The sequence below is a fragment of the Danio aesculapii genome, chromosome 16, assembly GCF_903798145.1.
Source record: "Danio aesculapii chromosome 16, fDanAes4.1, whole genome shotgun sequence".
NCBI classification, from domain to species: Eukaryota; Metazoa; Chordata; class Actinopteri; order Cypriniformes; family Danionidae; genus Danio; species Danio aesculapii.
The window spans coordinates 34,895,996-34,968,084 of NC_079450.1; the positions used below are offsets into that span (position 1 = coordinate 34,895,996).

General features: G+C 36.4%; 1 protein-coding gene across 1 annotated transcript; it reads left to right on the forward strand.

Annotated features, from left to right (window-relative positions):
• The first annotated feature begins 25,919 nt into the window (after positions 1 to 25,919).
• Positions 25,920 to 51,618, forward strand: pou2f2a (POU class 2 homeobox 2a). Its single transcript, XM_056475158.1, has 16 exons — positions 25,920 to 25,974; positions 36,109 to 36,174; positions 37,059 to 37,093; positions 37,180 to 37,239; positions 37,927 to 38,031; positions 38,199 to 38,462; positions 42,286 to 42,391; positions 44,474 to 44,565; positions 44,889 to 45,026; positions 45,344 to 45,485; positions 45,596 to 45,744; positions 47,026 to 47,217; positions 48,280 to 48,328; positions 48,418 to 48,556; positions 48,687 to 48,749; positions 51,485 to 51,618. The coding sequence occupies exons 1-16, from the start codon at positions 25,920 to 25,922 to the stop codon at positions 51,525 to 51,527; spliced, it is 1,698 nt and encodes a 565-aa protein (XP_056331133.1). The 3' UTR covers positions 51,528 to 51,618.
• The last annotated feature ends 20,471 nt before the right edge of the window (positions 51,619 to 72,089 follow it).

The following is a 72,089-nucleotide window of genomic DNA, read 5'->3' on the forward strand; positions in this document are numbered from 1 at the left end:
AAATGCTTCTTGATTTAAGAACTTTTAGATATTTGGACTAAAACCAAGACTAAAAATCTGTGTAAGAATACCATTCATCTTTTAAACTAGATGAGTGTGAATAAACAATGTCAGCTTTTTTTTTTTCGTTTTTGGGTGCGCTGTCCCTTTAACTCCAACTGAACCCTGACTAATACTTTAATTAGAAATGAAGGTGGTGGCTTATTATCGGGATTGGAGGTGAAACGGCTACCGGGGTCTTCTAAACCCAGCGGCCTTGAAAATCTCCAACCCTTTATGTTTCTCCTTTGCCGGAGAGTGTGTGTTTTCAGGGTGATGTATACAGTATTCAAGCAGTTTGATATTCAAGGAGGCTCATGAATGATGTAACAGGAGATGCTTGTCTTAGGCCCGGGTGGACGTGGCTCCGGGAGGATATGGAATATAAATGGAAATGTGAACTTTTACATCAGCATAAATTTACATTAAAGCTATATGATTGGAGGATTGAATAATTTCCTCTATGAGGGCTGTAAAATGAAATCTATATTTAAAGAGATATTAATCAGCTTTCACATTAGTTAGCCTGTTAGTTTTACAGATATAGAGATTCATGGAAAATGAAATATCACAAGGCCCGCAGCTCAAATTTTTCTTTTTGTCATTCTTCTGTATTAGATGGACGTGTAGAATAAGTGAACAGGCGCTCAGGCTGCTCTCCAGGCCTCAACGTATGACACCACTCCCTTAAATAATGTACAAATCTCACATTCAGAATGTCGTAACATTTCATTTAGTTAGCCTAACCTGCATTAAAACATTATGGAATGAACTGTATTTAACGTGACTCCTGCAGGGTTGTTTATAATCTTCAAAAAATACTATATACTCTGCTTTCATGTGTCTTCTTATGTGCTTTCCTCCTTTTTTCCATTGCACGAACAGGATGCTTTCTTATTCTCTTTTATTCCTTCTGCTCTTTTTCACCTTCTCCCTCTCTCTCTCTATCTCTCTCTCTCTCTCTCTCTGTATTTCTTAGTCGTCTGTTCCCTTAGCGACTGTTTCCAAGGCACCCACTCCCAAGGGCTGGGGGAGGGGACCTGTGATGTCATGCATACATAACCATACACCTGAATCCTCCTGTTTTTAATCTTTCTTTCCCTTTAAAACTTTAGTATTTAAACCCATTGAGTGCCTTAGACACTTCTGTTGTATTTATAACCTCTATTTAGACATTCCTGTCCATCGCTGATTATTTGACTCTGTTTGTGTGTGCTATAGTATACACATGTAAATAAGTATTTACTCTGGTGCATTACAATGCATGCAGACTCCGTGTCCTTGCCGTATCCGTGGAGATCTGATTCATATTAAGCAGGTCTTTTATCAGTGTGTGTGTGTGGGTGTGTTTGCGTGCTCCTTCACTTAACCTTGCCTCATCTAGGCTGTAAGGTTTGTCCCCAATCCCCAATTATGAAATCTGATCTGATGACACCTAAGTAACTTTAAAAATTATTTAGAAAGAATTTGCTTTTGCTTAATTACGAAATTACGAAATTTAATTATCATGAAAAGAGCAACCTGATCTCATAGGAAAATGTGATTCTTCTAGTTGAATTACAGGCCAATTTGTTTAAATTTGTACACTTCATTTGTATGAAAAATGTCCAATGTAGTGCTATTATTCCACCTTACACTTGGTTTACATTATTAATTGTCTTTTTGTGGGGTTCTATAAAAAGCATTACACATTACAATATTTACGGTAACACTTTACAGTAACGTTGTATTCATTAATGTTAGTTAATGCATTTACTAACATGAACAAACAATGAATAATATATTCATTACAGTATTTGGTCATGTTAGTCAACACCAATAGATGAAAATACATGTATTCATTGTTAGTTCGTGTTAACTCAAAGTGCATTAACTAATGTTAACAAGCATGGATTTGGAATTTATTAACGAATTAGTAAATGCTGAACTATGAGTTATAAATGTTGTAAAAGTATTGTTCTTACTCATTAACTAATAACTGATTAATTTACAGAGAATAATGCAACATTGTTGTAAAGTGTGCCCTTATTTACATTAGATTATTCCCAATACGGGCATCATGGTGGCGCAATGGTTCGAGCTGGTTCGAGTTGGCATTTCTGTGTGGCGTTTGCATGTTCTCCCTGTGTTGGCGTGGGTTTCCCCCAGGTGCTCTCTTTCCCCCCACAGTCCAAAGACATGTGGAATAGGTGAATTGGGTAAGCTAAATTGTCTGTAGTGTATGTGTGTGAGTGAGAGTGTATGGATGTTTCTCAGTGATGGGTTGCAGCTGGAAGGGCATCCGGTGCTGGATAAGTTGGCGGTAAAGGAACTAAGCCAAAAAGAAAATGAATTAATAATCCCATTACACTACTTTGCATTCAACAGGAATGTGTAAATTCACACATAAAGAAACATACTTGGTACTTTTTTTTGTATAAATCTTTAACCAGTTGAATATAACTCTTTAAGCAGTCGTTCAGTGTCATGTGAGGAATGTATAAAATAAAAAAATACCCCCCAAAAGGCAGAATATTTTAATATATTTCTGTAATAAATATTTCATTTGTGATATATTTCATTTGTGAAATTATTGTTTCTTTTTAAAATATTTCCCAAATAATGTTTAACAGAGCAAGGACATTTTTACAGTATGTCTGATAATATTTTTTCTTCTGGAGAAAGTCTTATTTGTTTTATTTTGGCTAGAATAACAGCAGTTTTTAATTTTTCAAAAACCATTTTAAGGTCAAATTATTAGCCCCTTTAAGCTATATATTTTTTCGATCGTCAACAAAACAAACCATCGTTATACAATAACTTGCCTAATTACCCAAACCTGCCTAGTTAACCTAATTACACTAATTAAGTCTTTAAATGTCACTTTAAGCTGTATAGAAGTGTCTTAAAAATATATGTCAAATAATTTTTACTGTCATAATGACAAAGATAAAATAAATCAGTTATTAGAAATGAGTTATTAAAACTATTATGTTTAGAAATGTGTTGAAAAAAATCTGCTCTCCGTTAAACAGAAATTAGGGGAAAAATAAACAGAGCGGCTAATAATTCTGACTTCAACTGTATATTGCGATATCAGTACAATTTCCCCAGATGACCTAAAAGTCTTGTGAAATATTTGTATAAAATTTAGAAATAAATGATCATTTTAGATCGATTGGGATGATTCTGTAGAGTAGTGCATCTGCAAAAAATACAATAAACAATTTGCAAGTATGGCTAAATGCTCCTTGGCTTTTTAGCTAAGAGTTTTACAGTTTGTTCATATAGATAATATACAATGGTTTTAATGTTGTAATGTTCATTTGGGACCAGCTTGTAGTGCAATAAGAGAAATTATTTAGTGGTAATAATAGATTTATTTGTAATAATAATTCAATAAATAAATGTTTATTAAAGTTAAAAACTGTAAAATGTCTTATGCCTGAATGCTTTTAAAATCCTCATACAACTACAGACCTTGAAAACACACGCATATAATTAACTATAATCCAGATTCAACATTGTAAATCCTGCAATGTGTCTTGCGAATGAGCACATTGTGATATCGATGATAAAATTATATCTTGTGCAGCCCTAACTGACACTGACTATATTTTGAGCTTTCAAAAATGTTAATTATGCCACCAATTCATGTACAATGATAATAACAATAATAATAATAACAATAATAATAATAATAATAATAATAATAATAATAATAATAGTAATAGTAATAATAATAATAATAGTAATAATAATGATAATAATAATAATAATAATAATGATATTAATAATAATAATCATAATAATAATAATAATAATCTTAATAATAATAATAATAATAATGATAATAATAATAATAATAATAATAATAATCATCATCATAATAATAATAATAATAGTAATAATAATAATAATAATAATAATAATAATAACAATAATAATAATAATAATAATTATTATTATTATTATTATTATCATTATTATTATTATTATTATTATTATTATTACTATTATTATTATTATTATTATCATTATTATTACTATTATTATTATTATTATTATTATTATTATTATTATTATTATTATTATCATTATTATTATTATTATTATTATTATTATTATTATTATTAAGATTTGTTTATCATTTAAATTTTGTATAATTTAATATTTTCAGGTATAAATATTAGTTAATAATAATTGTGAAATATCTTTAAGGCATAAATGAATAATTAGCAAATGAAATATACTTTAAATTGCACATTATATATTTATTATATATATATATATATATATATATATATATATATATATATATATATATATATATATATATATATATATATATATATATATATATATATATATTATGTCAAAAAGCATAAATAATAAGCTAAACATGAATTATTTGGCACTTATACTTAAAAGATCATATTAATGAGTAACAGTGGATATAAAACTGGTGCCTGCTTTGTTGCAATGTTTGTGTATTATCACTTTTGATCATTTAGTGTGTATTAATTATTAAATAATCATTCAATTTTGACCTTTTTTTGCCTAATGCATGTTCAAGTGCATTTTATTTTGAAAGTTTAATCACAAAAAGCGTACTTCAAAAACATAATAATTACAAAACTTGGTTTGGAAATAACAGTAATACATGCCTTTTAGACAGTGTTGCATTACTAAGCAACAAATGAAAGCGAGGATGTAATGAATGCTGTGTAGTTACTGGTGTTCACTGATGAGGGTCACGGTTACCAGGCAACGGCCGGCAAAGTCTGTAGATATGCATTGGGCTCCTAATGGGAACGGAAGAGAGAGAGAGTGTGTGTGTGTGAGTGTGTGTGCATGCTGGGGGTCAAGTTTGTCTGAAAGGGGATTAATATTTTGAGAAGGGCCGAGCGGTGGCTCTGTCTACAGCGCTTGTGTCTACACAGTTCACTTGCTGTTCCTCCTCTTTGAAGCTTTTGTTGTGGTGTTTCATGGGTTTCAGAGAAAGAAAGAGGTGGTCTCATGGCAGAGAACTACCCAGCTTTTATTGAAACTCAACTCACACATTCAGGCTCTGTAAGCAAAGGTGATTGTGCACACGTTGATTACAATCATACACTGATTTTTTTTTTCAATGGTCACCCTTGGCAGTACTTCTTCACTTTATTTGCAAAATAATACATGATAATAATAGTTTAGATTTTAAACTGTGAAATATGTTAGGTTAGTGCTTAGATCCTGTTCCAGAAAACGCCAGATATTCACGTTTTGCATTCCGGTATTTAACAGGCGAAGGCTGTGTGGATTGTGTGCGCACACACACACATGATGGTAGTCACCATGCGCAAGTTATTGCAAAAGACTATTGGCCCCAACAATATTTTCAGCCAATCAGCTTTCTTATGTTTACAATCACTCTCATTGGTTTGTTATTGTTGTTTCGCGTGCAGTGAGCAGCAAAATGAAATAATGGCATATTGGCAATTATTTAATATAATATCAGCCACTACTATGCCATTATTATATTAAATAATAAATAATATCTGTATTTTCAAATTGGCAAAAGGCAGTCAAGCATATTTTCAGTTTTTAAAACCATGAGTAAATCTGATAATAAGCCTGATCAAAAGAGATCCTGAGAAGATGAAACTGTACGAATGGATCAGGAGAGCGGTAGACAGAAGCAAAGCAATCTCAACTCAGCCGGAAAACATGACAGAAGAGGTAACTGGCCTCTTCTTGAAGATTAGAGTATAGACTGAGTCATTGCAGGGGCGTAGCGGACATTTTAAAAGTGGGGGGGGGACGGCTTTATGAGATCATACGTTCATATAATTATAGTCACCTGTTTCTAAATGGCCTGTTTCTAAAAGTGAGGGGGACGGATTCCACCCCCCCCCCCCCTAACCCCCCGGTTTCTACGCCCCTGAGTCATTGCATTATTTGTTTTTCACTTGGCACATAATATTGAAGTGAACTGAATAGTGAATGTTCACATGATTTATGTTTGCAGCTATATGTTTTTATTATCCATGACTGACCTATAATGTTTTATGGCACAAAATAATTAAATACCGTTCAGAAATGTGACGCTCTTTTTTTGCACTCTCACCATTTAATGACGTCATGTTCCAGGAAAACTGAAACTGTTTGGTGGACGTTGGTCAAGGTAACTGTTTTTCCTGGTTTAGTTCTGGGAATTATTCATTTACAAATTAAGCACTGGTTAGTGGTATAGTTTTAGTTTAATGTTAAATACCAGGCCTATAAAGTAAACATCTGAACTTCATTGCCTGTAATACGTACCAAATTATTAAGTACAGTACAGATATACTTATTAAATTGAGCTGAAATAATTTTATTTGCTGTTTTTTAATTTTAAAAAAATTAATTAAGTTATTACAATTTTAATAGACATATGAAAACAAACAAACAAAAAACAAATAAAACAGTAATAAATACTATTAATAAACACAATAGTTACTTAACTACACTGTTCACAGTAATATTCTAAGGTTCCAACAAGATTTTTGCAGCTGTTTTTCATTTACTTTCATTTTACATTTATTTCAAAATAACTTGCCTGGTTAAATGTTTACCTACAATAATATTGAATAATTTAGATGTATTTATATATATAATGCAATATATTAATATATGTATTATACATTTTATATAAAAAATTAATCTTATTTAAAAATATATATTATAAATAAATATATATAATATATAAAAAAAATATTTTCATTCATTTTCCTTCGGCGTAGTCCCTTTATTCATCATGAGTCGCCACAGTTGAATGATTATCCAGCACATGTTTTACACAGCGGATGCCCTTCCAGCTGCAACCCAGTACAGTGAAACATCCATACACACTCATTCACACTCATACACTACGGCCAATTTAGTTTATTCAATTCACCTATAGCGCATGTCTTTGGACTATAGGATAAACCCACGTGCACACAAGGAGAACATGCAAACTCCACACAGCGACCTTCTAGCTGTGAGGAGACAGTGCTAACTACTGAGCTACTGACTGTGTCACCCATAAATAAATGTGAAGTTTCATGGTTAATAAAAACATTTATTAACAGTACATTTTCACGTCACTGGCTGTTGGGTGTAACAAAATGTACATTTTAGGACCAGCATAGAAGCATAAATAATTATGAATACTACTAATAATAGCTATATATCTATAAAGTGCCAAACAAATATATAAAAATATAATAATAAATGTATATATTTTTAAAAGAAAACATTTTTAAAGACAAAAATAAGGAATATATGTATTTTTTTTTAGTTTTGCCTTTTTAAATGCTTGTTTTGTCTTCTATTTGAAACTTTTATCATGCACTTATGTTTACTGTTTCTCATTTTCACACTTGATTTTATCCCTGTATTGTTCCCACCCTATTGACCCTCTTCCCCCAAACAATTCTCTCTCTCTCTCTCTCTTCTCTCTCTCTCTCTCTTTCTCTCTCTCTCTCTCTCTCTCTCTCTCTCTCTCTCTCTCTCTCTCTCTCTCTCTCTCTCCTCTTTCTATTGATCGACACATAGTGAGCTCTGTTCTTCACTGTGAGCCTCGCTTTAATCAATACAGATAATTGTCTGCTCTCTCTCTCTATCAATGAACCCCTAACCACCCTAAGTCTGGGATTCCCCGTCTTAATGACCAAAGGTAACCTGTTCTTTCTCTCTCTCTCTCTCTCTCTCTGCATCGATTGCTGTGGGAGCGATTGACTCACATGTGTAAACATGCCGCTCGATTGTGCTGCGTCCAAGTCTCTTCAACTATTCCCACGTGGTTCTTGTGGAGAGAGACTTTTCAGTGTTCGACAGGTTAAAAATATGTGATCTGATTCTCATTGGAAGATCACGCTGTACCTACTCAACAACTGTATGTCTCCCTTTCAGACATACAGACTTTTACGGAAGTTACTTGTAAATTGCCATGAAGGGATCATGTGTGAACAGTCCCTTTTTAAAAATCCTGAAAAATTTGTACCTGCAATTTTCCTGAATGAGAAGTTACCAGTAAATTGGCGAATTTCTGCTGTGTTTGAACGCAGAGTGAAAATTGCTGGATTGAGCATGTACAAGTTCAGAACACGCTGATGTACGACGTCTACTCCAGCCAATCAGAACATTCTGATGCCACGCTGTTTCTGAAAATAAAAGACTTTTATCAAGAGTCCAGACACATTGTTGCTGATTAATCAGACAACACTTATACACTGTAAAAATATATATATGTTAATTAACAGTTAGTTAAGTGTTTTCAGTTTGTGAATTGCATTATGGGACCTTGATCTCTGGGGCGACGTGGTGACGCAGTGGGTAACATGATCGCCTCACAGCAAGAACGTCGCTGGTTTGAGCCTCGGCTGGGTCAGTTGTCATTTCTATGTGGAGTTTGCATGTTCGCCCCGTGTTCACCTGGGTTTCCTCTGGGTGCTCCGGTTTCCCCCACAATCCAAAGACATGTGGTATAAGTGAATTAAGTAAGCTAAATTGTGTATAAGCCATAGTGTATGTGTGTGAATGAGTGTGTATGGATGTTTCCCAGTGATGGGTTGCAGCTGGAAGGGCATCCGTTGCGTAAAACATGTGCTGGATAAGTTAAGATAAGATTAATAAAAGGACTAAGACGAAAAGAAGGACTAAGCCGAAAAGAAATTGAATGAATAAATGAGTGAATGAATGAATGAATGAATGAATGAATGAATGAATGAATGAATGATCTTGATCTCTGTCAACTTTTGGTGTTGAAAATTCAACTCTACAGTTTAACAAAGTGACTTTTATTGACATTTTAGTAGTTTGAAATAATATAACGTATAAGAAATAATAAAGATAGAAATAATTCTGTAAAATAACAGAAAATGCGCTGTCAGTTTATTACAAGGTTTTGTATTGTAATATACAACAGCAGCTGAGACAATATATCACTTTCAACTGTTTAAAATGTTAATAAAAGTCACTTTTTGAAGCTTTTCAAGGGTAAAAGTATTTGGAAGAATGCTTAAGGTCCCATAATGCAATTGAAAAGCATAAATAAATGAGAAAAATAAACACATGAATCACAAAATGCAAAAAACTGCTAATTTACAGATATTTTTAGAGTGTATGTTCCTTCTTAGTAACAGCTATGGAAAAAGTTAGAGATAAAACTTATGATAAACCAAGATGCAAGACATACTCAAACATAACTCTCTACATGCAAAACTGTTCTGTCCACACCTCTTCATCAGAGTTGTTCACCAGGGGCGTATCGGACATTTAAAAAAAGGGGGGGACAGCTCTATGAGATCATACATTCATATAATTATTAATCACCTGCTTCTAAATGGTCTGTCTCTAAAAGTGAGGGGGACGTATCCCTCCCCGTCCCCCCTGGTTGGTACGCCCCTGTTGTACACAATACTTTACCATATATCCACAGAATTGCCCATGTCAATCGAACAGAGCACTGTGTAGCCCAACTCGATCTCATGGCAATTCGTAACTTTTGATTTAGTGCCTAATTCGTTTGAATTTGTATGTGATCTCATTCGTACAATTTAGTACGATTTGCTTATCCCCCAATGATGGTTATGTTTAGGGGTGGGGTCGGGTGCCTTTTTACAATTGTACATTTTCATACGACTGAACTAGTATGAATTAGCCACTAAACTGACAAAATGTAAAACACTTACGTTTGTAAGTGTCAGGCTGTGTAGCCATATGTGTTTGTTTTTTTACTTTTTTAAGCTACAGCTCTGCCTTCAGATGCTAGCAACATTTTTCTTCTATAGTTCAGTATTTTGATTTGTCTCTGGGACAAAAGCAGATGCATGAATGCGAATGTTTGAAATAAAATGAAAATCTGTTCCTCTACATGTTTACAAATACAAGCACAGCCATTAGAGGTCATTTATAGTTAATGATGTCCGAATTTACTGATATTTTGGAATGGGTGTGTGAGTAGTGCTTTTTCTGAAAAATTATGGCAGGTCCTTGCCTGTGTCAACAGTGCATTTTTAAAAATGTTGTTGCAGCAATTTTAAGGAAATTTACCTCTACTAGTGTGTGAAAAGGGCTTATGACATTAAAAGATGGATGGAAGCAATTTTGGGGGTTTGTTCACACTTGCAGATTGGAATCTTGTATTGTGGATGAAATTATTTGGTTCAGGTTTGCTTTTGGCATTCATACTGTCATTTCAGAGAGAGAACTACCAAACCTTCAATAATGCACATCTTGTGACATCACGTCATGTTTTTTGCCTGTTTATATGCCTTTGGTCTGTGTTGCATTCATATTTCATTCAAAACGCATAGGAGTTAATTAAGCAGACTGAGATCCTGTTTTCCAGAAGCTTCAGTCTGCTTGTTTGGAGTGCACCATACCAACACAATCTCACTGCAATTCGTAACTTTTTGATTTAGTGGCTAATTCGTACGAATTCGTACAATTTAGTACGATTTGCTCATCCCCCAATGATGGTTGGGTTTAGGGGCGGAGTTAGGTGCCACGCCTTCTTTTTAAAATCGTACAATTTCGTACGACTGAACTCGTACGAATTCGTACGAATTAGCCACTAAACTGACAAAACGTAAAATACTTACGTTTTCTCGTGAGATCAGGCTGACCATACAGGTTTTGGATGGAAACACTCACGCTTATTTGCTTTGGCAAACAGAGCAATCACACTAGAGTTCGTTTTAATTGATCCAAACCACCAAATGTGAACACATATCATTTCACAGAGATGATATTATTGACATGAAAATCTTTAGATCAATAAATTTTGCAAGTCAAGGACTAGTAAATGATGGCAAAACTTTTTTTTTTGAGTGAACAACCCCTTTAAATATATAAAATATTTTAAAATGTAAAAATTATTTATTACAATTTGTTATATGTATACAATTTATTTGAGGAAAACCTATGGTATTAATGATGTGAAAATCTTTGGATCAATACATTTTTGCAAGTTAAGGATTAGTAAATAATTGCAGAGCTTTCATTTTTGAGTGAACTACCCCTTTAAATACATAAAGCGTTATAAATATTTTAATATGTAAAAATACAATGCAATTTGTTATAAGTATACAATTTATTTTGGCAAAAGCTATTAGAAAACTTAAATGAGAAGAGTCATTAAAATTGAAAATGATATTTTAATGTAATAAATAAACTAATATCATATTATTGAATGTAGATTTGGTTTAATATTCCAATATTTTCATTATTTTGAAATAAAATAAATATATTAGAAATTTGGAAACAATTTAGGATCAGAGCATGTTGCAGGCAAGATCTGAATTTATTTTATTATTTTAATATTTTATTTTTATTTTATATAAGTATACAGTTAATTATAAAGAAAATGCATGTTTAATATTATATTACTTTGTACTGAGGCACAGAAAGCGAGAGGGGAGAAAATTACTCAAGAGACTTAGAGATCAGGGTTTACTGCCGGCCAGATTTGAATCTCCATTTTCCACATGAACAGAAAGGCTCAATTTCTAGAATATGTGCACTAGACCAATGTCATTCTAACTCACTCCATAAGGACAGAGGAGATGTGCAGATGCAACTTGAAATTCCCCAAGGTCAAAGTTTAGTCTCTGCAGGTCAGACATTTTCAGCTAGGTAATGGAGAATTAATATTTATAGAATAGTGTGTGTGCTCTGGGATAGGCAGGGAGGTTCTAGAAAGCGTTTTCTTCATCATGACAGTGTGGTTTTGTTTGGTCGAGGTGTGAGAGAGAGGGCAGGAAGGGGTGAGTGTTGAGGTGAGATTTTTTGCTTTGCCAAACTCTGATTTAAAAATGAGGAATTCTGTGAAGGGGGAGATTACAGGTGACACAGGATCCATCCCAGAGTGTGACGTCCCACTGGGATCTGAACACACACACACACACACACACACACACACACACACGCGCACACACACACCAATAAAGTGGGAACATATCTCTTTGGTGTTCACACAATTCACAGGGCCAGTCTTCATTCTGTGTTATGTTTTCAGTGTGTGTATGTGTGTGTGTGTGTGTGTGTGTCAAAGTGTAAAAAAATATATAGTGCTGGTTAAAGCTGCATGGTTCTGGATTCACATCTTCTCGCATGATTCATGAATACAGTGCTAAACAAAATAGTGTCATATTTGTTGTGTTTTGGGGTAAAAAGTTACCTTACTGCAGTCTGTTTAATAATATTTCATTTGGTTTTTGTTTTAGAAAAAAAGTTGGTTAGTGAGAGTGATATAATGACTTGCTTATGAAGAAATTCTATGACTGACATTTGTTTGGGATGAATCAGCATTTTGAATGAATCTATTGAATGATCGATTCAGCAGCGATTTACATGACTATTTTCAGCTAGAAATGAAAAACTTTTCATGGATTTTGCCCATTGATTTCCATGAAAAATGCATCAAATGTGTATCGACTCAGCGTGATCTCATGGCAATTTGTAACTTTTTGATTTAGTGTCTAATTCAAATGAATTCGTATGATCTCATGTGTACAATTTAGTACAAATTTGCTAATCCCCCAATGAGGGTTGGGTTTAGGGGTGTGGTTTGATGCCACGCCTCCTTTTTAAAATCATACATTTTCATACTACTGAACAAATTCATCTGAATTAGCCACTAAACTGACAAAACGTAAAATAGTTACATTTTCTAATGAGATCAGGCTGAAAGACTACAAAAATGTGATTTATTTTATTAAATTATATTCTATGAAATTAGTGACACTGTGCGTATGTGTTTAATCTACAGGCGAGAACAACTATGGCAGACTACTGGATTGTGAGTACACAGACATGTAGTGTTTCTTTACAATGTTACTGCCACCTAGTGGCCTGCATAACACTATATATTTGTTAATCATTTTCATGGATCCATGTAAATAGAGATGATTTTGATGATGATGTCGTCAGTATGCAAAACTCTTTACAACACAAATGTGTCAGTGTGTCTAGCCTTGGGGTTAAAGGCATATGTACAACCCAGGCTCATTCTGATGTACCGCTATATACATTTCTGGAGAGCGCCAAATACGTTCCAGGAGGTACGATTTTTTGCTGTTTTTGTTTTCGCTAATCCACCAGAGGCTGCTGTGTACACATTTTGAGATCTCAAATTTCTCTTGTGAGTGCCATTTGCACCTGCGGTTAGAAATAAACCCACCAGAGGTCGCTGTTGACTGACTGACTGACCAATCGACTGACCCCACCACCCCCCGCCGCCCCAAGCCCAACTAATAATATTTTTAAAAGCACCGATTGACCCGCCCAACCATTTCCCTAAACCCAACGACAATATTTTAAAAGCAATCTAGAAAAAGAAAAGCACGCTTGAGCCTGATTTTACCACGTTTTCAGATTTTACCATATTCTCACCCTGTTTTTTAATTGTTTATTTTATTTTTGGGCTTCTGTTTTTGTCTTACCCACTTTCTGGAACAGTTATTTGTCAGACTCGAACCCCGTCATTGTGGTCAACTCCTCTCTGCGTCTCAAGTTCGTCGACACACATGGCGAGCTACTGGGCAAACTGGTAACAGCGGTAATGTTGTCCATACGGAGGTAATCGATCAGCTGGTAAGCGCGAAAAGGAACGACGTCATACTGCCCCATAGTGTTTGTTTTAAATACGAAATGCAGCCAAACGTACTTCTGGCTACATAATTCGCGATCTCCTGAAATGTATATAGGGCTACGTTTTCAGAATAAGCCTAGGTTGGACATAGCTAGTGCCCCAGCTTTCCTCCCGCACCTCTTCTGTCCTATCTGCAAAGCATGAAAATATATATATATATATATATTTTAAGAGCACAAAGGAAAAGGTTTTCTATTTATAGTACATTTTACTTTTTATAATAGTGATACTATGATGTTGAAAGGACTAAAGACTCTGTTTTTAAAAACTATACACCACAACTGCTCTCACTGAATCAGTGGCAAACACAGATTTCCGCTGTGATCATACACCACTTGTCAGCGGTGCAATAGGCAGCCAATTCATTGTCATTTAAGAATAAAAATCAATGGGTGTTTAATTCAATATCGCAACCTTTTAATGCTTAATCGTTCAGCTCCAGTCCCACACTTACACATCTCCATCGATTTCATCCCACATTTATTCATGTGCTATTAAATATCCAGACCATATGAAACAATGGTGAGCTGAAGAGATAAGAGAAATGTAGCGCATTCATAGACTATTGAAATATTGATATATTTTCTTTGCTTTGTGTCTCTTTTGGCTCTTTCTTTATCAGATTATGTCTCCTCTCGCCTTCTCTCGCTCGTCTTCAGTCAAGCCTCAAGGATAGAAACCTTGAATTTGAATTTCAGAGGCAAAGAAAGAGAAAGAAGGGGGGGTAGGGTGGGGTTGTGCTCTTAGGGAGCGGTCGTTGAGAAAGTGCCTCTAATGGGCGTCTGTGCGCTGCCCCCTGCCTAGGGCTCCGATCGATACCGACTCAGAGCAATAAAGCTTTCCCCTGTCATCTCCACAGAATACAAAGCAGTATGGGGAAAGAGAGAGAGAGAGAGAGAGATAGGTGAAAAGCTGTTCCGCTAGCCAGGCCGATTTCCTACACCCCCCCCCCCTCCCAACCAGCCCATATACCCCCATCTAACAGCAGTCTAGCCCCCCCCTCCATCCTTCTCTCCATCTCACAGTCCACCTTTCCTTTCCTTTCCCTAAATGTAGCACGGCTCCCCTGTGCCGCCTCTGAGTAGGGCTTGATATCTCCCTGCGCTCATGAGGAGAGAGATAAATAATGGCCAAAGAAACTCTTATTTTAGTTATTATCACAAACACTGAGACAAGGACGGATAGAGAGAGACGGCCAAGTGGGGCATAAAAAGGAAAGGAAATTAAACAATAAAAGAGGTAAGAATTGGCAGCTGGAAAAAGATGGAGAGACAAAGAGAGAGAGAGAGCGAGCGAAGGAGAGGTGTAGTTTAGGAAGTGAAATGGGATGAGAAGAGAACGAAGGGGGAATGAAGTGATACAGAAAGGAGGGGGGCGGAAAGCAAAGGAGAAGGGGATTATGGGAGAGAGAAAGATGGATGTTGTGATAAAGATGGAGGGTGAGAGGGAATATTGATGAGTAGGACTGACAGGCGGGCAGGAGACAGCGAGGAGGAGGAAAAAATGCAGCGGGGAAAAGGTGAAAGGCAGGTTAAAGGTCAAATTATTCTGGAAAATGTAAACCAATAATATTTAATCTGCGCTACAACACTGACACTAATGGAAAAGACAGAAACTGAAGGGGGAAATCAAATAGGGATGTGCAAAGCTAATACTATTCATGGAAGATAAGTCACACCTGATTATAAGTTGCACCAGATCAAAATCGCTTTGTTCAAATGGAAATCACACACACACTAGTACAGCTATCTTTATGGGGACTTTCTGTTGATGTAATGATTTTTATACTGTACAAATAGTATATTCTGTCCCCTACCTCAACCTTACTACTAAGCCAAACGCCTACTGGATACAATAAGCATTTTTTCATTTTAAAAATACTTCATTCTATGTGATTTATTAGCCATTTTCCTCAAAGGGACCAAAAAATGATCCCACAATCACAATGCCAGAGTTTACTGGTAATAAGTAGGCCCAAGCGGAATCTGTCCATGCAGAAATCTGCAGATTTCCACAAAGTTTTAGCCCATTATTAAGTCTATTTATTTACTTGTGTAAATGTGTGTAAAGTTATATTTATTACGTTTTTACTTAATTTCAGTAATATTTTTGTGATATAATAATAGTAATATGAAAATGTTGATATGATTTATTTACAATACAGTTTGCAAAGTAATATTTTCTATCCTTTAGTAGATATATTATATGACAGACTTACTTTGTTTACCAAATAAGTGGATCTAATTGGATTTGCATTATTAATATTAAATAAAAGTTAAAAAGGTATTTATTTCATGTATTAAGTTTTTAGTTATGATACTCCTAAAATCATTCTGCATAAATCCGCAGATTTATTTCACAAAATTCTCCGCTGATATAGCAAAAATGTCCACAGATTCTGTCTGGCCCTACTAATGAGGAATGCAATGTACACACACACACACACACACACACTGCATTTTATGTCTTTAATTACAAATAATATTAAGCCTTAATATAATAAAAACATTTGCAAGCATGCATTTTACTTCTTTCCACTTATTAATTTTTAATTTTTCAGTAGTAAAATATTATACTGCATTCATTATAAAGATTATAAATTAATTACAGAGCTAAAAAATGTATTAATTACAGGAAACTAAAACATGTGGTGTGTGGGTAACTGCACTTCATAAATGTTCTATTTTGGCACCAATTCTTTGCTTGCTTGATGTTAATTGCATTTGATAAGGCTCATCAGTAACACTTCATAATAACTACACACTGTGAATCATTTATCAAGCATCAGCAAATAGTGAATTCATTATTTGTTAAGCATTAACTCTACATTAATAAACGTTAGTAAGCAGTTTATAACTGCAGATACAAATGCTTTATTCTTGACATACAAGCACATGTATAACATGCTTAATAATTGTGTTTTCATCCTTTGTTAATGATTAATTTTTTCATTACTAAAGTAAGTATTGCATTATTTACAAACCAGTTATTTAAAAGTAGTCAATGGTTTTTAAAGATCATATATAAGATCAATTCTTATTATTCAGGCACATAGTAATAGTTAATGTGTAAGTTAATAAATGCTTTATTAACTTAACTTCATCCAGTTTTGTGACCTAATCTAAAGTGAGGACTATTTATGTTTTTTAAATCCCTTAGGTTTAAGGTTTAACAACTTTATTAATCCCACCAGGGACAATTAGATTAGGGTAATAGCATTTCATGATACAACGAACACATAAAGAGACAAATCACTTACAAACAGTTTATAAAAAATAAAAAATAAATAAATAAAATGACAAGTAAAGGCTCAGTTAAATTCTAAACAGGAAAAAAGAAAATAAACGACTTTATTCATTTGAAGATGCACAAATGAAACTGTATCAAATGTACCTCAACTAAAATAAAGCTACTGTGCAGTTTAAACATCGCTAAATAACATTGAAATGTTGTATCATAACATATTGTTAAATTATTATATTGTTGTTGTTTTATCCAATTTTTGTAGTAATTTTACAGAAATCTTATTTTTAGATGGGATTGCAAACATGATTGTTCATTTGATACTAAGTCTTTAATTGTCATTTATAAAGGATTTACGAAGCATAAATTGTCCACACTTTAGGTAACAAAACTAAGGATTTATTAAGTACATAGTAACCATAATTATATGCCTGAATAATAATATATACAAACGTTGATTTCAATAGTTTAATAATCATTTACTTATTCATTCTGAATGTTCTAAAAACCATCGACTACTCTTAAATAACTAGTTTGTAAATAATGCACTGCTTAATTTAGTAATGACAAATAAATCACTCACAGATTTTGAAAGTATTTATTATTAAGCACATTATAAATGTGCTTTAAGTCAAGAATACAGCATCTGTAACTGCAGTTATAAACTGCTTACTAACATTTATTAATGCAATGTTAATGCTTAACAAATAATGAATCCAAAACATGCTAATGCCTAATAAATGATTTATAGTGTGTAGTTATTATAAAGTGTTACAGACTCATCTTATTTATGGATGTAATATGCAATTCTTGTGTCTAAAAACAATCTGCACTGCGCAATTTCAAGTTGAAGCTTGACATGCGCTAAATAAAACTTTTAAAAGCTAACAATTCAAACAAACAAAAAAGCCAATCTCTCCAGTTGACCATCCTGACCTGTCCGTCATGTCAAAGCAAACGGTTCCTTGTGAAAGTGACAGTGTAGGTGTGAACGTGTCTGTGTTTGTCCTCCATCACCGTCCGCTTGTGCTTTTTCTGCGTGACAGCTCTAGAGTCGCTCCGTCATTACGCCGCTGTCAACCTAATAACATCTCTTCCTCATCTCTCAAAAACAACGCTTTCAGTGTATGTGCGCCTCATCCCTTTTGTTGTACCCTCACCCCTCCATCCTCCCCAATTCAATCCCTCATTTCTTCTTTTATTGGAAAAAGATGGGATGAATCCTTCATCTTCTCTCTTGTAATGCTCTTCTGTTATTATACTGCACTATAGGGCAGGGCGAGGTAGCTAAAAATATTGTAGTGGTCATTTTCAAGCTTTTGACGTTATTTGATATGTTTCTCAATACATACAGATGAAATCAGAATTATTACCCGCCCTGAGTTATTAGCCCCCCTGTTTATTTATTTTCCCTGATTTCTCTGTAACGGAGAGAAGATTTTTTCTTTTTATTTATTTTTTTACTTTTTATTGTAGAAAAAAATCACTTGAAATTTAATATGAAATTACACTTTTTTTACATTTTAAAACCCCCCCCCCCCCCCCCCCCCCCCCCCCCCCCCCAAAGCATCCAAATTCAATTGAACAAATGTATTGAATAAATGTATTGTTATACATGGGCTAGGGCAAATAAAAACATATACATTCAAAAATACACACATATCAATCAATCACATATCAATCAATCTGGTTAATCAAATCAATTAACCAGTAGCGTGAGACATATTTTTTTTTTCTTTTTTAAATATTTCCCAAATTATGTTTAACAAAGCAAGGAAATTTTCACAGTATGTCTGATAATATTTTTTCTTCTGGAGAAAGACTTATTTGTTTTATTTCGGCTAGAATAAAAGCAGTTTTTAATTTTTTTAAAACCATATTAAGGTCAAAATTATTAGCCCCTTTAAGCTATATTTTTTTCGATTGTCTGCAGAACAAACCATCATTATAGAATAACTTGCCTAATTACCCTAACCTGCCTAGTTAACCTAATTTCATGTATATTTTATTTGTATGAAATAAAAAAAATGCAAAATGAATAACTTAAATGAAAGGCACTTTTTTAGTTTTACTGACTTTAATGCTTAATTAAAAATGCACATTATTTTTTAAAATTCAAGTTTTTGAAACATCCTCAAATTATTGAAATATAAATTTTAAACAAATTTACAGATTTTTGTAACTCAAAAGATATTTTCTCTAGTAAGGTTCAAGTTTAAGTGAGCAGTTAGTTAGTTAATGATCCATTTTAGCAGTTAGTTTATATATATATATATATATATATATATATATATATATATATATATATATATCATTGCAGATATATTGTGGTTATTAAAAATGGAATAAGGGTAACTGAGCACATATCATTCAATATAGCATAAATGAATAGATCACTTTGGTCGAGGCTGTATCTATATCACAGAATTGGTGGCACTTTTTTTCTGCTAACACACGTTTCTGTCTACTTTCTAGTAGAAAAAGGTATTTTATCTAGTGAGGTTCAGGTTTAAGTGAGCAGTTAGTTTATATATATCCTCAATATATATATATACAGTGTGTGTGTATATATATATATATATATATATATATATATATATATATATATATATATATATATATATATATAAACTAACTGCTAAAATGGTTATTCAAACTGGAATAAAGGTAACTGAGCACATATGATTCAATATAGCATAAATAAATAGATCACTTTAGTCAATGCTCCATCCATACCACAGAATCAGTGGCACTTTTTTTCTGCTAACACACGTTTCTGTCTACTTTCTAGCTTTATCTTCAAGGTTTTTTCATTTATTTTCTCATCTCTCTTCATCTCCCCCTGTCCTTTTCTTTCCCTGTGAGATTTTACTATCAATTCTCCCACTGTGCACTTCTTTTTCAAGTGGCCCGACTCTCTCTTACATCCGCTTTCCTTACCGTTCTGCCGTATGAATTCCTCTCAGCTCTGCTTATTTCCCCCTCTACCTCTCTGCACAGTAATAATGCTACTGATAGAAAGAGGCCCATGTGTGTGTGTGTGTGTGTGTGAGTGTGTGTGTGCGATTATTGTCGTGTCGGGAGTCAGAGGAATCGATCGATGCAGAAATATGAGGGTCTGTGTCAAAAACAATAACCTCCTATTCCCCAGACACACACTTCCTGACACACACAGCTGCATTCAGACGTACTGATTTAAGCCAAAATATTAAACATGCGCACCTTCATTCAAGGGGAAACGATACACACACCCTCACATTACAGGAAAAGGGCTCCATTTCAGATAGCAGAACTTATCAGCACAAGAGCCGCTCTCCGTTTACCATTTCACTGTCTGTCACAGGGGTAAAAACATACACATAAGCACAGACACACACACACATACACACACAAGAGACCTTTTGCTGCTGTTGCCTGGCAACGTGGACCAGTGACCAATCACAGTGCAGAGCAGTGTCCAGTGATGTCACAGCGTCTGCTGACCAGCAGGGAGGAAAGAGAGAGAGAAAGAGCAAATGTCTGGAAACAATTTAAAAGAGCATCTCCATCCTTATGTTACGGGATGTGCTGATGCTTTAACAGCTGGAGTGGACCGAATGGACGTTTGTGTTTATGGAGGTGAAGAGGTGGACAGAAAGAAAGCTTCCGTGCAACTTTATCAGCCCGAAAGACTAAACACATTTGTGTCGGAGTGATTGCATCTGCAGCGCTAAGAGTGTTTGCTGTGCGAAATAGTTAGTATCTAATCACTCACACACATACGCACGCATGCGGCGTGAGCTGTGACAGCTGTAAGATTGATGGCTCTCTTGAGGCCTGTAGCTTGCGCTTTTAAATGGACAGCTGATCAGATAAACATGGAGAGAAGGAAAGCGAGAGGAATGGATCAAGGAACATACTCGCTTTTGAAGATCATATAGAGGCCTGTTTGGTGGTGGAGCATGTGGTGGTGGGGTTCGGATTGCACATACATCAGGCTGCAGCTCGACACAAAAAGTCAAATTGATGTCATTTGTAATTATTATGGGGAAGCCCTTAGGTGTGACATTTGAATGGAAATCATAAGAGGAGAGGGCAGCTGAATGGCCTGAGACCCCCGTGACATATGCACACATGTCTGTGCTGCGTGACCTCTGGGGTCGTGACCTTTAACTCCAGCAGACGCACAACACAAACACATGCTGCCGATGACCGTGAACCTGACTCCTGGCCCTCTTTGTGTGCAGAGAGAAGAATATTGGTATCACATTTTGTTATAGTAAAAAGGTACATGAAATTATATAGTAAAAAGTAAGTTTAGCTCTAAATATTCATGTCTATATGCAGATTGTTTTACCATAAAAGCTGGTAACTTAAATGTGTCAAGTCTTTGTGTCTCATCCATATCTATTCATTTTTAGCTGTGCAAAACTCATCATTATGGAAGGCTACTGCCGTTTATTATCGTATTTACTTTACTTTTGTTGTCTGTACATCGGTTCTTGGTAGAATTTCATATTTGATACTTGCATGCAACATCCACTCAAAAAAAGATGAGGCACAATATATCTGTTTGTTTATGCCTACACTGTAAATTTTTAAGCTGGATCAAATTAACCTCATGAGTCAGTTGAACTTATGTTATGTTAAATTGACTTAAAACACCTTGCGTAACATAAAATTAAGTTAGAACATAATTAACTTAGTTTAATACGTTACAATTACCTAAAAACATATGTTGTCATGACTAATTGATCAAAAACATTTTTACAGTGTATATGCGTACACTAACCTGTAAAACACACCTTAATTAAAGATTTTAAAAACAGATTTTACATTTAAAATAAGCTATTCAGTTATTAATTTATGTGAAATTAATATTACAATAAGCTTCAAACTAACACTTGTGATTCAAAACCAAAGGTGCATGTGTTATCATCACCTTCAGTTATGGATGGCACAAATCACGTAAATTAATTTTTCTATAGGCCTGTTGTAAGCTCGAAAGCAGGGGCGGACTTAGTGATTTCAGGGCCCGTAGCAATTCTAGGTGCAGTATGAGGCCCAAGCATTAAAACTATTTTTATTTATTTATTAAAATTTTTTTGTAAGTAAACTGCATGTTAAAAATATATTTTAAGGGGAACCTTTATCTTCTTAATGTAAAAATAAATACAATAAATTCACAAATAAAAAAAACAAGTTCCCAAACTAAGCCATATTTGTGATTAGATTTGAATATTTGCATGTGCAGTATGAAAGGAATGTTCCACTATTCATAGGGGCCACCCAGTTTTGAAAAGACGTAAAAAGATTAACATGTTATGCTTATAGACAGATTTTAAAACATTTGATAGAAACTTTATAAAAGAGCTATATGGTTAATATAGACTTCTTGGCATTGGTCGGGGCTCCCTAAATTCCCGGGGCTACTTACCTCGCTTATTGGTTAAGTCCGCCCCTATTCAAAAGGTCGAAATTTCATAAATCAGTCCAGGAGTTTGTATCACTAAATTTACGGTTAATCAGTTTCTGTCGTAATTCAGTTTTCCATTATATACAGTATAGTAGGCCTACTTATGTCACGCGCTGAAAGTTGTTCGGACGGCTTCTGTGAACGGTAAAATCCTGCCTTATATTATCACTTATTGCTGGACCTTTTCTAATAAGTTCTCACTTTTATCTCTGTCAAGGCCCTAAATTACAATTTACACTGGTTTGTAGTGCAACTGGTTTTAGCCGACCTACTGCCTTTAATTTGCTTGGTTGCTTTTTGCTAGTTATTTACCTGTGAAGGTAGCATGCATCCTATTTTACATTACAAAAAAGTAGCTTTGTATTTGTTTTTGAAGTGTTTGTGTGATTTATAGCAAATTTGCTTTTGAAATAACCAGTGTAGTGGAAATGAAGCCTTAGAAACGGGTCTAATCAATCAGGAAATTGGAGGAAAAAACGCCTCGGTAAAAGTGTGTGAATGATGCCACCTTGTGTTTAGAATACAACACTGCAACCTCTTATTTCACCCATTTGTTTTGGATGTGTACTTCACCTTGGATCGACTGTAAATATCTTCAGTAAACTGTTTCTGAAGTCCTCAGAGGTAAACTAGCCATTACAAATTCTTTTTGTTTCGTTTAAAATGGCAACCTTCAGTATTAAACATTCTCTAAACATTCGTTTTCTGATCGCATGCCAGACTTTGGCATCTACTAAATGATTTAATGTAAATGTTGAGATGGAATGCTTTTGCATGCCGTCCATAACATAACATTTGCTTCACACCCAAATAAAATAATCTTATATGAATTTAGATGTATAAAGGCAAGACATCCCATGTGGTTTCTCGTCAAATTAAATTTTGAACATTCATTTATTTTCCTTTGGCTTAGTCCCTTATTTATCAGGGGTTGCCACAGCGGAATGAACCACAAACTATTCTGGCATATGTTTTACGCAGCAGATGCCCCTCCAGCTGCAAACCACTACTGGGAATTTTAATAACATTTGTTGGGAAAAAAAAGTCGAAATATGGGTGAAATAATGCGTATGTAAAGGAATGTTTATGTAAAGAAAAACAAAAACAAACATACCTCTGAGCTGTACCTATTAAAATATGTGAAAAATAAATGATAAAACTACATTTTGTTATATTATAAATAACTGAAAAGATCATGCTGACACACACAAGTAGTTATAAATATACAGTGAAGGCAAAATTATCAGCCCTCCTCTGAAATTCCCTAAATATTTCCCAAGTGATGTTTAACAGAGCAAGGACATTTTCACAGTATTTCCTAGAATATTTTGTCTAATAGAGAAAGTCTTATTTCCTTTAGTTTCACTTCAATAAGACCATTTTTACATATTTTTTAGATCAATATTATTAGCCTTCTTAAAAAATGCCCAGCTGGCTATACAAAAAGCCACTGTTATTCAATAACTTGTTTTCCTAATCATCCTAATTATCCACTGTTATCCTAATACCTTTATCATAATTAACCCAGTTAAGCCTTTAAATTGCACTTTAAGAACACTTCAACTAAATACAGTAAAGTTAGAATTATTACCCCCCCTGAATTATTAGCCCCCTTGTACATTTTTCTCCAATTTCTGTTTAACAGAGAGATGTTTTCAACACATCTCTAAACATAATAGTTTTACTAACTCATTTCTAATAATTGATTGATTTTATCTTTGCCATGATGACAGTAAATAATATTTGACTAGATATTTTTCAAGACACTTCTAAACAGCTTAAAGTGACAATTAAAGGCTTAACTAGGTTAATTAAGTTAACTGGGCAGGTTAGGGAAAATAGGCAAGTTATTGTATAACAATGGTTTGTTCTGTAGACTATCGACAAAAAAATGCTTAAAAGGGCTAATAATTTTGACCTTAAAATTGATTTTTAAAAATTAAAAACTGCTTTTTTTCTAGAAAAAAATAAAACCAATAAGACTTTATCCAGAAGAAAAAATATTATCAGACATACTGTGAAAATTCCCTTGCTCTGTTAAACATCATTTGGGAAATATTTAAAAAAGAAAAAAATTCAAAGGAGGGCTGATAATTCTGACTTCAACTGTATAATAGTTTTAATATATATTTTAAATCATTGTGGTTAGGTTTTTAAAGTCCTAAGTTTGTGGTTTTAGGTTCTTTTTTTAGGTTCTGGTTTTTAGGTACAGTACTGTAGATGTAAACAATAGTCACAAATTTACAAAAACAGTAATCAGATGTTTCTTTCTTTATTTTCTTTCTTTTTTTCTTTATCTTTTTCTTTCTTTCTTTCTTTCTTTCTTTCTTTCTTTCTTTTTTTCTTTCTTTCTTTCTTTCTTTCTTCTTTCTTTCTTTCTTTCTTTCTTTCTTTTTTTCTTTCTTTCTTTTTTTCTTTCTTTCTTTCTTTAGATATTATTCATAGGTTTGATCTTAATATTTGATCCAAAAGCCGTTAAAATTTCCTGACAAATATAAATATCTTTAGTCAGTATTTTATTTCTTTACAAAAGGATGTTTTTTAGTGATTTAAACTAGACAATACACTATCTAACACTTTAAAAAAAGCAACGCAAAATGTTCTTGTCCATAAAAGAACACTTTACTATATTTCCAAAATGTTGAAAACAACAAAAATGTTAATAAATGTAATAACAACAATAATTTTTGCGTGTCCATGCAGTTTTCTGAGCCTACATGTAGCTCGAACAATTAGGCCGTGTATATTTCAAACAGCAAATCCCTGCTTCCTGCTTCAGACACTTCACAGTCACACATCACAACACACACACACACATACACCAGTCCTGTTTTGCTTTCTCTGCATTGTTTAGGGCTCCTACGGGGTGATTCATGCCCCGATGTGGACGTGTGAGGTCGGAAAAAAGCCGTGTGAGCAAAGCCGTCCTCGCTCTATATTTTTCTGCTGGAGGCTTGTGTTGTTGATATACAGTAGAGATACGGCGTGACACGAGGGTTTGAGAGAGGACTCGTGAGCGACTCTTTCCAGCAACCCCAGCACTTTCCAGTGGCACAACTCTCCCCCTCTTTTCACCTCTATCACAGCATCTGCTTAGTTTTTCATCTCTGCTGCCTTCCCACTCTCAGCCTCTTCACCCGTCTCCGCACTTCAGCCCACCGGTCGACAAGCCCTTTACTTCCTCCTCTGTCCTGCTTAACTTCAGCACTTTGAGTCGACTGTACATCGGCGTAAATGTGGCACGTCTGACCCGCTCGACACTTCTGCTCTCGGGGTCAGGAAGTGGGCACAGAGGGGGTGGAAGTGTGGGTGGGCACAGCGTGGAGAGGAGGTGACGGAGGGAGGAGTGAAGGAGGAGTGGAGAGTTCCCCCCCCCCCCCTCGTTATCAGTTTGTTCCTCCTCCTTGGCCGCACACTGACAGAGTCAAGAGAAGTGGAGAAATTGAGGCAGAGAAATAGAGTGTGTGTGTGTGTGCGTGTGTGTGTGCATGAGTGCAAGAGCAAGCCATCACTCACTGAGAGACTGCACACTTATTCAGCAACATGACAAAGACCGGGCCCGTTGCATCCATGGATTACTCCCATATGTGGTTTCCAGGTATGTGTCTTGTGTGGTTGCCAGGTTGGTGAGTGTTGTTGATTGATTCATTTGAAATGCAGGTCATCAGTGAAAGGCGGTCAGCGTAGAGAAACCGAAAGAGAGAACGCTGCAATGTATATAATATATAATGTGTCGTGATTTCTGGTCTGGAAAATGATATCGTGCTTTGCAAAAGGATTCAGACTTTTTTATTTATTTGGACTGAACCGTAATATTTTTTTTCAAGTAAAAAACATATTTGCTAAAATACGTGTCTCTTTGTACACTCTAAAAAGTGTTACAACCCAAGTTTGAGTAAAATATGGACAAACTTTTTTTAAAAATGCAATCAAATGCAATATTTTAACCAAATATAAGTTGAAACTAATCTAAAAAGACTTTTTAGAGTCTACATTGAAGCAGTTGGATTTACATTACATTAGCATTAACGCAAGCATGCACTCTAAAAATGCTGGGTTGTTAGGTTAAATATGGACAAACCCAATGTTGGGTTAATTTTTTTTAGATAAATTTAAAACACATTTTTTTAAAACCCGACTGTTTGGTTTGAACACATGTTTGATCTAACATTGGGATTAAATCCAGTGGTGTAAAGTAACAAATTGCAAATACTCAAATTAGTGTAATTGAGTAGTTTTTCTCAGGAGTTGTAAATTACTAAGTAGTTTTATAAATGTGTACTTTTACTTTCCCTTAAGTTCATTTTTAGTGCAGTATCTGTACTTTTACTCCACTACTATCAACCTGCAGTCACTACTTTAATTTTTTCTTGTCTATGGAACGAAATATCAACATCTAATGATGTTACAGCTTGACCTTGTGTGGACGTTACCACTATGACGTCTATCTGATGTTGGATTTGTTGTTGCAATATTAATAAATGTCAGTATTTGACATCAATATGACATTGTTTCAAGATGTTGGCTCGACATTAGATTTTGGTCACTTTCTAACACAAGCTAAAATCAACAAAATATCATTCGACGTCATTATTGGACATCAAAACAACATTGCCCTTAGATGCTGGCTATACAGTTTTGGTCACCTGACGTCACAAGCTAAATCTAACCTAATATTAACGTCTTATGACGTTGTGTGCCTGCTGGGCAATAACTAAATGCACTACAGAATGTTACGTTTACACTCACAACTCACTACTTTTAACTCATACTTTGAGGAATATTTAAAACAGATACTTTTACTCGCACTACTTTTTTAGACAAGTAATGGTACTTTTTACTTGAGTATGACTTTTTAGTACTCTTTACACCACTGGTTAAATCATCCCACAGCATTTTTAGAGGTTGGCTTAAGTGTTCTAATACATTTTGAAGCTGTTGTGAATTTTTATTTCGTGCTATGAGCACAGATTTAGGTGCTTCAGGTTGTCAGATGATTTGTAAGCACTGATTTCTGATACCACGCAAGTATACATGGGCTGACTTGTGGGCCAGCAAATAGGATATTCACGTCTGTGCTCTTGAGCAACTTCAGAGTTTGTGATGATCATCCTGCTGAGTTTCAGTATAACAGTATGATAGTATTTCCCTGCACGCTGCCCCATTTATTTCTCCTACGAATGAGACACCCAGTGTAATAGTATGACATTTCCACGATCTTCTTCACTGTGAGACTGGTGCTTTTTAAAATGTAGTCAATATTAATTTATAACTTTTAGTTTTGGTATGTTTTACAAATATTTGCAATATAATGCTTTTGGCAGACTCGGGATTTACTTTTACATGATTGTTTAGAGTAATGTCTTAATATTTATTGCATTACCAGCTATTGAACTTCGTGGTTTTTATATCTCAGATGTTTTTTCATTGTTTTTATAATTTAACAGCCCATAGTCATTTATTACACCTCAAGGCATTGTTCAGATGTTGCATTTGAAGATATTTGTTAAATTCTTACTCTTAATACACTGTTGCAAATATTACATTTTTTACATATTTGATTTTATCTCAATCCTCTGTGACTAATTCCAAAACACTTTAGAGCTGGCAACATAATTTTTAGCCATAAATAGTAGATTTATGCAAATGTTCGTGATTAAACTATTATTTATTAAGAGACATGTTTCTATTAATAGAAAATGTGAAGTTGAAAGTCTCAAAAACAGTGCATTTTTACTGCGGCAGTGAGAAAAGGAAGGCCAGAATCTTTCATTTTTATTTTTTCGTAAAACTAACAGCAAGAAAGAGAGTTTGTGCTTTTCGTACAAGACAAAATGTAATTTTTGTGGCAAATATTTGTTTATTCTGTTGTTTAAATTCACCAGCTGTGTCAATGTCTTGAGCTGCTGACAGCTGTAAGAACTTTGAAAATAAGACATAGTCTGGTGCAGTGATATAGAAATGTAATGCGGTCATGACCTCATGGAAATGCTTCAGCTGTGCTTTTCATTGAAAATAACTGCACGTCTTACAATGTTCATCAGCAAATCAGAATCAAGTAACCTGTAAAATATGAAATATTTTAGTACCAGCAGCGACGGATTTAACCAATAATCGTGGTAAGCGGCCACTTAGGGCCCCAGGAAATCTGGGGGCCCCCAATAAATATCTAGAAGTATAAATTATAACTATAAACTATATATAACATCCTTTTCTACCATATTTTGTATGGTGAGAGTTAAACAAATACAATTTCAATGTAATTAATACTTATTTACATTATTTAATATCCAATCAAATATAATGTTATTATAATAATGTAATGTTATGTAATAATAATAATATCATAAAAGAAAATATCCACCATAGAGCAGTCCAGCAGTCAAATTTATATTAAAAAATAATAAAAATAATAAAAATAAAAATAAATTTAAATATTAAATAATTAAATATTATTTTTAGTTGTAAATTCATTTTAAGGAAACTAATCATTTAAAATGTAATAATCGCATTAATTTAAAATGTCGAAAAGCAGATTTGGTGGAAAAAAACAGCAAAATAAATAACTATTAAATAAAAGTTTAAAGGGTGCATTTCAGTACTTGGACCCTATGGCTGGAATTGCTTAGGGCCCCAAAATCACTAAATCCGCCCCTGAGTACCAGACAAAAAAAAATCGTTTTCCATGTCCTAAAATTATTCTGTAAAAATGATTAGTTATTTTACTTTTAAAAAGTGAGTAAAGCTGTTGTCCTAAAAGTGACAAGTGACTTTACATTTAAAGAATTCACTAAACCCATTGTAACATGCAATTGTTATGTTGGCACTAATGTAAGACTGTAAAACCCAACAGTCAACTTTATCAAATGAAATGAGTGTAGTTCTTATATTTACTGAAAGTTTATTCTAATCATTTGAACTCAGTGTTGAACTCATCACTTCAACTGAAATGGAGTAAGTTCACAGTACTCATACAGATAAGTTTTTTAACTCAAATGGTTTGCAGCAATCAGTTTCCTCAAACGGTTTGCGTTGCCTTAACTTATTGGATTTTACAATACTCAGCTCGTTTGAGCTCTCTTCATTTATTGGGTTTTACTGTTCTCGAATTGCTTCGTTTACTCAAATGGATTAAGTTCACAGTACTCATTAGGATTAGTTTTGGAACTTAAATGGTTTGCTGCAATCGGTTTCCTCGAACAGTTTGAGTTACCTTGACTTTTTGGGTTTTACAGTGTATGTAACTTAATTTTTGTAATTATGCACTAAGTGAATGTACTTAATAATTTTAAGGCAACGGGTTTACTCACTTTTGAAGTAAACACTTTTTACAGTGTAAAAAAAGCCACACTTTCACTTACATTAATTTGTGGTGTTATTTGCATAAACCTGAAACTGGGTTATTACAATACTACTATGTGTATCGAAGCTTTTGCTGGTTCATCACTTTTCAGTACTGAAGAGATGATGAAATAGTATTTATTGACTGGAAGTGGAGGGAAACACTGGGAAACCCAGTGTGTGAAGTTCTTCATGGGGTTTCCCTCTTCCTCTCTCGTCTTAACTACAACTTCGATTTACAGTTACCCCATCTGCAGCTTTACATGCTAAAATATCTAATGTAGAGCTCTTTTTGGATGATTTTAGTCTTACAGTTATCTATAAATGAAGCGGTACAGTGGCTCAATGGTTCGCACTGTGGCCTCACAGCAAGAAGGTCACTGATTCGAGTCCCGGCTAGGCCAGTTGGCATTTCTGTGTGGAGTTTGCATGTTTTCCTCATGTTCACGTGGGTTTCCTCTGGGTGCTTCCGTTTCCCCCACAATCCAAAGACATGAAGTGGGTAAACTAAATTGTCCATAGTGTATGAGTGTGTGTGTGTGTGTGTGTGTGTGTGTGTGTGTGTGTGTGTGTGTGTGTGTGTGTGTGTGTGAATGAGTGTTTCCCAGTACTGGGTTGCAGCTAGAAGGGCATTCGCTGCGTAAAACATATGCTGGAATAGTTGGCAGTTCATTCCGCTGTGGCGACCTCTGAAATAAAAACTAAGCTGAAGGAAAATAAATAAATGAGTTATCTATAGTGTGATAACAATGATAGTTCACATTTAGAAGATATGAGCATTCAAAATATGCAGTCTCTCACTTCCACCAATATAGATCAACAATTTTGATGACATCACCGTGCACTTTAGCTCCCAATCAGATCTTCTGACCAATCAGATGCATTCTAGAATCTGAAGCGTCCCGTCCATTATAAAGATGTTAAATCAATGGCTGGTGTTTGTCTTTCACTCACACATTTACTTTGGCTTTCACGGTGATGAACACATGTAGTCTACTGTATAATAGACAGGATATGTAAATAGAGTATGGCTATGCATCAGTGTAACGCAAACTTCTGCTCCAGTCCAGAGACACAACATCACAGAGAGAATCACACATGTTGAGTCAGCACCGATAACAATACCTATCTCACTCGTCTGCATCCAACTCTGTTTTAAAACACAACAGACTAGTTTAAACCTTGCAAACTATGAGAAATCCTCTGCATTTACACACTTTCCAAACAGAACATCATCGCAAAACAATTTAAAGGGGTCCTACTTTGCAAAATTCGCTTTTATAAGGGGTTTAAGCATAGTTGTGTGGCAAAAGTGTGTGAATATAGCCACACTTTAGTGATAAAAATTCATTCAGTTTTTAATATTAACACTTGACAAACTGTCTACAGAAACACTTTGATTGACGTTCTCATTTTCTACGTGTCCTTTGAGGGGGAAAGCCCCACCCATTAGCATAAACAGCCCTGAGTGAAAAGCAGCCATCTGTCATTAGAGTTTCCACCTGCTGAAGATATTTTCAGTGATTTCAGGCATTAGCTGAGGCATAGGGATTTGTAGCTCCACCCTCTTTTGAAAAGAGTACAATCTCATTTGAATTTAAAGCAACAGTCACCAAAATGGCATGATTTAGGTCAAAGCCTAAAAGGGGCAGTTTAATAAAGCTATAAAACATTATTTGTGCAGCATTTTGAGCTGAAACACACGCTCTAGGGTAATCAGAGACTTATTTTACATCTGGTAAAAAGGGGCATAATAGGCCCGCTTTAACCGAGTTAGACATGACTTAAGAAAACAGGGCAAACCACTTAATTGCTCATGACAATTAATACATTAGATAATATTACTCATTCCAAGACACTTGAGCGGGATTAATATCTCATTTTTAATAATACACTGTAGTGTCCTTGTGCTTTGAGCATTGACACACTATGATGCTCAAGGTGACTCAAGTTCGATTCCTGGCTTGAGGTTTTTTGCCGATCCTTCCTCTCTCTCTGCTCCCACACTTTCCTGTCTAAACTCTCCACGGTCCTGCCGATCCTTCCTCTCTCTTTCTGCTCTCACATGTTCCCGTCTAAACTCTCCACTGTCCACTCCCATTACAGGTAAAAATCCCCTAATAAATAAATTCAGATATTAACATAATTGTAAACCTGCTACAGTAAAAATCTGGTTAACATTAAGTTCTAAAATGCAGGTTATTCTTAATGTGGTTTTTAACCTGTTCAAAAGTTCACAGCAAGTAAAGGTTTCTCACACACTCATACCATACAAACTCTTCAGTTGTACACAGTTCATTAGCAGCCACACTGCCAGAAGGTTGCCAGAACTTTACTGGTAAAGAAATATTTCTAAATGTACTGTAAATTACCATATTTTATTCATTTATACCGACCATTTGAGATGATTAACATCACATTACACCTTAGTGATAAACAGACACCACATATAGCAGGTGGTGATGGATAAGTAAAATGATGAACCAATGTTCATCACAAACAACTTTTCTTCATGCAAAGAACCTAATAATATATAGAAAGGAGCTCAGCGTCATTCACACTACTAACATTGTAAAAATGCTGGGATCCTCATAAATCCTTCATGTTTTCCCAACCCAAATTGATTAAGTTAACTTATTTGTTTTTTTACAAATTTAAGTGAATTGAACATAAAACCATTAAGTTGCCCCCCCTAAAAAACTCAAGAATTGTGTTGTTTCAACTCATTTTAAATAAGTACTGCTTTATGTGTACCAAACATCATCATGGTATAGCACACACCACCAAAGTAATGTCATTAACATTATTTATCAACGTAAAATTTAACATAAAACTTGAGTAAACAGAAATGATAACCATGGTAATGTCAACAAAAACATAAAAAGTGTCATGTAGGGAATTCTGTTATTCAGTTTACAGTTATTCACAGTACATACACTGTAAAACTAATTACATGATCAGTTAGTCATATCAACAAAGAGTTTTAGTTAATTTTAATGTACTAAACTAAGTTAATCATGTTTCAACTTAATTTTATAGGATACGCGAGCTGTTTTAAGTCAGTTTGATATAATCTAAGTTCAAATGACTCATGAGGTTAGTTTGATTCAGCTTAAAAATTTAAGGCAACCAGTATTTTTTGACAACGTAGGAAGGAAACTGATAATCTGACCTTTCAAACATTATAAGTTTATAGAAAGGTCAGCAATCAATCAAAAATCTGTTTTTTTTATTATTTGATTAATCCAAAAAGTCTGTTGAAACAATCCAGCATTTCTCTTTTACTTCAGAGATTCCTTCTGTAAATTCAAATGTCTTGATAGTTGTACACTGTGTTAAGGACAAAAGTCATGAGTTCAATTGAATTCACGTTTGGCTTCATGAATATAAGTCATTAATAAAAGGTTAGAAGGATGTGGCGAGGGTAAAATGAGGCAAAGTGACTCATTGCCATGCCATATAAGAAAGGAAACATGTTGGTTAAAATGTAGCACACCTCTCAGCCTTATACATCAAAATTAAAATATCATTGTCAATTACAATAATTTAGCTTGGAAATAATTTCCAGTATGAGCAGGCAGTGTAAGCATGTTCAGTTTATAATAAGACCATGGCAATACAGAAGTTATGAATTGGAGAAGTTCAGACTATAGTAAGAAATAGAACTGTGCATGTCAGCTACTCTACTGTATATGGACTGTATATTATAAAGCAGCACTTACATTTATGCGTGTGTGATGTGTGTTTGTGTGTGCGAGCATGTGTATTAATAGCCGGCCCGACAGCAAGGGTTTGGTTTAACACATTGTGTTTGCCCCAGCTTGAGGGGAAACAGAGAGGGAAGTGAGACATTAACACCATAACCATAAGGCACTTTTTCAAATGAATGATGAACTGCGCATTCACTTCATATAAAACAACCTTGTGTTCTAGATTTATACGCTTTATAGCATGTATATGATATCAAACAAGTTCATTTGTGATGATCATCCACTAAAAGCAAACTGATAATGACACATCTTTGACCTTGTATGCTACAAGTCAATCATATATGTCTGATCAGCTTTATCATTCGGATGATTCAGTCTTTCTCAAAAAAAAAATCAGAACCCACGTGTGACACAATCTGAAAATATTCTCCAACATTCAGAGCAGGCGTTCTGTGGCTCCCCGGAGGGCCTCCAGTGGGACTTTCCTTCTCTTTCTTGCTTTAAGAAACCACTATGGGTTGCCGGACCCCAGATTTGACCGTCTGAGGAAGTCGGCAATTCTTCAGCTTTTTGGCGGCTTTTACACGAGTTTCACAATCGATACTAGCGAAGCTGGTTTCCTGTGTAACTTTCTCTGGGATTATTTACAGACTAATGTTTGTTTTCAAGTTAAAAACTTGTACTGCCCCCTGCAGGAGTGCGATGTTAATTATCCACGTCTGGCAAAGGCCTCATTGTTGCATGTAGTTGGCAGGAATGAAATATTGATGAAAGGAATAGTGAACGAGTGAGAAATGAAGGATGAAGTGTGAATGTTGAGGGCGAGAGAGATAAAGAGGATCCGACAAGATAGTGGTGTATGCAGGTGGGTGATATTATTAGTCAGTCGTTGGCTTTATTTGCATTTTTCACAAAAGGGAAGTGAGTGTGTGTATGTGTGTGTACGTGTGCATTTATGCATGTCTATATGAGAGATTCTGTTTTTTGCTAGCAATGTCTGATGCTGCTTTGCAACAGTTACGTAGTACTGCGAAATGCACTGTAGAAAAATAAGCTCAACTGGATTGAAGCCATTGGTAATATCTGTGTATTTTGTTCAGTTTTGCGTTCTGATTTAATGTCAATATTTTCATTGTGTGCTGTATATACATCAGGGATGAGCAGAACCTTTTCTTAATGCGTTATGATTTTGACATTTTTTATGAAGTTTGCCTGGGTTTAGCTTTACGTGATCTGGTTGTCTCGGGTGAGGGATTGGGACAGTCCCACAGGCTCGGTTAATGTTAAATATAAAGTGACACGTCTGTGGTGACGTAATATTAGCTGTTTGCTGAATTGGTCACATCTCCACATGGAAAATGAAGATATATATATATATATATTAGGGTTGTCGCGATACCACTAATTCATCTTACGATGCTATACCAGCTTATGTATCACGATACCAATTAGTATTGGGATATTATAATTCATAACTCAAATTATAAAGAAAGTTGTCAGAAATACCATATTTTGCATGTTATAATAGGTCTTGAATTTATAATTCCCTTTTTATTGTAAAAAGTATTATTTGCACGTCACTTCACTTAAAATTTATTCTTTTTTTTTTTTGTTTATTTTGTAGATAGCTGACCAACAAAAAATACATTAAAATAAAGATACAAATTATACCAAATGAAATTTGTTACAAAAATTAAATTTTTCCACAAAATAAAAATAAAAATAGGCTATATGAAGTGGTGAAAAGTGTTTCAATTTTTACTGTTGTTTTTTTGGGAGGTTTTCATCTATTGTTTTTTTCAGTGTTATCAGGTAACAATCCAAAGTATTTCAAAATTTCACTTTGTGAGTCGTTGTCAAATTAAGAGATTATCTTTTAATTTAAATAGTTTCTTCTATTAAAATAAATTGTATATTGTTGTACAAACAAGTGAGCATTTTAGTGACTTTTCCACATGCAACATTAACTATTGTAGATAAACCATTAATGACGATACTACCATTTACAAACTACAGTGACACCGCCAGTATTTTGGAGCCATAGTATCACGATACTACCACAGTACCGGTAAACGATGCAACCCTAATATATATATACAAAGCTGCTGTTTTATTAGCAAAATTATGTCATTTCTATTCCAAATATAACATATTTGTGTTTATTAAATGTCCACACATCATTTCCATCATCATCACAGATAATAATGATCATAATACATCTTGCTTTTCCATTGTGAAATGTTTTATGTTCAATTGAATTCACCTTTATTTGTATAGAGCTTATACAATGTAGATTGTGTCAAAGCAGCTTCACATAAAAGGTCATAGTAATAGGAACAGTGTAGTTCAGTTTGTAGAGTTTAAGTTCAGTTCAGTTATGTGAAGGATATCTTATAGTCTTATGATATTTGAATGATTCTAGTTTATGAAAACAAAATGCATGAAGAGAAATGTATTGGTGTGTATCTACACATTCAAAATGCTTTTTGCTGCTTGTTCAATCTACTTATTTAAAATGAGATGAATCAACACAATTCTTGATTTTTGGGGGGAGGACAACTTAATTGTTTATGTTGAATCCACTTACATTTGTAAAAACAATTAAGTTACTGTAACCTAATCAATTTGTATTGGGACAACTTTTAGTGCAGATAATAATTGATATCATCTCTTTTGATCAGACATCAGAATGTCAAAGCCAGTAGAAGTTGAGAATCCAGCCGCAGATTCTCCAATGGAGAGCACAGGTACAGTACAGAGCTACATCATATTAGACATATGTTATATTTTTGTATGTCTGAATCTGAATTCAAGGGGGAAAAACAAACCCAGTCTGATCAGACATTTACTTGCCCACATAATATTTCCAGTGGCCAATATAAGTAGTACAATTATAAAAAGATATGTAAACTTTTTTAAAAGATTATTCTCCAACCAACAATAAATTCAGCATATATTAATACAAAATACACTAAACTGTAATATAAATATGAATAAACAAAATGTATATATTTATTAATTCCATTAATATCCATTAGTTAATGCAATATTACTAACATACTAACAATAAACAATAATGTATATATATATATATATATATATATATATATATATATATATATATATATATATATATACAGTTGAAGTTAGAATTATTAAATCTCCTGAATTAATAGCCACCCTGCTTATTTTTTCCCTACTTTCTGTTTAACGGACAGAAGATTTTTTAACACATTTCTAAACATAATAGTTTTTAATAGTCATACATTTGGTTTGTTCTGTAGACTATCGAAAAAATATAGCATAAAGGGGCTAATAATTTTGACCTTAAAATGTTTTTTAAAAAACTGCTTTTATTTTTTTCTTTTTGTTTTTCTTTTGTTAATTTCCTTTTGAAAATGTTAAACATCATTTGGGAAATATTTAAAAAAGAAAAAAAATTCAAAGGGGGGCTAAAAAGTCTGATTTCAACTGTAGATAACCAATGACTTATTGTTTATTGTTGGTAATATTGCATTAACTAATGAAAATTAATGTAACCTTTTTATAAACTGTTGTATCAATGTTGTAACTAATGCAAACTACCTTAAATTGACTAAATTGTACATTATTTTCTCTCACTGTTTGTCAGACTCAGAAAGAAATGGCTCAGATTCAAGTAATCAGGTAAAGAACTGGTAACAATGTTTTCTTTCATCTGAATTTAGCATGATCAAGAAACTGATCATATTATTTGTGCTTCCCTCCAATAGGCTCAGCCAATGAAAATCAACCCTTTCTCCATTTCACCCACATTGAGCAGCAGCATCAAGGTGAGTCAATATGTGTGAAAACAGATATGGTGTTTCTACAGCTCTTCCTGTATCTTTTATGGGTTATTATTACCAATTTAACTTCCAAAATCACCCAGAAGACTTGTATACAATTTTCTAAAAAAAAAATACACATTACTGTTTTTTTTTTTTTTGATTGATTGGTTTACAATTGCTATAATTGCAATAAATAATTTACACATTTTATTAAATTAAATTTAAAATTATTAAAGATTTTTTTCACATTCATTGAATAATATATTTTTTGAAAGGGTTAAAGGGATAGTTTACCTATAAAATCTAATTCACTCACTATTTAATCATGCTTGAGTGATTCCAAACCTTAATGATTTGCGTTTTGGTTGAATGCAAAAGAAGTTATTTTGAAAAATGTTTCAAATCTGTAACCATTGACAATCAAAATAGGAAATACCAATTCTATGGATGTCAATGGTTACTATATTTCAGCATGCTTGTTTTCAACAGATGAAAGAAACTCAAACAGGTCTTGAATGATGAGTAAATGGTGACAGAATTTTCAGTTTTGGGTGAACTATCACGATAATGGTTATACCAAGTTTGATTAAATTTCATTAAAAGTTAGCTTTGTCATCTTTTTCACCCCTATTTTTAATCCTCCCTCACCATGTCTCATGAACTGATCATCAGTATTTCTCTGTGTGTCAGGCAAAGGTGGAGGATTGTGGTGAAATGTCTCCCACGACTGCAACACCCACTCAGACGGCTCTTACCCACACACAGCTGATGCTGACAGGAGGACAGCTCGCAGGAGTAAGACAAACACACACACGCGCACACTTCTCTTTACATCTGCCTGTGTGGGTTCCTGCTTGCACTTGCTTGCTTCAGATGTGCGTTCTTTCATCCACTCTTCTAACTCTTATTTTCGCCATATTTTTCCTCTCTGCCGCTCTTTTTCTTTCTGTCTCTCTCTCTAGTTGACTGCGCTTTTGCCTGCACAGCAGCAGCTGCTCTTACAGCAGGCGCAGCTCCTCGCCGCAGCTGTGCAGCAGTCACATGTGGCCCACGCTGCCAATCAACAACAGGCCCAACAGCAGGCCCAGCAGCAGGCCAATCAGCAGGCAGCTCAGCCGCAATCACAGGGCCAATCGCAGAGCACACAAGAACAAGCCGCTACCGCCCCCGTCCCTGCTCCTCCTCACCAGCTCCCTCTTTCTCAGCCAATCCAGCTCACTGCCCAGGTACAGCCAATCAAGTAGCTGATGCTCTGAGAAAAGTGAAAGTATTAAGTACTTCTTTTCAAATGCACTTGACTAAAAGTACACCAAATTTATTTAGCAAGAAAGCATTTTACTATTAAAACTTAGCCATATGCTAATAATGTCAACTGATAATTAATGACAATTCAAGCCTTCAAACAAGTGCATACTATACAGCTTAGCTTATAAATATGTAGTAAAACATTTGAATCAGTGAGTTGTTCACTGTAGATTCACTGTGATCGAATCATTTGAATTGGTGAATCAATAACTAGACACTCACTCTGGGGTGCGTTTCCGAAAACCATCGTTAGCTAACTAAGATCGCAAGTTCTGTCATTACAAATATAGTTTGTTGATTTGCCGTTTTCCAAATACGTCGTTTCAACGAACATTCGCAAACTGCATCGCAAAGGTGTATGCTAGCAACTACACCTCTAGAGCTGTAGCAAAGAGCTTAGAATGAAACGGTCAATTTTTGGTGAAATTACTATAAATGACTTCAATTTAATAGTTTACGCACTGGCATAATATTAATACTGACATGTTAAATTAAATTAATATGACTTTCAAAATGGGATGTTGATAACAGATTAACAGTATTTATTGTTGGAGTATTATAATAGTACATAGTAATTTTGTAAATGTTGTCTGTTAAAAAAGACTAATAAAGTTTTCATTTAAATATTAAAAATTCATTAAAAAAATCTACTTTCTCCAAATTAATTTATTTACTATTATATATATATATATATATATATATATATATATATATATATATATATATATATATATATATATATATATATATATATATATATATATTATTGTTTTTTTCATGATTTTAATGCTGTCATCAAAAATCATGGAGGCCATACAAACTACCAGATACAATAATGTAGTTTTTGTTGTAGTTTTTGTTGTGTATAATCATTTTGTTTCACCCTAATTTGAGTAAAACAAAAAAAAAATAGTAATTAAGTTATTTTGTTAACCTAGCTTACTTTAATGTTATATGTGAAACAGATATTTTAGATCAGATGTATTAAACTTAGTCTTGTCAACATTTTGGAAATTGTCTGTTTTCATTGGGATATTGTTTTAAAATGTTACTTTTCAAAGGGGATGTACTCATCTTAACTCATATTTAACTCAATATTTTAATTCATTCATTCTATTGTTAGTTATCCATGCTGTTTTACTATTGGAATTTTCATTCCAAAATGGCGGCATCCGTAAATATATACATTAGATCTCGCCTACCCTGTTGCTGTCTATTGGAAGGAATGCGTCGATAAAGCCGCCATTTTAGTACAGGGTAGCGCTCCTTTGAAATGAATGCGGGACCAAGCTGCAGTGGAGGACTGTGGCCATCCAGAGCCAGAGAAATGCACATATACATATATATATCTATGATCGGGAGTTTCCCCGGAGGTCAGTATTACAAAAAATTACGAAACTTATAATTTTACATCACTATTCTACATTGATGGATAAGTGATCGCTCAGGCATTCCTGACAAAAAGCTTGTGTTTGTGTGTGTAGAAATGTACTATACACCCTCCCTGTTAAATTTGATCTTATCTGTGTCCTGAAACACTCCTCCTCTCCTGCCTTCAGTTCTCATTCTAACGGAGAAAGCGTGAATGAAGCGTGAATGAATCCCCGTTATGAATGACTCATTCACTTAGCCAACAATAATACAAGTTTCTGGCAGCGCAGCATCTCGTTGTCACATTTCTTTTGCATTGTTTGCTGATTTTATTCAACAAAACTAGCATAAGCCGAGTGTTTAGTGCGAGTTGGTGCTACTTTGCCTTATGGTGAATGCAGTAGGTGACTGTATTATCAATAACGGTTACCTGTTTAGCACAAAAGTTAATAACATACAAAAACGTAAAAAAACTAAATCTTACCTATAAAATGTTCTGCCTTTGTTCTTTGTTTGCTCATTACTACACCCGTACACAGTGCTACACACAAGTCCAGCATCTTCACCTAGTAACACTGTCTTGACTAGTGCAGTTGAATGACACTTGTCCTGGGAGCACTGTACAAATATGGCGGCGCTATTGATGCATGCTCAGGGTCAGTATGCGATATCAAGCGTATATATCTATGAGCGGCATCTAGTGACTGTTTCCCAAATAACAACACCTCTTGGTGATTCTATTCTCTTTGGCTGTAGCTAGAAGCAGAGTTCCTGGCTGTGTCCTATTCCTAGTTATCCCCCCCATGCCCTATTCATTTGAGACACACTAACATTTAAACTTGGCATGATTTAAAAAAAAAAAACATTAACGTCATCTTTCTTAGCTGTAATTTACTATCGAAGTATTTTTACAATTCAGTACAGTTCATATTGATAATCGCGCTCCCTTCGCAGTGCACTTTGAAAAAACATTATGCCATTTTGACCACAGCCATGGCTCATGACGAAAGCTATAGGTGACCTATTATTTAAATGTGGAATTTACGTCTCCAAAGCTTGTGAAAACAAAAATATATAGCATATGTTGATTTATAAAGGCTATGAGATTAGAGTACGTGTTAGCTAAGTGGTTTTATATGGAATATTTTTAATAATATTTGTAAAGGAAACATATAGGTCCTATATGTGTTGTTTATATATATTTTAATTAATATGTCAAATGAGTGCATGTTTTTACCTAAAGTAATATTGGATTTTTTTTTTTTTTAAATGTGTGTGAGGTAAACAATATTATTTTTATGATATTGATCATGTTTTTCTCTAAACAAGTTGTTACTCCACTGTTTAGAGCGTCATTATAGGCATTTTACGTTATAACCAACAAGGTTAAAACGACGGATCTGCGACAGAGAAACTACAGTTTTGGGAAACACTCATCACTATGTCGTTCTTTTAACAACTATGGTAGTTCAGCCACGAGTTATGTCGTTGTTTAGGAAAACATCACTTGCGAACCACTTAACAGTTAATATGAAAAGAGTCGGCTCATATGCAGTGGGTGAAAATTTCTCCATTTCTAGATCACCAGAAAAAATATCCTTTATGGAATACTTATGCAATACTTCAAGGTATTGTTCACACAAAAATGAAAGTTCTGTCATCATTTACTCACCCTTTACTTATTCAAAACCTGTTTGAGTTTCTTTCTTCTGTTGAACACGACAGAACATATGAAGAGTTCAGATGCAAAAACCTCTAAAGGCCATCTGAAATTTTCTTCTAAAATGAGAATTTTTATCAGGCTCCAGTCTGTAGGTTTAGTAATTTCACTTTTATGGCATAGAATAAGCCCTTTTTATGGTCTTCAAATTGAAATAACTCAACATAAACAAAGGAGGCTAAGAAAATTTTAGACAGCACTTAGAGGTTTTTGCATCTGAACCCTTCATATTTAAAAAAAAAATGCTATTTGCTGGGGCTCAATTTACTCCAACTATGTAAGTCAATGAGTACCATCAACCAGTATTCTCAAAACATCCTCTTTTGTGTTCAACAGAGGAAAGAAACTAATAAAGGTTTAAAACTACACAAGGGAGAGTAAAGGATGGGGTAATTTTTATTTTCATTTAAATCTGTTTAAATACAAAAACAAAATAAAAATAGTTGAGAGTTGCTGTCCTCCACTGCCCACCTACGAGAGGCTGAAACTTTAGCCTGTACAAAGTAACAGGCAATTTAATATACAAAAGCCTTGCTTATTTGTTGTGAATTCATTCCTCAGACCTTCGACATTGACAGTCGGTATTGTGGCAGAATCAGTTCTTTCAGTCATTCGTCAGAGTGAAACCGTCATGTTTCTTTTCTCTCTTTCAGGACATTCAGCAGTTACTGCAGCTGCAGCAGTTAGTCCTCGTTCCAGGACACACTCTGCCTTCACCCGCACAGTTTCTCTTACCACAAACACAGCAAGGCCAGCAAGGTACAGCTAAATTTCTATTTGTGCTTTCATTCTGTATCTTCAATACATTTTCCAGCTTCAGATCATTTGTTTTTTTCACTTAAGGCCAATCAGACATTGCAGTAGTGGCATTATATATATATTGATATTATCAATATCAACAATATATATTGATATCTTTAATTATTATCAAAGGACTCTATTCTAACGATCTAAGTACTTTGTCTAAAGCGCACAGCACAGGTGCACTTTGTTTACTTTTGCTTTTTTAAGGATGTGAAAAACAGCCAGACAGTATATTATATATACTATGCATTATAAAAGGTCATATTTAGGCAATGCAAGGTCAAAAATCACTTTCATTGTCGTATAATATGCATTTATTTTTACCTAATTATCCCATCGACTCCCAAATGATTTTTTTAGCGATCCATTTGTTTGTATATGTGTGAGCCCAAAGCAGGAGTGCAGTTAAGCAGAGCAGTTAAACAGCAGCATTGCTCTGTTCTTAACCATTAGTAAAAACAATGACACACATTCAGTATTAATCCACACAGTGGGAAAAGCTGAACTGTTTTGAAAACGGACCATAGCACGTGTGTACAAAGAGCATGGAATCACCAAGAGGCGACACTCTAGTGCTATTTGGGAAACAGCCGACCACCATTTTGGAATGAAAATTCCAATAGAACAACAGCATATTATAAGTCTGTAAAATAAACTATTAAAAGTGCTGATGATTGTGATAGTAAGTGTTGTATTGTCGTCTTTCAGGTTGTATCTCAGCTTTAATGCGCTTATTAAATGAATGAATAAATAAATAAATAAATAAATAAATAAATAAATAAATAAATAAATAAATAAATAAATAAATAAATAAATAAAAAACAAAGCAGCTGCTTGCCATGGTGGAATCGCGGGGCTGTTGCTGGGCGCTGCTGTTGCAATGGAACGTTCTATTGATTGTCACCTCTTGGTCATTCTAAGCTCTTTGGTGTGTAGGAACAGCTGACGGTGGCCATAGCAACGACAAATGGCGGAGAATCACAAACACTTAAATCTGTAAAGAAACTGGCACACGTCACATTTTCAACATGGTTTTAGACACGATATGTGAATAAAAAGAGTTAACCAGATACAGTACAAGCTGTGCGGAGCGATTACAAGTAACAAAACACAATTATGGGGGAGCTCGAGAGCACCGAATGGAGTAGACGTAGTTTGAGGAGCTCCTCCAAAACCTCGAAAAAAAACAAAACATAATTAAATACATATTTTGCAAGCTAGAGAAAACAGGGAGAGAACCATTTTAATCGCACTTACACCTATGAAATGGAGGAAGAAACTGGTCCATGAACTGTGTACTGATAAAGTTCCTGTCAAGCTCTGACAAAGTCCCATACATCAATAGTATTTGCTGATTCTTCTTTTAACAAACGGCTGATGAATCCCCAGTTACAGGGTAGATTATTGTATTAATCATCAGAATGTTCACTCATTAATGTAGACTCATCTTCAGTCATGATCAATCTCACACGGCCACAAGCCACTAGGGTTTGAAGGGAAAGGCACGTTCACGTTTTACCAGATCAGGTATTGTTTCATGTCGACATTGATGCGAACAGGCAGAAGATCCAGACGAACGACGAAACATTTAAATGACTCTGAGTCAGCCCAATACTTTTAAACAATGTGCATTTGCAGATTTAAAACTCAGCTGGATGTTTTCATTCACTTAGAGCTGTTTTACACACTGCATGGAAGGTCATTTTAAAAAAGCCATGACACCATTTCCACATACTTATCTCTTGTTATTCGACTATGCCTAGATACCGAGATTTTCTTTATAGGGTACCTTTAAACAATGTGGCGCAAGGTGTGAAAATGATATCTGCGCCAGGATGAAACTAGCAAAAATAACACTGGGTCGCACCTAAAGCCACATATGATAGTGCCCTAGGACTTGCTTCCTTTAATAAAAGTTCTTTTTAAGATATTATCAAAGATGTTTTATAATTTTTCAAAGCAAAAACTTAAACTAACTATAAAAATAGATATTTTTTAATGAACATAAATGTAATGCTTTGGTCGTGTATGTTTTAGGGCTGCTATCGACACCAAATCTAATTCCTCTACCTCAGCAAAACCAAGGAAGCCTGCTGGCCGCTCCACCCAGACTTAGTCTTCAAGCACAGGTACAGAGTTTGCACAACATTGGTGACCCTGGACCACAAAATGTTGAATGTTGGTTTATTTTTGGCAATAGCCAAATTTACATTGTATTAGTCAAAATGATCTTTTTTATGCCAAAAAGTCATCCCAATATAAAGACCATGTTTCATAAATATATTTTGTACATTTTCTATTGTAAAACTTTTAGATATTTTCTAAAATTGTCCCATCACAACAAACCTCAAACACATCTTTCAGAAACAAACAAATCCTGCATTTTGTAAGGTATCATAATTAAACCTGACACTCATATTTGAGCTTTGTGTGTGTGTGTGGTGTGTGTCAGAGAGAGAAGATTGCAGAGAGCAGCCTCAACACAGTGACCACAGTCACCTCTCACCCTGAGGAGCCCAGTGACCTGGAGGAGCTGGAGCAGTTTGCCCGCACATTCAAGCAGAGGAGAATCAAACTGGGCTTCACACAGGTACACAGCATACACACATACTTGTACCTGGTTTACATGGGCACTGCATAGGTGTAATGTATTTTACACTGTAAAACCGGCTTATTATATGGCCCTAACTCCAATCCTAACCCTCACAGCAAACATGTGGCAAATTTTGAATTTCAACAGACCTTATTAAGTGTGATTGTTAAGAGTTTTGAATTACAGGGACACGAAAAAGGTTAATAGACTTTAACTAGGTCATACCCATGTATTTATACAATTTTGTATCCCTGTAAACTACATGGGCACTCCAATTTCATGGCAATTAATGTTTGTTCTGTTTTCCTCCACAGGGTGATGTGGGACTGGCCATGGGGAAGCTGTATGGGAATGATTTCAGTCAGACCACTATCTCTCGATTTGAGGCGCTGAATCTCAGCTTCAAGAACATGTGCAAACTCAAACCTCTGTTGGAGAAGTGGCTCACTGATGCGGGTAACCATCAGAATATTATACAGCTTCCTGTCACTTTTAAATGCATAAATATCCAACATGTTGTAGTCTGATTAACAATAGCAATGAAGCATTTTTTAATGTTTCCTCAGAAACAATGTCGATGGACAGTACCCTGCCGAGTCCCAGTTCTCTCTCCTCTCCCTCGCTGGGGTTCGAGGGTCTGCCTGGTCGCCGCAGGAAGAAACGCACCAGCATTGAGACCAATGTCCGCGTCGCTCTGGAACACAGCTTTTTAGCGGTCAGAATGTGATTTCATAACTATTACAAACTTTACACAACCGTATAAAAGTTTTGGGGTCTGTAAAATATTGAAATGCTTTTAAGGAAGTCTTTAATGCAAACCAAGGCTGCTTTTACTACATTTACTCTAGTGTCATTCCATACGCGTAAGCCTTTTTTTTCATCTTCAGAACACAAATGAAGATATTATAGATCAAATGTGAAAGTTACTTTCATAAAGAGATGAATCAAGCAATTAAATCTAAGTCTTTAGAAGGGAGATGATGAAAAGATGTCATTTTGGCTGTAATTCACTTACAAACATAAAAACAAAAACTCAGCCAAACCTACTAAACACATGAAAACAGCCTCTCTTTTTTTTTTGCAGAAGCTCATGTCACTTCAGAGATCTCAGAATTAATGTTTCATTCGTATGGATTTTTTTATAAAGGTTTTGGTGTGTAGAGATCTGGTTGAAAACTTTCAACACAGCGACAACAATAGCATTTCAGATTTGTGTTTCATATGCAGTGCATCCGGAAAGTATTCATAGCGCTTCACTTTTTCCACATGTACTTTTTTATGTTACAGCCATATTCCAGAATAGATTAAATTCATTTATTTGCTCAAAGTTCTACACACAATACCAGATAATGACAATGTGAACAAAGATTTTTTTTTTATTTGTTGCAAATTTATTAAAACTAAAAACTCTGAAAAATCACATGTGCATAAGTATTCACAGCCTTTGCCATAAAGCTCTAAATTGAGTTCATATCAGTTCAATAAATTTGCATCAACTTCAAAAAATCTTTGTTCACATTGTCATTATGGGGTATTGTGTGCAAAATTTTGAGGAAATAAATGAATTGAATCCATCTATTTAATCCATAAAAAAGTGGAAAAGGTTAAGCGCTATGAATACTTTCCGAATGCACTGTATGGTTTGGACTGACAGGAGAATGATGTAAACCAGTGTTTCCCAACCCTGTTCCTGAAGGCACACCAACAGTACACATTTTCATCCTCTCCCTAATCAAACACACCTGAATCAACTTATCATAACATCAGAAGAGACTCCAACACCTGAAGTTAATGGGTCAGAAAAGGGAGACATCCAAAATATGTACTGTCGGTGTGCCTCCAGGAACAGGGTTGGGAAACACTGATGTAAACTATATTTAAAACATAATGACTTCAAAACCTTAATACAAAATAACTACATGAATGGTCATATACACTGAATGTTCTCGCATAATCCCATTTTTAACTTCAAATTTACTGTGTTTTGTCCATTCAGAACCAGAAGCCTACCTCAGAGGAGATCCTGCTCATTTCAGAGAAGCTCAACATGGAGAAGGAGGTGATCCGCGTGTGGTTCTGCAACCGCCGACAGAAAGAGAAACGTATTAATCCCTCCAGTGCCACCCCTCCCTTGCCCAGCCAACCCCAGCCCACCTCGCACAAACCCCCCTGCTACAGCCCGCACATGGTACGACCCGGCTTGCCCCCTTGCCCCATTCAAATCACCCTATAAAGTCTCCTGCATGAGCAGACAACAATAATCAATCCCAACACCACTTATCCTACTCACCCCTGATCTTGGTTTCGCCCATCCTGTGTTGCTTTGCATTTTAACATGGAATGATCCTCTTATAGCTGCTGTATACAACTAGTCGTTAGCTATGTTTCCATCCAGATGTGAATATGCACAGAACTGGAATATCACATGAAACATTTGTGCATAAAGCACTGTTTCTATCCAATGAGTCAAAGAGAACAATATCATGACGTCCTGATAACTTCTTCCAAATATTACAATAATAAATGAGATATGCTGTTTTAGGAGAAGCCACTTATGGCCATATAATTTCTTATTTATTACTTACACTTAGAAGCTCTTAGAGCATTAAGATGAAATGCAGTGAATGCACAGTGGCTTTTGGAGGTGTTAGACACTTTTTGAGCCGCTCTATATAGTGCAGGGAGGTATTAGTACCGAACAACCATGACATTCTTTGGCTGAGGCATTGTAGAGTGACCAAAACAACATTTCAGATGTTGTGCGATGTGGTCGGTCCACTGGTTTGTCCATTATGCCGTCCCATTGTGCCTATATTTATCACATTATTTGCTAAAACAAAAATCACATGACTTTTTTGATGCGCATGTATGCTGGAATTTCTTCAGTAAATGTGTTTCCATTGTAGTTTATGCACATTTTCTCTTACCTGTAAAACGTTTGTCCTATTCAATTGTGCGTACAAGTTTTCTTATCTTTCCATTAAGCGTTTTTTATGCACATATCCAAAATGCACATAAAGTTATTTGGATGGAAGCATCGCTGTAGTCGTAATACAATACTAATTGTACAATGAATATACTAATATTTACTTTCAAAGGATTTTCTGGATGAGTAACATCTATGCACAAACAGAGCTCAAGACATAGCTTTTTCATAAGACACCATTTACTCTCCTATTCCTCTTTTTCCACCAATACTCTCTGTCCATCATGTTTCTCTTTTGACATCATATCCACATCTTCCTTGCAGATGTCCAGTCAGGGTCCACGACAGACAGTGAGCGGCCTCAGTACAGCAGGTAGGAAGATTTGCTATTGATAGATGGATATGATTGTGTTTTCAAAAATTATGATGAATGCTCAGTTTCTTCATATTTTTCTCTGTCAGTGACTACCATGTCATCAGTTTGCCCAATGACCCCAAGCGGGCCCTCCTTAAGCTCCACCCCATCTCCTGTAACCCCGCCTCCCCGTGGTGATTCCAGTCCCGCCCCTCCAACTCACAGTACACTAAATCTGAGCACAGGGTGAGCTGATCTCTTTCTCATGCACACAAACACACACACACATATCACTTTTTACTCCATGTGGCTCAGCAAATGTAGATACTCAGTTTGTGTGTGTGCAAATGTGTGTGTTTGGTTTTTTTATCCGCAGTTCATGGCATAAAAAGAATGGTGACGTTTCAAACTACATCACTGACTTTGCTGCAAGTTTGAGGTGAATACAATCAGCAGAGTCTGTGTTCTTACACACACACACACACACACACAAATATACTCACATAAGCATATTTGTCATTGTTCTTTGTTTTTAGAAATTAAATTATATAAATATTTATAGACATAAATTAACTTCATTATAATATAAATTATTATTTACATAATTTAGGTGCTGCTTGGGATAGCCAAAGGTTTAAAAAAATATAAAAATATTATTGCAGGTTACAATAAATTGTGTTTATATCTATCTTTAAGTATGTATTCTGTCGTGCAAAGGCAAAAGACTGTAACTTTTGGGCCAATGAAGACCTCCTTTATCATGTGGATATGTATCTTGAGTCAATATCATTGTTTTTTCAAGAAAATAATGTCAATAATAGTTACAGTTAATAGTAACTTCCAAAAGCCCAAGCGAAACCAAGGCAGAACATCATAACACTAGTTACCGCTCTTTGACTTGGTTTTGGTATGCTCCAAATTGGTATTCTCTGCCTTTGTTCAGTTGCGCATCAATATGAGGTTACTGTGAGCAGCCTGGACTTACGGTATTCTGCATCATTATTCCAACCTGCTGGCGTTCACATCATACCAGTCGTTTTTAGGCTAGGCTGAGTTATTTTTGTGAATTAATTATTTTTTTTAATGAACTGTGAGAGTCGAATCATTGACCTATTCATAAATACAACCGTTGCTTTGTTACTGAATAAATGTCTTAAGACAGTGCCTTACCACCACCTACTGGCGGTTTAATTAATACATGGATAACTTATTTTTTACTATAGTTGCATATTTTTCGGCTTAATATTTTTATTTGAAATATTATTCATTTAAAAAGAATATATAAAGGTAAATAATTCAATGGAAACTTTTATTTAAATTGCAAATATTGTAGCTTAATGGGAAAAGTGGAAGTGGAAGAGCGAATGCAAAAGGATGTTAAGTATACCACTGTAAAAAAAAAGTTTAGGAACCAGTGATATACAGTCTAGATAACTAGGTCATACTTTTGATGTCAAAAATTAACTAAAAATCTATGAAAAATTTGTGTAACATATCACAATACAGAAATATTGTAATACTGTAAACATTTACTTTTAAATTACAGAAACTATTTATATATAATCTGTTACATTTTGAAATGTAATTTCCAAATGCAACCAAAGCACAGGACAGCAATAAGTAAATAGCTGTAAGTAACTGCCAATCATTCAAAATAAACAGCGTGATTACTAGGTGTTGCTGTTTTTTTTGGAAATGTTGAGCAGTAATATTGATCATGTGAAAGTTACTGCTTTTTGCCTTGGTACGACTTTTCACATTTGCATACAATACAAAGGCAGAGGACAGTAACTTCAAAAGATTGAAGATTTTTTTAATGTAGATAAATGTCATTACTAAAACATGTAAGTGCCAATTTTCCAATGTCTAATTTGTCCGGGCAACAAAAAAATCTTTGAAGCCATTTTTCTCAATTCAACACTCTAGCGAGTTAAAGTGCTTTGCTTTGTAGGGCAGTATTTAAATGTATTTTTTCTGTGATAGCAAAAAATTAATCATCAATTACTCCAGTCTTCAGTGTTACATTATATTTTAGAAATCTTTCGTATTTACAGATTAGCTGCTCATTAAATGTTCAAAGGAGAATATTATATTTTTGGTGCCAAAGTAAATGTGTAAGCTTTAATTTTTTTATGTTTTTCCTTATTGTATTGCATTTTTGCTGAAAGAAAATGGTCTTTATATTGGTGTTTATGTGTGTATATATCGTGCTCAGCATAAATAAGTACACCCCATTTTAAAAAAAGGAATATTTTATCCATTTCTCAGTGATTATGGGTAATGTATCGGTGCATTTGAACAAAACAGATTTATTAATCCTATATATTCATTAAAATAATATTTTAGTCACAGAACATCTTTAGAAATGAAAAGATAATACAATTAAATTCATGCAAAATATTGCTAAACAAATTACAAACATTTCAACAAAATTGTATATATTTTTATTTCTCTTGATTTTGCTATTTTTGACAATTTTATTTCATATTTTAACATGAATTTGGGCTACTAATTATTTACTTATTATTAATTACTTATTTAGCTAGATTAGCTACAGATTTGGCTTCAGTACTAACTAAACTAATGTATATGCACAAATATAATATTGTGACGCATCCTATAGAAAATATTCATTTAAATGAGAGATTTGGGGGGGGGGGGTGAACTCATATATGCTGAGCACTGTATATGAAGAGATACAAGAGTTTTCAAAAGTACTGATGGTATGTTGCCTGCACTGTATGAACAAAAAAAAGCCTTGTTTTCTGCAAAGATGTGTCTTCTTGCACTGTTTTTTCCAGCTCTTAACTTTGCTTCTAAATGTTTTCTCTTCCCCTTCCTTTTCCCCGTATTTCGTTGTTTTCCGTTTGTGTCTGTGTGTTTTGTGGGCTGGTTATTTGTTTGTGTGAGTCAGGAATACGGTGAGGGGAGTTAACACAGGATTAAACCAAGCTCTCCTTGGCAGCAACCCACTTGCTACTATCCAAGGTTTGTGTGAAAAGGGTGGAGAGAGAGACTCTGCCACCTCATATCAATCATGTGTTACTCTGTCCTCTGTGTTTGAGTGTTTGTTTACATCCTACTGCTTCTATCTCTCACATCAGTTCATCAGTACTAGTGCATCCTGTTTATCTTAGCACTTGCAAGATGATTAATAGCATGTCTCCTCCACAGCTCTAGCAGCCAGTGGTGGCCAGCTCCCCATTTCCAGTCTTGAGGGCAGCAGCAAGGTGTTAATTGGTGGTTCTGGGGCCCAAGGAGCTGGTCTCCCTTCTTCTCTCTTCCTCAACCACTCCTCTTTGTTGCCCTTGGCAACAGGCCCTGGAATGGGATTGGGCGGTTCAGCTGTTGGCAAAACCTCATTTCCTGTCACATGCGGGATGAGCCCCTCTCCTTGTTCAAGCCCAGCCTCTTCCTACTCTTCCGGCGAATTGCTCCACAGCCCGCACTCGATTGGAGGGGCTAAAATCGAGTGATGTTGTCCAAGGCCAATCACAGGAGGAGAAGGAGAAGGTGAAACCTTACCTGTCAACCAAAGCATCTCTTGAGCCCCTCGCTCCCTTCCAGTTCCTCTCGTTCTCACTCCCTCTCTTCCGCTCTCCCACTCTACCGATGCCAAAAATATAAAGAGTAGAAGAGGGGAGAGATGGAGAGATGGAGTGGACGGAGGATGGAATAGGAGACGAGGGAAAACGAAACCAAAAATACACCACAAGGCTTAGCAGGGCGCAGCCAAATATGTCAAAAAAAAAAGAAGAACAACAACAAAAAACTATGTGCATAGTGCAGGACGAAAAGAGATCCTTGAGCACCAAAAAGAACAGACTTTACTGTGTGTTGTAGAACTATGGCAACTCTTTGCAGAAAACATGTGGAGTACCAAAATACCAAAAAGTATAAAGGAACTTTGAGATACTCACTATGACAAAAAGAATACAAGCATACCAAATCTCAAATACCAAAAACAAACACCAAAAATACGGATGGAAAAGCTTTATCCAAAGGACCTGTAAATAGCCAGCCGTCCAGGACCAGACCCAGTGACAAAACTTCAGCCATCTCTGAGCTCGTCATCTCATCACACCACTGTCTTTTTTTCTCAATCTATTTGATTTATAGTCTCAGTGTAAAATATGAGCGAGCTGGGCACAAACGCTCTCATGTTTCTCTGGTACTTCCTCATTCTTGTCTTATTATTTTCAGAGGACTGTCCATCAGTCTCTATTGAATGTTCAGTACATATCATCATCATCATCATCTCATGTCTTCTTGAGCATATCGAGAGATTTTTTGGCATTTGGTCTTTGATGTTCATCATATTAGCACTGCATAGCTTGATGCACGTTTGTCAGATGACATGAATGTCGTAATAAAAGTGAGACCAAGCTCCTCTCTCTAGCTTTCAGAGCTTTAGTTAAGTGTAAATACTCTCATTTCCCTCTTCATGATAGAGTGCTTGCACACTTCCTTACTCCATTTCATTTCATGCCTCCTCACTCACTCTCTCCCTTTTGAATACCAAAGCAATCCATTCATACATGATCAGTTCTTCATTCACATCATGCAGAAAGAGATTGAGGGCACAACCTCATCGAGGCCATTCATAAACTTACATGGGAACATGTGGGATCTGATACAGCCAAGGGGCTCCCATCCTCTCTGCTTCTACAAGCTAAAAACGAAGCAAAACTTCAGAGCCAGCCAAACTTTCCAGAAAGGAAAACCAAGCCAAAAAATGGATGGAGGAGCAAAACGAGTCACTGTACAGAAAAAACGAAACAAAAACGCATCCCTTCATGCATCTCTGGCCCGAGGTCATCCAGAACCATGTAGCAAGGGAGTCTCCTCTGCCTCGTGTCATTCAAACTCCTCCTGGTCCTGGGTGGTGGGATCTTTGAAGACCTCACTGGACTCATCTGAAGAAGATGTTTCGGGTTCGTTTGGGGGTTGGGAGGGTTGTTACGTTTGGTCTTTCGTTCCGTCTAACTGTTTTGTGGGGGCTTTTCTCAGCTGTGTGTAGACTTGTGTGCTTTCGTTTGGGGAAAAGGTATTCACGTATTTGCGGAGAAATCTCATTTTTTACGTTCCTTACTCGTTCCTATCTAGTTGTGTTAGAGACTCTAATCAGGTGGTTGAAACAATACTGTGAAAATTCAGTTCAACAGATAAGAAACCAGGATAAACACACGCTCAAGTACATCTAAAGAACCAAAGTCAAGTATAAACATGCTTTAAAGAGAACCAAATATCACATACACGATAACGATTTACATACTCTCATCCACCTTACCGTTGTATTTATATTGTGCTGAAACATGTAGTCGGTGAGTGCTGCAGGTTTAACGAAGGGATGGATACATGAACTCAGTTCTCTACGTTACCGTATAGTCCGAATGGGTCAGTTAGTGCTTCTATAGACTTTTGTAGTAAATGATCTATGTTATAATGCTTACTAATTGCTAATGTATGGAAGAAAAACATTGTGAAAAGATAAAAAAATGTTGATATTTACTTAGACCAAAAATTCACACTATCTCTCGTTTTGGGTTTTTGGGTTTCTTCCTCCCCCAGTTGAAAGACTTTGATTTCTTTATTTATTATCCCTCTTGCTTGTTTGTGAGTTTTCTTAACGAATCTTTTTTTATATATTATTATTATTATTTATTTAATATATTCCAAATGCTGTTTTGTAGTGGGTGTGTTTGAGGCACCAGATTGTATTCAAATGTAAACTTCCTTTGCCAAGGCGACCTTTCAAACCAAATCCATCGACAAATGCAACCGTCGGTCCAAACGGACTGGCTGCTAGTCGGCAGCGTAGGGGTGGACGCTTGTCCTTTCGACCTCTCAGCTGTCCCTTACTGGACAGAGCCTGCGGAGGGGAAACCTATCAGGGGAAAAAGCAGCACTGTGTTTCTTCTGCCCAAGTGTTTTGGTAGCATTCATTCGACGCTCGAGTAACCTTCCAGAGTAAAAGCATGCACTGCCATGGCTTAGAAAGGATTCGGTTCAAAAAGAACCTGCTTTGTATGTGTACATACCTGTCTTAGCACTGCTGATGTTAGCGATCATGTTGCTATGGTTACTGTCGTGATGGCTACCGCACACGTGTGATGAGCGCAGTGCTGCCGTGAGCCTTGACCTGAAAGCTTTAAACAGCTACAAAACCAAAAAAACTTTAGGAGAGGAAAGATGGAGTGATCCTGGAGATGAAATGCAGTCAAATGTATGTACTGTATGACGGTGGAAATGTATCAGTGCTCCATCTTCCTCTCTTCTTCTGCTCTCTGCCTCACTCCTCCTCCTCCTCTTTGTCCTATTTCTATTCCTCTTTGTTTCGTATTTATTTTGTAACGTGTCTGTTGTTCTGTCTCCTGGTTAGGGGGTGTAGAAGAGAGATAGATCCTCATATACCTCACTCTCTTAATGAAAAACCAAATAGATCAATGATTTAAAACAGAGAAGCGGGCTGCATCAGTCAGTTGGGGCTGAGGTGACTTGTTCAGACCAAAGCATGGTCTAAAAAGGGCTTTTCACACTGCACTTAACCCCGGGATATCATTGTCCTAAACCCTCTATTTAACAACAGGTAAATGAACATTTCACACTTGCTATTTAAAGGGGTTATTACTGCCTTTTATTCTGGGTTAAGAAGCCCTACACCAGAGTTAGCCCTTTCATGCTATTTGGGATTAACCAAAGTTACACAGGTAAAACCCTCTTTGCTCTTAAAATTAGTCCTTTCTAAGATCAAGAGACAGGTTAATAGGTTTACCAGGGTTTAATTTGTGCCGGAACACTCCAGATCCGGCTCATCTGAAATCTGATACGGGACCTCATTTTACCGATCCCCCGATTTACCATCTGCCCTCCTCCCCTGTCTGCTGTTCACTTTCACTTTCTTCCGTGACTCCCCAACCCTCTTCAGATTCAACCGGGACACCCCTCTGCCACCCCTCTGCCACCCCTCTCCCCTTTACATCCTCGGGTAACATGCCAGATCCTTTACCCCGATCTGTTCCGGGACCTCGCAATTCAACAAATTAAGCACTGCGGTTTATGTATATCACAGCAATGTATTTAATCGGTGTGTTTTCCAAACAAGTACCAGCCTATCAGGGGTACTTTCGATTCCAGATAAGCACATATGTAGTGTACACTATCTTGGCTCCGGTTTAGTGAGTGATTATGAATGCTTATTATTAGCCCTCCTCCTCCCTGGCACCACCTGTAGAGATCTGCTGGCAAGAGGTTACTTTCTTTAAAGCAGCTACTATTCATTATTTTGACTAAAACCCTGCTCACACTGTAAGATTTCAGCCATGATTTTGTCATCTGAGATGACAATTCTATTGTTCTATAATTGGCGACACAATGGTGCAGTAGGTAGTGCTGTCGCCTCACAGCAAGAAGGTCGCTGGTTCGAGCCTCGGCTGGGTCAGTTAGCGTTTCTGTGTGGAGTTTGCATGTTCTCCTGTGTTCGCGTGAGTTTCCTCCGGGTGCTCCGGTTTTCCCCACAGTCCAAAGACATGCGGTACAGGTGAATTGGGAAGGCTAAATTGTCTGTAGTGTACGAGTGTGAGTGAGTGTGTATGGATGTTTCCCAGAGACGGGTTGCGGCTGGAAAGGCATCCGCTGCGTAAAACATGTCATGAATAAGTTGGCGGTTCATTCCGCTGTAGCGACCCCGGATTAATAAAGGGATTAAGCCGAAAAGAAAATGAATGAATGAATGAATGTTCTAGAATTTCATACCCATGCCAATAAATGCTGGTTATCCCCCCAAGAGTTGTCATAACTGAACAACTTTTTTGGCTGTGCATTGCAATAGGCTGTGCTTTCTGCACCATTCCCAGGAGAGCCAGAAACAAATCAACATATACTATTTTCTCCTAAATGATCAAGTGACTTTTACCATGGCCATGTGACCTGTAAAGATGAAACAAAACTGTTACCAATGCAGTTCTGTGAAAAACTCTTAGCAGCAAAATTTGTTTCAACATTTGCAGTTTCTATTTTCACAATTTGAAAATAATCTTCATAAAAAAATGGGTAATGCAATTATGGTAACCTTTCTAGTGCAATGTATGAACTGGCACTGCAATATTCACCTTCTTCTCCGCTTACGAGTAGGCTCTGCCGTTTGAATAACTTTGGCTCGAGACTTCCGGTCTCATTCACTTCCATTCATTTTTAGCTGTTAAAAAAAGCTTGTTATGCTGCTTGATGCTGCAAATTTATATTTTCCTATTGTATTATTCTACTTTGTCTGTATAGTCATGCAAACACTTGATTGTAGAGCAAGTTGTTTGACCATTTTCTGCCGTTTATTATAGTCATAGTTAGGCATGGGACGATAACCATTTTGAAGGTATATCGCGGTTTGGAAAAGTCAAGGTTTTAAAACCGCCAAAATGTTCTGCTATACCATTCCTACAGTATATGTAAGATTTTTTAAATTACTTTTATTATTTTTTAGGACAACAGTATCTCCAGCAGAAAAGATATCCCAAGATGCCGTTTTAAATTGTAATGAAATCGGTGTTTTTGAAACAAATGAAGACAGCAGAAGTCAATGACTTAATTTAATTATTTAGCCTGACATGTTTACTGCTCCAAAATACTTTCCCAAATTAAAATATATTGTGTTCAAAGGGGGAAAAAGGTTTTTTTATTACCCAGACATTTAAAAAGAACATAATTCAGAGCAGTAATTACAATACCGTCAAACCGTGATTTATCATTTAAACCGAGGTTATCATACCGTCAGAATCTTATACCGGCCCATGCCTAGTCATATTCCTAGTCATTTCTCCCATAGGCAACAGAATTTAAAGTTCTGGGATTAATTCTTGATGAGGGTAAATTAAAGGCGATGTCAATGTTTTGTGTACCCAGGGCTTAGAATGACCCAGGGTTAACTACTGAAAGTGTGAAAAGCCCTAAAAGTTTCACTCATGAAAGTTCAGTGCCTCGGCCCTTTGGGATTGCTTTTGACACAGTCACTAAACACAGACTCTCACACACACCTATACATACACACACAGTGTACCTGTATGTGTATGTATTAAGTGAGATAGGTGAGTAAGAGCGGTGACTGTTGTTGCTAGGTGACAAATTTTATGTCTAAAAACGCAGCGATGTTGAAGATATATAATAGGAACCTTTCAATCTTCCGTTACCTTTTCTGTAGCTTTCGTTCTTACCGTCAGAGTCGGGCGCAGTTTCTGATAATTTAACTTCACGACGTTGATATGCAACTTAACAGCAGCGTAAGGAAGCGTGTTCAAAGTGCAAGTCTCTCAATGGCGTGAATCTCCAGAGAAATGATACCAAAGCAACACGCCAGTCTGAGGGCGAACACAACACACACACACACTCCCTTAAACCCTGCTCACAATCCTTCAGTTTGATTCGCATTGGCGTTCACTTTATAAATTAATCATTAACAATCGGAGAAGGGTGTAAAAGTACCAGAAAACCTAAATATTAGCATCTGAAAAGGGCCTGACTGATAGAACTACAAATATGAGTAGGCTATTTTCATCCTCGTTTTTCTTTCTGGTTGTTTTATGCTAGCGTTGTCTGTGCATTACTCGTAAAAAAGAAGATGAAAAATATACCAGCTTCAGTCCAAAGGTGTTTAAAAGATGTTTAAGAATAGCAAAGAACTTAAACACGTCTAGTTAAACCAAAGAGCTCCACGAACAACACATCCTCAGCTGTTTTATTTCGTCTCTGGTCACCTAGCAACCCAGTTTCTGAAGGTATAACCTCAACTATCCAAAGCAGATAATAAAGAAAATGTATATTTTTAATGGTTCATTATTTGGGGGGAATATTCACGGTGATTATGATGATGATGATGATGATCATACAGAAAATACTTGGTATGTCTGTGATGATTTTTATGCTTTGACTCTCTTTCTCTCTCGATTTTTAAAATCTGTCCCCTGAATGTTTTCCCAGATTTTATTTCACTGCTCACTCTGTGCGTAAAAGAGCGCGCGCGGGTGCGTCACTGCTTATGTTCGCGCGCGTGGACGTATTTTACACTCTGGTCAGAAATGCGGTTATTTTGGCGGTGTGAATATGTGCGTCTGTTTTGCGTGTTGATGTACCTTGTCATGTTTTTTACCCTTTCCATTGTCCCTCTTTCTTCTCCCTTGAGTTGAGCAGTCCTTCTTTTCTGTTCTCTGTGTCTCTCTTTTCCTCCCTATGGTGACAGGTTAGCCTTTCGGTGTAATTATCTCTGAAACCAAAAAATAGTTGACAAATAACTCGCTTGTTCATTGTACAGTGTTGTTCATTTAAAGTCATTTTTGTAACTGAAGGTGTTTCACTCATCTGAATAAAAACGGTAGAGAAAAAGGAGCAGAGCCTGACGGTGTTTGTGTTCGTGTGCTGATATGTAAGATGGCCGCTGGAGGGCAGCAGCCGCTGTTCTCCTTCCCGCGGTGAATCATCAGTAGAGCTTCTGCCTCCACATGGTGTCTCAACTTAGTCACCTTCTCTTCCCCTTCCTTCCTTCCTTCCTTAGCTCTCTCTCAATCTATCAGTTTCTCTCTTTCTACCTCTTTTTTTCCACTTTTCACAGCTCTCATTTGCTCATCTGACTCATAGGACATCTGGTCTTTGCCAGACAGCTCGTCCTTTACTCATGTTCTACTCCTCTCCAATTTAGATGATTAAAAATCTCACCTTTCGAAGATTTTCATGGTTTTACATCTGTTGCTGGGGGGAAAACAGCTTTAAGTTAACATAAACCACAGTTTAACTTTTTGTAACTTCACCCGATTAATCACAAATGTTTTCTTGACATTTCAGAACATACATGTTAGGGTACTCCTTATTAGACCTCCTTAAGATTCAGTGTCTGTTAGTTTACTCAAAAATTGAAAGTTATGTTATTTATTACTCACTGTCAAGTCGCTCCAAACCCCATTCATTTATTCGTCTTTAGAATACAAATTAAAGTAGGTTAAATCAATAGATGAGGGTTAAAACATCCTCAAAATATGTTTTCGGTCACAATCAGATTATAAATTACGAGAATATGATTGTGCGCACATAAAACAAAAATAATGGCTTTATACTTTCTTCTTAGTGTTTAAATAAGCAGTTCTTTCATCATGGTAGTATTTCAGTCATTCATTAATTTTCCATCGACTTAGTCCCTTATTCATAAGAGGTTGCCACAGTGGAATGAACCGCCAACTTTTCTGCCATATGTTTTATGCAGCGGATGCTCTGCAGCCACAACCCAGTACTGGGAAACACCCATACACTCACATTCACACACACTGTCATACACTACTTTAGCGCATGTCTTTGGACTGTGAGGGAAAACGAAGCCCCTAACAACATGGGGAGAACATGCAAAATCCACACAGAAATGCCAACTGGCCCTGTTGGGACTCAAACCAGCAACATTCTTGCTGTGAGGCGACAGTGCTGACCACTGAGCCACCGTGGTGTCCTGTGGTAGTATTTCTAATGTTAAAATGGAATTATTGATGATACATGTATATATTCAAAAGTTTGACAAGAAACAAGAAACACACTTATTTTCTTCCAGGCCTTAACAGAGAAACATGTGTTTATGGTTGAATGTTACACTTAATTACTTTCTGACTACTGAGAAGTTAAATGTACTTGCTAACATTTGAGAAAAACGAATTAGTTGTTTTAGTTTTGCCCAGTAAACAACAACACTTTTTAAAATTTTGAACATCTTTTTGACAGATTCCTGAAATGTTTGTTTTCTCTTAAGACAGGATATTGTCTATGAATGTAACGAGTGTACGTAATCATTTATTGGGCTTAATGTGTAGCATTTTACAAAACAATTTATTTATTGTTAAAACTTATGATTTAAATGTTATTTTAGCAGTCTGGAGTTTGCAGATATGATTGTAAAAAGTAAATTAAGTACTGTGCAAGAATATGATGTCAAAAATGATCAATTTAATAACTTCATAATGTCAATTTGTTTAAGGGGCAGTTCACACAGCACCCCAAAACAGTTGAGCTGATCATTAATTTGTACGAACACAGTAATAAACAGAAAACAGTTCACTATCTTCTCTGTGTAAAACAAAATAAAATGATTTATGTGCATACAGATTACATGTTCAGGAGTAAGCAAGTACTAAACAAAACCTTTGTGTAACCCTGCCGGTACTACACTACCAAACCCTCTCAAACCGGCAACTCTTCGCATGGGAGTCGGTTGCTCTAACAAGAAGGCTAAAGACCATGGGCTCTAGCATTTGTCGCTAGAGCACCTTTTACGCCTGTTTCACACCGTAAGCGCAGACCGTGAGCAGCGCGTGTGCAGCGCGTATGGAGAGCATAAACAGCGCACAGGCATTTGTTTTTCACACCAGCTGCATATACAGCGCACAGCCGATCAATGCATTTATTGGGTTAAATTGCTACATTTTACTTTCATTGAATGTGTTATGGTCATTAATGCACTGTCACTTTAATTGAGCGTGAGCAGCGTGGCAAAAAAAGACCCAGCGCCAAAAGTATCGCAGCACTGCTGCTTCAGCAACGTTCACGCCTTGCGCTGACACGATGTTTCTGCGTGCAATATGAAAGCTCTAATCTGTTAATATGGATGCCAAAACAAACGTGCTGCTCACACTCTGCTCACGCTCTGCTCACACTTGCGGTGTGATACAGGCTTAAGTAAGGAGTAAGGTTTACCTGTACAGCACTTCACTAGCTGGCCTCTGTTACACTTACCCCCCTATTCCTCACTCCCATCCGGGTCATGGCACCAATAGCCACATTTCCACTGTTGGACCAGTGCGAGCCAGGGCTTTAATTGGGCCGGGCCGATCGCCCAGCAGGTTGAGCAGTGAGGCCGAAATCATGTTGCGTTTCTATTGTTGGGCCAATAACTCGCAGCGCGATATGCAAACCCTGCCCCCAGAATGCCCCATGAATCAACTGTCACACAACCGACCAGTTCAGCAGGAATCAGGCCGACAAAGCACATCATCGCATCATCACGAATCGATTAAAATGAAGACAACCGAAACAAGCAAATTACACGTTGCCACGTGTACGTTGTCTTTCTGTTGTATTCATATATTGTATTATCTCCAAATTGAATTAAAAAAGAAAGAAGACGCTTGTGGCAACGACAGAGCTGTGAAGTGAGCACTCTTTCGGCCGTTTTCTCTCTCACACACATGCATCTAAACGCGCATGTTTAAGCTTGACAAAAACTGTCGACAACTAAAAGTTACTGGCGACTGTGTCTTTAATATGGTGTAAAGATTATTATGCGTTATTGAAACACCAAGAAGGACGCAGCAAAGAAATATCACTTATTAAATTAAAACTTCTTTAATTATTATTTTATGCAACAGCCTTAAATTTAAAAGGGAAACATAAGGGCGATCTTAAGCAAAAGACCCCTAGTCTATAAGGAGTTTTATGGAATATCTTTAACTGACTAGTAGCTATGTTTTTTCTTTCCCTTATTTATTTATTTTTTGGCACATGTACTCCTGCATGATGGTAAAACTAGTGAAAAGACAGCGGCACACCCCTAAGTCCCAGCCGGCTCATTTTGGCCAAAGGTATCCAGCGGGCTGAAAAGGGCCGGCCGCTAGCCCCGAGAAAGCCCAAATCAAAGCTGGGATCGAACCGGCAACTCTTCGCGTGGGAGTCGGTTGCTCTAACAAGACTAACACCCCCCTAAACCTCACTCCCATCCGGGTCACGGCACCAACCCAACCCTGCTGGTCCTACACTACCCAACACTATTTGCATAGGAGTAGGTTGCTCTACCAAGGAGGCTAAATACCATGGCCTCTGGCATCTGTCGCTAGAGCACCTTTTAGAGGTCAGTGGAGTGAGGTTTACTTGCACAGCACTTCACTAGCTGGCCTCTGTTACAGTGTGATGTTTTCACCTGTTTTACACTTGTTTTGTCTACAAGCAGATTCATAAGTTGAACGGTGGAAACTCTGCATCACTGGATACCAGGAGGAATTCAACATGTCAGTGTCACAGAAACTTTTCAGTAAATTTAGCTTGAGTTGTGTGGGTTGGATGTCATGCTGCTACAAAGTTCTGGAGAGGCTAAAGACAAAAAGTGCCTGTCATGTTGACGCCGTTATAGATGTAGTGGTTGACATTGTGGATTTTGTTAGATTAATTTATGAGGGTGCTGTTCCTGTCACACTCATGGCTCCAGGTAGAGTTAGCATTGGCTCAGTCAGCTACAGCTTTTGACTACAAACTTTTAAAGACAGCCATGTTGAGGTTGTTGATGGTTTAGTTAAACTTATTTTTAAAACAGCTGTTTAATATCTGGGTTTGTGTTGGAAAAACTACATTGCATTTGCATTTAGCAGACATGTTTGACCAAAGTGTCTTAAAATTGAGGCATTCAGCAATTCAACAAGAAGAGGCAATACACACAAAAAGTGCTAGTTAAACAAAGTAATTTGTTTGTACGCAGAGAATTTAGTGCTAGAGTAAGAGTGCTAGAGTTTTTTTAAGAGAGAGTAAGTGTTTCTACAGGTGGTTTGTCAAGCCCACTCACCTGTGTGAACCACACTTTATAAATGTACAGTGTTTGTGTTGGTTAGCATCACCCATAACACTGCACAGAAAATTCTACCAATCCACCAGCATACAAACTTGTGACAAAATAGAATTTCAGCTCCGCCCACTCTAAACATATAGAATCAAGTTGATCTCTCTACACTTTTGCTATACAGTCAGGTCCATAAATATTATGACATGAACACAATTCTAACATTTTTGGCTCTATACACCAACACAATGGATTTGCAATTAAACTAACAAGATGGGCTTTAACTGCAGACTGTCAGCTTCAGTTTGAGGGTATTTACATCCAATTCAGGTGAACAGTGTAGGAATTACAACGGTTTGCATATGTGCCTCCCACTTGTTAAGGGACCAAATGTAATGGGACAATTGCTGTCTAAGCTGTTCCATGTCCAGGTGTGTGTTATTCTCTCATTATCCAAATTACAATGAGCAGATAAAAGGTCCAGAGTTCATTTTAAGTGTGCTACTTGCATTTGAAATCTGTTAGTGTGAACTCACAAGATGAGATCCAAAGAGCTGTCACTATCAGTTAAGCAAGCCATCATTAGGCTGAAAAAACAAAACAAACCCATCAGAGAAATTGCAAAAACAGAAAAGAAAAACGTTCTTAAAAAGGAAGAACGCACCAGTGAGCTCAGCAACACCAAAAGACCTGGAAGACCACAGAAACAACTGTGGTGGACAATCGAAGAATTCTTTCTCTGGTGAACACCATTAACAACAGTTGGCCAGTTCAAAAACAATCTCCAGGAGGTAGGTGTATACAATGGCCAGGTCAATCACCTGATCTGAATCTGATTAAGCATGCATTTCACATGCTGAAATCAAAACGGAAGAGAAAATGCCCCAAGAACAAGCAGGAACTGAGGACAGTTGCAGTAGAGGCCTAGCAGAGCACCACCAGGGATGAAACCCAGCATCTGGTGATGTCTATGCTTTCCAGACTTCAGGCTATATTTGACCAATTATTAAAAAGTGAAAGTTTGGAAATCGGACTATATGCAAATATCTGTTTGATCAGGCTGTGGATTAAAGCTAATAATATTGTAAATAATGTTCAATTGCTTACATTGACCAATCATTTCGCTTCACAAGACCTCAGTAGCTATGTTTTCATCCAAAATTGCGAATGAACTTTATGCGCAAAACTGGATTATTGCAAAAAAGACGTGTGAATAAAGCAGCGTTTCCATCCAACGAGTCAAAGCGAACAAAATCGTCACTTCCTGATTAACTGGCGCCAAATATCAACAGTAAAAACAGAATTTGCTGAAGTAGGAAAAGCTGTGTGAGTCTTTTCTTCATCTAATAAATGACTTGCGCCTCAGAAGGTAATCCTGACACGTAGTGAACGAGGTTGTGTTTGAAGGTGTCAGACGCGGAGCACAGACGCTCTTGATTCTGGTGGTCATTAATAATATAATAACACTAATACTGAAACGGTAAGGCATTTTAGATTGACCAAAACTACATTTCAGATGGTTCTACAGTGTGCTCAGCCTGCTGGTTTATCCATTCACACACATTTTTATCATCACATGATCTCTTAACAAAATCACATGAACTTTTTTAATGCGCATACTGAAATTTGTGCGATAAAAGTGGAAATGTGGCTTTCGAATAAGAAGTTTATCATACTCAGTTATGCGCATGTTTTTTATGCGCATTTTCAAAATTTATGCGCATTATGACAATTCCATCAACCGTTTTTTTATGCGCATATGCAAAATGCGCATAAAAATAAGTGTATGGAAACATAGCTACTGTGTAACCTAAAGCCATGACTTTCCCTTTAAGCTGGTTAACCACAGACTTACAAGCTGCGCAAATAAATACATATTTTGCTTGCTAGAGAAAACAAGAAGGCCACCATTTTAATCACACTTACAGGTTGTGATTCAGAGGAAGAAGTTGGTCCAAATAAACTGGGTACTACTGACAAAGTCTCTGTAAATCCTGCATTGTAGATTCAAGAATAGGTCTGCTTTAGCAGTCATCAGTAAATTGATGGGAACACAGCACAAGGTTAGGCCTATACTGTTTAAAGCTATACCTTAATCATTACTTCGCTTAGCCTCGTCTTTTGGAAGTAAATACAACTGATTTCCCCTCTGCAGATTACAACATCTTGACAACATGATGCAATCCTATCCCCCACAATCTGCTAGTGTTTGAGGGAGGGGGTTTATGTGGAGGGAAATGTTTCACTCAGCTAAAGGTCTGTTTGGTGATTGACTCATTTTAATGACTCTGAGTCAACTCTTTCTTTTTGAGAATCAGTAACTTTGCATGGTGCACTTCAAGATTTAAAAGTGAAGTTTTAAGGGCCCTAGTACAGCGGTTCCCAACAGGGGGGTCCCAGCCCACAAGGGGGCCTCAGTGAGCTTTGTGGGGGGGTCGCTTCATATTTAAAAAACTTTTTAGCAGTGGACAATTAGGAGACTGATCATGTTGCCTTAGTTCAACTTATCCCCTAGCTGACCAAAAAAATGGACAAATTTGTAATTCATCTACCAAAAAAGACTGATTCGCCTTCAGCTGCTAATACTAATGACCCAAGCATACTGGATCCAGGTTAGGAAGCCCCAAACCATTCGGGTCGCAGTGCTATCAATACTGAAAACACGAAATGCAGAAAATACCAAGATAGTTACCTGAACTAAGGTTTTATTCCATTTTCTCGAAGCAAAGAGTCCCTGACTCAGCCACAGTGCATTATCTGCGCCAAGCTCTTGCTAACGAATGCAGGAGGACGTCCAAATTAATAAGACATTTGCAGACGACTCATCCACAATACCGTGATAAGCCCAGAGCAGTTTTTGAGTGCAAGGCAAAAGAATTGACACACACCCAAACTGAGATAAAGGACGTCACAGCTAATGACAAGAAAAATATTATAACTAATATAGGGCCAATTTAATAGCCAAAGGCTTACGTTTTCTTTGTTACAAATGGCCTACTGATGTTTTGCTTTTATATTTTACATTAGGCTCTTATTTGTGCATAAACATATCTAGATATCGTAATAAACATACCGTTTGTTTGAAAACAACATTTTTTGTCATCCTTACTGCATACCTATACCAGCAATAATATCATTAAATGCTGAGGGGGGCCTTACAATTTTTTCCAGAGGAAAAGGGGGTCTCAGACAAAAAAAGGTTGGGAACCACTGCCCTAGTATACTTGTCATTAAATGATACGGTGTTCTACCAGAAAGACTTAAGAGGCAGATAAATATTTTACAGTGAATCGTTTGGATAAAAGTTCAATTACTGTCCTTTGCAAGTCCTTTGGCATTAGCCCCATCTATGATGCAGGTCTCTGGATGAGCTGGCAAATCCTGCCTGAAGATAAAAGCAGAGCAGAGCCAGGTACAGAGTAAGGACAAGGCTTGTTATAGGCTGAAGGGATAATTATTATGAATGACAACGCTTTAGAGTCTACCTGGTAGAACATTTGCTTATAATTTCATTTCTTTTTGAGTTAATTTCAGCAGTTCTAGATAGCTCAAAAAAACAAACCTTTGAGGGAGTTCGGTTTGGCTCCTAAACACCCTTGAGCTACCATTAGTCAGTGACGACTAGGCAATCGGTGGGTTTGTTCTGGATTTCCACCTTCTCTGACATACGATTTCTCCCCTCTAATATGTTTTTATTCCACAGTGTCAGACAGGAAAACAACATCCATAACAACAACACAAGGCACATGTACGATTGCTTACAACGCTCACTGGACGAGAACCCCACCTCGTCATGCCACATCTTTTCTATAAGTTTGCTTTCACCGATAGCACCATTCTCTATCTGTCCACAGCTAATAGAAAACAATATAAAGATATGATGCACTGCAGTGATGCCTTTAGTGGAGAAGGCTATTTGACAGAAGTTTTTAAAACTTCCTCTCTCTTAGCAACCATTGTTGTGTTTAGGGGTACACGTGAGAAGCATGACACATTTACCACCATTGTCTGTGTTTCTCGGGGTAAACTGAGGCTTTTGTTTAAGTTTTGTTTATGTTTCTGCATTTGCCGTCCTGAGGCCTGTTGCACAAAGAAAGTTTGGGTTTTTACCCAGGTAAGTTCACGTTTATTTTGCACCAACTTATTTATCAGGTTTAGGATGGTGGTTTATTTTTAATGGGTTTGGTCATCATGGTAACCTACAAGACATGCTAACTTACTCGAGAGCAGGTTTTATTCTGGGTTAGAGATCACATATCTAAATTGGACTATTCATTCATTCATATTGTTCTCGGTTTAGTCCTTTTATTAATCTGGGGTCGCTACAGCGGAACGAACTGCCAACTATTCCAGCATATGTTTTACGCAGCCGATGCCCTTTCAGCTGCAACCCATTACTGGGAAACACTCATTCACACACATACACTACGGACAATTTAGCTTACCCAATTCCCCTACTGTGCGTGTCTTTAGACTTGTGGGGGAAACCGGAGTACACGGAGAAAACCCACGCTAACACGGGGAGAACATGCAAACTTCACACAGAAATGCCAACTGACCCAGACGAGGCTCGAACCAGCAACCTTCTTGCTGTGAGGCAATTGTGCTACCCACTGCGGCACTGTGACACCCTAAATTAGACTAAATATGCTTATTTCAGGCAGCTGCCATTTTAAAACATTTTAAAAGCGAGCCTGCAGTGGGAAGAAACCTGGAAGTATAGGATCAGCACTGTAAACATTGCAACAACATGCTGTGGACTACAAACCTTCAGCTGTTGCCGCAATTTCAAAGTGCAGATATGGTGTAAACATCACTTTAATATCATTCAGATAAGTTTAATTTAAACAATTAAAAGCATATTGGGGGTCAAACAAAATCATAATCTCTTTAAGAGTAATACTCTTAAGTGTCCTAGGCTTTAATTCATGGCACCAGGAAAACATTGTGGGGTCAATTCCCTGCTTCGGCCCATGTAACCCGGTGAGCGATAAAACAATGCAGTCCTCTGTAGCACACCCTCGTGTTATCTGTGATAGTGTTGTCCCGGTACTGAAATTTAAAAGAACTTTCCGCTAACTTTTGATCGCTGTTGAGCACGTTCTTAAAGACTGCTGATTTGCCATAGTATTCACCAGTCCTTAACAGAAATGACTGCATGATTGGCCATGAAGGTCATCAGTTCACCGCTCTTCACCGAGTGCAAACACAAATACACGGACACTGGAGTGTTTTAAAGCCACGAAGATCGGTCGAGTCATTAGCAGATCACTCATCTGTGTTGCACTCGGTAAACATCGGTGAAGTGCAGTGAACTGTTGAGCACTTGTGTACACAATAGCAAATCAGTGGTCTTTAAGAACACGCTCAACAGCGCTTAAATGTTAGTGAGAAATCTATGCTTCAGTACCGAAATTCAGTATCTTGACAAGTCTAATGTAGTGAAAGAATCAGTTCGTTAACTTGGGTTTGATAAATGGCATCTAAAACGTGTGTTTGGGAAAGAAAACTTTAGCTAACTAGTGCCATTTCGCTTAATTTAGCTGAAAATGAGGTCCGATGTCCCTTTTTATTTACACAATCCATTCAGAACAAACCTTTGGATCACTTGGAAACAGCCAGGTACACAACAATATGTATAACCATCATGGACGCCGTTCCTGTGTGACTGTGTAATACTTCCGGGTTTCTTCCCACCGCAGCGTTGCTTTCACTTTTAAAATCGTGGCCGTGTGAAAGTCTATAAGCTGTGAGAAAAGTGACATAGGTCAGTATATGTTAAATCTAATAAAGCAGTGGTTCTCAATTCCGGTCCTCGTGCCCCCCTGCCCTGCATATTTTGTACATTTTCCTACTTAACACACCTGATTCAGATCATCAACTCCTTAACAGAAAGATCCATGAACTGATCCTTGTGTGTGAAATATATGAGATATGCAAAATGTGCAGGGCGGGGTGGCACGAGGACCGGAATGGAGAACCACTGTAATAAAGCAACTTTAAGTCCCTGGGTGACTTTTTTTGCTTTAAAGTAAAGGCGTTTACACTAAAAGCAACTTTGAGTCAAAATAGTCTTGTTTGCTTATAATCTATTTACTTTTTATGAATGCTAATTATTTATAGATTATATTACATTGATGATTGGCTCTGGACATTTTTATTCTCTTTCAAATGGTGGATTTCTGCTCTAACAGAAGTCTTCTTCAGGTATCACCCTCCGTACAGCGCCAGAGCTTTCAGGGTGCAGAATCTGTTTACAGATTGGTCATAGGATGCGTCAGTCATCTCTGCGCCCACTCACAATCTGCCTCAGTCAGACTGTTCCAGCCCACTCACAGGGACAGGTGGTCAATCTGTCACTTCAGCGGCACAGGTGTGTGTGTGAGTCTGTGTGTAACCGTGGTCCAAGACGGAACAGATGACGGAGGCATTTCAGGTGAGTAACAGGAGCACAGTAAATTCCACAAACATGGGGCTGCAACATATGCTCTTGTGTTTATGTTAGATTACCAACCATAACACTGTGTCTTTGTCACAAAATCCTACAACAATGAATGCAGATGTCAGCGTGGGCCTGAGGAAATCATGTGATGCCAGTTTTGATGATCAGTGTTATGGAGGGCATTATCACACAAGCAATGAAATTCCCTTTCTACACCTGTGTGTTTTCACACCCTCCCCTGATCCGCCGCACCTGCACAGAGCAAACACATCGTCACAAACTATTCAACACATTATGAGACGATTAAGCAGCTATTGTCATTCAATCTGAACACACGGTCAATGATAGCCCATTAGTCACACCTGTGGCCTTTGTGAGGAATGTGCAGTCATGGTTTAGACATAGCTGAGTATTCAAAACCACCCAGGTGATTTATGACGTGGCTTTATTTACCAGAAACGTCTCATGTATAGTACAGCATAAGGAAGCATATGCGGAAAAAAAAGGAAAATAAGATTTTACTATTCGTTTACTCACCCTCAGGTCATCCAAGATGTGAGTTTACTGTTTTAGCTCAAAGTGTGAGCTTTGGGGATTCTTAAAATGCAAGTTAGCGGCTACAGGCACTTTAAAGTTGATGTGAACTGAAATCTGCCGAGCCTAATAGTATGTTGATGGGCTTCCAACTAAAGCTGAATATTGAGTAGGGGCTGGGGCTTTCATTTGTCCATCATTCTCTCATTGCAAATTAACAGCAAGAGTGGAGTGGTTAAGAATATCATGGCTGATACTATCAAACTGATGTCAACAGAAAAAGACACTCCAGACACAGAAACAAATGGTCAGACTTTAAAGTTATCAAAACAACCCCCCCCCCCCCCAAAAAAAAAACAGTAGATTAACTAATTAAGCATGGATTAATTGTTCACCAAAAAAAATGCTTCTACCACGACCTTACGCTGCTTTTTTGGGGTTTTGTTTTACCTAAATTCTGGAATCATCTTTCAGTGGACTCAAACCCTGGTGTCCTGACATTTTATCCTACGCATCAGATTATGCTACCGACACTGTATTTGAATGGATCTGAGGTTGGGGTTAGGGATTAGGTAGGTTAGTGTTATATTACAGCTTCGTATCAGACTACTCCACATTAAAATTTACACTGGTAGTAAAATCTGATGGCCACCATTTTGCCACATTAATACAATCTGATAAAGTAATACAAAATGACAAGGTAGAACAAATTGACAGAACACTCTGTTTTGCCTTTGAAATCTTGCACCGTTCATGGTGAGTTGCCAAGCAAACCAGACACTTCGGAAAAGTCATCCATACAAAGGTAAGCAGTCAGCGATACTGTCCCGTAGCATTCGTTTTACACAAGGAATGCAGGAATATATTCCCATGAGCACACATTTCTCAGTTCTCAAAAAGGTACACCAGTGCACATTGTCCCAATGAACCTGTGTTGCATGTATCCCCGTGTCTGTCACGCCACGTTTTTGATCGCGTCTTGACTGTTTGGTCTTGACTGTCTCCATTCATTCATTTGCTCATTCTTCTTCGGCTTAGTCCCTTATTTATCAGGGGTTCCACAGTGGAATGAACCGCCAACTTATCCAGCATATGTTTTACACAGCGAGTGCCCTTCTAGCTCCAACCCAGTACTGGAAAACATCCATACACACTCAACTGGAGTAATATAAAAAATACTTTTGCATGAGTAATGATTATGAAAGTTCTATAGAATACAAAAAAAAATTTGTTTTATAGAATTTTCTGTTGTCTTAGACCCGACTCATAGCCGAGAATTAATGCTACAGTATGTCTTAGTTAGTCATGCTTATAACATCATCATATGATATAAACTTTAAATTTGTCGACTTGCATGTAAACAACCGAGATCAGGAGCAGCGCATCTGAGGTTTTCTGCGCACATGCGTCCATTTTGTCACCAGGGTTGTTTCGGTTGCACATAAAGAATAACAAACTTGCGTGTGCAATAGACGGCAAATGTGAATGGCCCCTAACATCTTTATGCTGGGATAACCACTCAATACACTTGCATAAAGTAAATCTTATCTCAAAGCTTTTACTGGGGCACTTTTTTTTTTGCAATGACTCCCCATGCCGCCCCCAGCAAGATGCCGCCCTGGGCGAGTGCTCATATTGCCCATGCCTAAATCCACCACTCTTATTTGTTAATTATTAATCTCATGTGATTCTCTGAATCTGCGTCTCATTTTGAAGTCTGTTACTGTCCACTAGAGGTCGCATTTGGTTCACGGACGCATGCTTTGAGAGCCTTTGCAAATGAATGAATGAAATACGCTGTTTTCTAACAAGGCAACCCGGGGTGCTGAAATATAACTGGCTAAACTGGCATTGGGTGGTTTAAAGGGACCAAAACAAATACAGACGTTCTGAAACGGAACGCACATTTTCGAAGCAGAATGATTGACTTATTTAGATAAACAAGAATCAGAATCAGAAAGAGCTTGCCAGGTATGTTCACACATAGCTTCTACAGTGCAATAGAATTACAGAGACAGGACAAAAAAACAGATAATAAATATTTTTAAAAAAATAGAAGTAGTGAATGCAAATATACAGATTGACAAGTGTATGTACCATGTACAGGTATATTACTATATACACAGCATTAAATGTGCAGCTGTTATGTGCAAATTGGCATGTAAAGTGTGTTGTTAAATAAGTGTATATGTGTATAAAGTGTATAGCAAGTAGTGATGTTGGCTCCACAATTATTATCA

Coding starts and splice junctions, on each gene's coding strand:
- pou2f2a (XM_056475158.1), top strand. CDS start 25,920: ATGACAAAGACCGGGCCCGTTGCATCCATGGATTACTCCCATATGTGG. Junction 42,392..44,473: donor AACACAGCAAGGCCAGCAAG/GTACAGCTAAAT, acceptor TGTATGTTTTAG/GGCTGCTATCGACACCAAAT. Junction 48,750..51,484: donor GACTTTGCTGCAAGTTTGAG/GTGAATACAATC, acceptor TCTCCTCCACAG/CTCTAGCAGCCAGTGGTGGC.